Source organism: Salarias fasciatus, chromosome 22 (assembly GCF_902148845.1).
Source record: "Salarias fasciatus chromosome 22, fSalaFa1.1, whole genome shotgun sequence".
NCBI lineage: Eukaryota > Metazoa > Chordata > Actinopteri > Blenniiformes > Blenniidae > Salarias > Salarias fasciatus.
In genome coordinates this window covers 14,243,265-14,315,353 of record NC_043765.1, presented here as the reverse complement: position 1 = coordinate 14,315,353, position 72,089 = coordinate 14,243,265, and the positions used below count along the sequence as shown (strand labels likewise).

The window sequence follows — 72,089 nt, the reverse complement described above, 5'->3', positions numbered from 1 at the left end:
CAGAGGACCTGATCCACGCCAACGAATGAACAAAACTCTGTATTTTTTTTTTTAATCAATTCCCATTAAAAGCTCAAGCTAATGTATCATGCTAATAAGGGTTGTGCATCTGTGGCATCTGAGGCTTATTTCTGTGTGTGATTGACCTCCAAGGTGTATTCTTGTACAACAATGGGCATCATCGGCAGTGCACTTCACTTTTAGGCTTCCAGGCTCAGTCTCTCGTAGCAGGAAACTTAGAATATTAAAGCCTGTTTTATGGCTACTAATGTTACACGTAGTTAAAGAAATAAACCAATTATACAAAGCAATATGATCTCCAGTCATCTATTCAAGAGCAAGTGCATTGTGTCATTTGAGAAGGTTTAAAAAAAAGCACTTTGAGTCCATTTATTAGTTCGAAATCATGAAAGTTTGAAGCTCGATCTCACCTCAATCTGGTAGCTGGTACCAGCTGAAGGCTTCTCTGTCCTTTCACCCCTTTACAAATTTGGGAATATTCAATAAGCCAGAACTCTAAAAAGGGGGTTCAGCTGGTATTACTATTACAATTTCTTGTCGTATAATTAGAGAACGCATTAGGAGCAAATCAGATAGATTACCACACTATCGAGGCAAACAGACACAAGCATGGATGCACGGACAAAAAAACACATTCACTACAGGAATTTAGTATTTATCAATTAGTATCATATGTGTATTTGGACTGTGACTGAGAAATACATATTTACATGTGCATGTTCATATCTTCAGTGCCTCTTTTATAAATTTAGAGATCTAAATGTGAAATCTCAACATGTGAACTTCTTGCAGAATGCTTCCCAAGTTCAGGACATCCTCATAATTAAAAAAAAAATGTAACCATCTAAAATCTAAATGCTAAACAGTAGTTACAGTTTCTCCTGCTCTGCTATGATTTTTTTTTTTTTTTTAGGATATTTTCCTTCCAAATAACATGAAACCGTTGTCACGTTATCAGCCAGACTATGGGAGTGGTTTCCTTTCCTCCAGAAGAATAATTCCAGCTCAGCCTTTACAAAGAAGTTTCTTTAAATGCAGGTGATCCTGAGGAGGTAATATGTTTTTACTAGTTGGTTATTGAAGCTTTATCCAGATCACAGTGCAACGGGATATGCATTTTTCCCTTAATCTATTTACTTTGTAATTTAAGTGAACCAGTGTTTTCAATCTTAACACAATCCGTTATGTAAGGAGAATTCAATTAGTGTTGATTTTCTGAAATTGTCAGCAGCATGAGATTATAGGAATTTAAGCACAGAATGGGTGCTTTGCCGGTTGAGATAAAATCATGTTCACTCTACTTCTAACTGGATTCTCATGTAATAAGCTGTGAAAATCGAGTAAAATGTGCTTCTTGTCAATTAAAGTGATAAGTGGGGTATTTTCTTTGAGCCCAAAGTGTGAGCTGTTGAGGGAAACATGCCCAGATCAATACGGTCACACTGTTAGCACTTTAGTCACAGCTTCTTTAATGGTTAGAGTGTCGTGTGGTGATGTGTGTGTTCTGTCAGTCTCACCACGGTGTGTGTAGAGTCAAGCTTATGTTGTAACTGTGCTTAAATTGATATGAAGCTGCATAGTGCGGTATAGGGAGTTTGCATACGTAACATTGTGTGTGTGTGTGTGTGTGTGTGTGTGTGTGTGTGTGTGTGTGTGTGTGTCTAATGATTAGCCTTCTCTTAATGGGAAAATAACGTCAGAGCCACTGGGACGTTTAATCCATCTGAGCTGATTCTGTTTCCATCAGAGCTATTGATCAACTCCAGTGACAAATCAACAGGGGGCTACTTCTGTGTGTGTGTGTGTGTGTGTGTGTGTGTGTGTGTGTGTGTGTGTGTGAGAGAGAGAGAGAGAGAGAGTGCCTTACGCAGCATTTTACTGTGTCACAAACCCAGCACCTAATGCAATGGTAGACTTCAATAAGGTCCTTTCCTGCTCCTTTGTTCTCTCTTTCCAAGTGGCTCTTCCTCTTTGCTTCATTTGTATTTCCTAAAATCTATTTTCTCCTCTTGTTTTGTGTTCATTTCTTGGCACACACACCTTTTCCCCCACTCCTCCATCTCACCTCCTTCCCTTCCTCCGTCTCTCCAGTCTTTAAGTGGTATTGGCTTTCAAGGGGCAGCAAATCAGTTGCTGATTAATACTGAATTTTTGGGGCCATTTGTCTGCACCGTTGCCCCTGTCTGTGACACCCCACCCCCCCTCCTTCTCTCCCACCCTTCCCTCCTTTTCTTTCCCTCTACCTCTCCCCTTGTTCCCCTTTCCCTCGGCGGTGATGAATGACCGGCCGATTGCCGAGGGATTAGAATCGTCACGGCTACCTGTGCCTTGACAAAGTGGTCCTGATTGGTGACCACGGCACTTCATGGGGGGTCATATCTCAGAACGGACTAGCGTGTGCTTATGTACGTGCGAGTGTGTGGCGAGTTTCATCTGAACTTGTGTGTGGGCTGTATGAGTACAAGTCGGGTTAGTGTACACAGTTTATCATGTTTGTTCCACTGATTAGAGGCAGGCTCGTGTGTGTGAGTGTGTGTGTGAGTGTGTGTGTGTGTGTGTGTGTGTGTGTGATGTGAACGAGACAAAGGTGAGCTCCTGTTCTCTCAGATGCTGATTTTGTGTGACAGAGATTGGCGAGGTCCCGGCAGCAATGTGATCACAGTGACACCCGAGAACCCGGTAAACGGGTGCCGGTGGACACTGATGAATCGGCGCTCGGAGGAATCGAACACGGGCCTAATCAGTGCATGGATCCCCCTGCAGCAACATTTTTCAGTTTTGTCCTGCCTTATCAGGTGAAGCCCATCAGCTGTGTCACATCCCATTGGTCGGGCTCCTCGGTCACTCACACCCACTGGTGATTAGGTGCATTAGAGATTATCAAGCAGGTGCAGTGATTTCTGCTGTAGCTCTGTGTCTTCATAAGTAAATACGCCTTTTATGTATGAATTTGGATGTTGGGCAAACATTTTCTGTTCTCTTAAAATCACATGAACATTGTCTGTCGATTTAACGTCCATGTTTGGATCTTTTTTTATGCTTGTTTGAAGTCAAAATATTCATCATTTATCAACAGGGAGGAAAAATTATTTGCTAAAAAACCTGCTGCTGCACTTTCTGCAAATCTTTATTATGGGCTATTTTATTTTGGGGTTGTTAAAGCTTGTTTGGAAAAATATTGTCCACAAAAGCAAAAATTTTAAGCTAAAATATAGAAGATTGAATTTGAAATTAGACACAATTTATATCAAAGCGTTAACTGTGACGCACTTGTTGCATGTGGCTCAACTGCTGTGTGAAGTGCTTGTTGTTGGAATAAAACTCCCTTTTTACATCACAGCAGAGACTCGGAATGATCACAGAGGGACGAATTCATGAATTTTATTTATAGAGAAGACGAGAACAAACCAGTGACTGGGAAATGTTGTATCATGGGTAATAGTTTGTAACTGAAAACTTCATCATGGATAAATCCGACTGGCTATAAAATCCAACACAGACTTTGATCATGTTGCGAAATAGAGAATTAAACTGCTGAATTTGTGCTCATGAGTTTTATGAATCACAATATCTTGTGCAAAATCTTTCAGAGCAAGCTTAACTCTGGCTGATAATCTGATGTTAGATAAGCAGAAAGAGCACAAATATTGTTCATTGTGTATCCATACTACCCTGGAAGTGATCGTTATGACACTTATAGTATTTAATAACTTGCACCTTGGTCTCGACCATAAGTTCAATGTCACTTACTCTGCTGACTTGCAGTCGAGACTTTGGGGAACAGAGTTTCCAGGGGAAAAGTGTGGAAAGATCAAGACAAGGCTTAAACAAAAGCAGAGGGGGGTCTCTACTTGGAGGGTTTCTATCACAGAGGGGGGATCCTAGAGGGAGAAGAGCCTTCCTGTCCCTCCAGGCAACTGAGGGATGAGCAATAGAGAGATGGAGACATGAAGGCGTTGTGTAGTTTGGCTGGAAGATGATTATGTCAGTGCAGTGCGGGCTGAGGAAGAGCCTTGACTAATTATAGTCATCTATTATAGACACAATTAAAACCTGGCTAATTTACTGCAGTTCGACGCTCACACACCCAGCTGATTTATACCAGAGCTCAATGACACCCGGAGGACATTCTCACTCTCTCTCTCTCCCACACACACACACACACACACACACACACACACACACACACACACACACACACACACACACACACACACACAAACACAGGCCTTTAGATGAAACTTTAATAGGAACATTTGCTCTGTAAATTCCTTTTTTTGTCCTCTCTGACTATTTATAAACATGTTTCGTATATTGACATTGCGTGGTAGTATGTAATAGCACATAAAATCAGACCAAGATTGCAAATAAAATCAACAAGTGTTAAAAATAAACAGTGTCACATGGATGATACAAATTCTTAACTCCATGAAGTGACTACCTCAATTTTCACATTATAAAATTGTTGCTGCTCGTGATGTTACTTAGCACTATTCGAAATCCACCTTTAATTTTGTGATTTTCAAAGTGTTGAAGAAGTGTTGTTGAAGTTGATGATTTATAATTTCACCACATACGTGAGGGCTCCTCTTGACACTTGTGGATCCAGCGACTGAACCCCCACTGGGCAAATTCTCCCACCATCACTCAGCCTGCTTTTTACTACTTCCATTAAGGGCCGACAATGGATGTTAACAGCCTGCAAACATCATTATTATTTTTTCACGCTTGCGCAAAAATAAATCCACAGATATCAGAGCTAATTCGTGTGTTCCCCTCCAGGACAGCAGGTGGCAGTGTGAGAAATATGAGCTGTCAAACACATAAACCACCGGGCCAGTGAAGAAGAAGGTAAAGCTGGTGAGTAAAGAACAGAAAGTTGACGCTAAACGAGACTAAATAGCTACGGTAATAGTTTTTAAAGAATGCATTTTCATTTTAGAGTGGTTGGAAGAAAAGGTTAATTTTTCCTGGAAGTTGACTGTGAAGCTTCCGGGTTTGTCTGATACCCGACAGTCACCAAACTAAAACACATTGAAAGCCATGATAACTGGTCTGCACTTGTATGCCCCTGTAACTCATTTGCACTTTTCTTCACCTCTTTAGGGTCATCCCCACAACAGCACTGAAAACCAAAGAGCGAGGACACAAGGAGGACTTTATTGTGACTTTCACCAGTGTGATCAGCGCTTTGATAGAGTAAGTAATCTGAATGATGTCAATGCAATGGATCAGATTTATTATGTGTCTACAGTTTGTATGCACTCATCTGAATCTATATTCAAAGTCATTTTCCCAACTTATTTCTGTTTCTTTAATAACATTTGTTTTTCTATTAAGATTCTAGACATTGTTTGTTATATGCTCAAACAAAATAAGGGAGACAGGAAAACAAAAGACACGGAGAAAGAGCAATATGTCAGCAATTTTCCTGTTTGTTCAGTAAGTTGTCAAGGTGTGCTGCTGCAGCACTCAAGCTCCACCTCACCCCGAAAGAGGCCCGGCCTCTTCAAATTAGCTCCACCCTTGAATTGTCATTCTGGTGAAATCCAGCGAGAACGCCCGCCTACCCTCCACCATCCTGCCAATAGAAATCTCCCTCCTTTATTCTCCATACCCTCTCTCCCTCTCTCTCTCTCTTGCTCTCTCTCTTTCTCACACACACATGCACAGGCACACACACATTGATAGCAGCCCTCAGGTGATGTGGCACTTAAAGAGTTAAGTCGGCAGCATGCTGGATCTCTGCAGAGGTGACAGATGCTTCCTATCCCACCCAGCACCACAGGGGAACTAGAGACACTCAGCATACCAATGAGCCACCGTCTGACACGCGCGCGCGCGCGCGCACACACACACACACACACACACACACACACACACACACACACACACACACACACACACACACACACACACACACACACACACACACACACACACACACACACACACACATAAATATGCATATGTGCACACAGAGACATCACAATCATACCCAAACACACATACCACCACACATGCACATGTTCAGTTGCATTGTACCTGCTGGGGTATATAAAAGATGTCATATTTATGGATAAGCGACTATATGCACATCATTTGAAAATCTCCCTGATTTGTATGACTGGAGCTAAAACAAATAGATGTTCATGGCTCCCTTTGCAGCAGGAGTCAGGCAGATGTGATCCTTTGTCTCAACATATGACCTGTTATAGAGGGCCACTGCACACAGCCATACAATAGCAGGCACACACTCCCGCATAAATGCACACATGGATGCGGATACATTCAAACATATGGTACAAACATAGTATATGCACACAGGCAGACACATACACAGGCTATAAAAGTGACAGCTGTCCTCATGATGGAGCACTCGGAGAAGGGGAAGTGAAGGCTTAGCCACCGCGCAACATGGTGTCGAGAAGACCTGCTATTCATTTTCAGCTTAATATGTTCCAGCCCATTGGAAAAACATTGCAGCATATAATGTAAGCAATTTCATATGCGCACGCCACTCCTCGCAGCTTTCTCTCTGAAGCGCTCGGCAAAATGAAGAGACCAGATTTAGCTGATGGTTGACTGACTTCAGAAATAACACAGAGGCTGGGAGTTTGTGTGTTTTGGTTGCTGGCTGCTTGTTTTTGTGTGTCTCCATAAAAGCATTAGCATTTAAAATTGTATGGCCCTCCGCGTATGCGTACGTCTGTATTTGAATATATGCGTGTGTTAATTAATCCGGTCCCCTTCAGTGTCTCTGTTATGCACCCCTGCACTCTCCATTGCTGCATCATTTGGATGTGGTGCTTATCCACCAAAGCAGAAAAGATGATCAGCGCAGTGACACGGGATGGATGTGTCGACATCACAAACACAAATACGGGAAAAACATACCCACACACTTCTGTCCACAAAGATGAGTAGACATGTGTACATATCGCCATATGATGAATAAAACCCATTTTCCCCTTACATGCACACGCATGCACACTCACACGTGCACAAACAAGCATAGTGAGCCTCAGCCGGTCCCCTTGCATCTTTATATGGGTAAATAAATGGTGTGCTTGGCAGTGGGTAAATGCATGTGCTCTCTGCCTGCGGGCCCAGATGGCAACCCAGTCGTTTGCTTTACCTTGTTTTGTTTAATTACTACAATCAACTCTCTATTTCTTCAATTAATCACCACCAACCTGTTCCATTAGTCTCTCTCTCTCTCTCTCTCCCTCTCTCTCTCTGCTACACACGCTATAATAAAGTTATCTGCACAAATCAAATAAAAACACAGACATGTTCATATTAAGAGGAAAAAATGCATGGTAAATGCCACGTATGTACACACAGAGCATTGCCACCAGTTAATATCTTGCCTAAACGCTCTCTGTGCCTCGTGATGAAAACGCAGGGATTCAAACAGAAAACAGACTCTGTTGTGGTGACGGGATGGAGAGATGGGGGAGGAGTGGAGCATCAAGGCAGCGTGGAGGTGGCTGACAGCAGCCGGGCGCGTGAGAATAACGGGGCGGAAAGCACTTCATTACGTCCTTTTATTCCGTTATAATCACCGCGCGGCCATCACTCCTCGGCGACACCGGGGCCCAGGCACTGACACGAGGATTGATGCACCGGAAACGCAGGGCTCATGCAACACAATAAACAACACCATTAACCAATGTGGCCCCGTCTACGCCGTAAACAGTTCATATTAATTATAGTCCGCCTGATACGCGCCTCCATGATGCATTTAATCCACCCTAATATGACGACAGCCAAGAAGATTGTCAATTATAGTTTTATGTGTAGATGATCAAGGATGCAGGTTTAGCAGCTTGTAATAGAATTAGATGGAATCAATTTGAAACACAAAGCCAGACAGATATGAATTGATAGGCCCAAGTAATTTCATCATCAAGGAAATATTCAAATTCACTCCAAATAAACACCATCCTCACACCTCAGAGATTGACTTTGCTCAAGCGCAACATTTCTGTGAATATTCTTTCAGGGCATACAGGCTGTTGGTGTGTGTGTGTTGTGTTTTGTGATGCATGCATATTAAAACAGGTCTCATCACAGTTTAATCTATACTGAATCAAAACCTAATGCTACTTGTTAATTCGACATGGAGCCGTTCTAAATGTGATCAGCAAGTTGAAGGTTTCTGGGACCAAAATGTGACATTAAGGCACAATCATTAGTGGGAACTTGATGGTCTCTCTCTCTCTCTCTCTCTCTCTCTCTCTCTCTCTCTCTCTCTCTCTCTCTCTCTCTCTCTCTCTCTCTCTCTCTCTCTCTCTAACACACACAAACACAAATACATACAAACACACACACACAGGACTCGTCCTGTCAGATGGACGAGCCAGGCGCGCCACTGTTTGTCTTGTACTGCCATCTAGAGGCCAAATGAAGCAACTCCTCCTGATCGCCGCTGAGATTGGAAAATCCGTTTCATCTTTTCTTTTTTTCCTTCCTGTTCGTGCTTTTCAGGAAGTCACGGAGCATTATCCGACCACCGCTGCTCTTTTTTGTTCTTTCACTTTCATACCATTTCCTCTGAAACCACCTACTTGACAAAACGTATCACTGCTGTGCTTGTTGGTCATTCGTCTTTTTTTTGGATATTGATTCTTAATTAGTTCCCTTTGTATAGCTTGGCAGATTGCTGCACTTTTAAGATTCATATCAGATATTTAATATCAGATATTTAACCAGAGACCATAAAAAAAACAATATAAAATTTTTTTTTCTACACCAACAAAAGAGATAATTTTTGGTTTATTTTAACTTCAATCCTTTTGAACTTTTGTCAAATACTGATTTTTCTAGGGGTTTTCATGGAAATACTGGAAATAAGAATATATTATAGCAACTTAAGGACTTTTGCACTCTGACATTAGAGATTACTGCAGCATGTGGATGTTGAACAGGCTTTCCTCAGAGTAGTTTTTTTTTTTTAATGTGAGAAGGTTCATTTTAAGTGCACTCTGTGTTCGTACTTACACTGAGGAGCTTCTGTATGTGAGGTTCATTAGCAGGTATGCAGCTAAACATACTTTAGAATTTGTTTCGAGCTGCAGAATTTCTGTGGTTCATTCAGTTTTAAGAAACCAAATCTGGAAAGAGGATAAAAAAAAAAACTTTAAGAAGAAAAAAAGTCTAAGTTATGATTTACATCGCTGCCTCCCAGCCAAACTCCAGGCAAAGGTATTTTCTGTGTTCTCTTTGCACTTTGACCTTGTAATAGCAGCAATATTCAGAGAAATTATAGCAGAGGATTGACCTGCTCAAACACAAATGTAAATTTTGAAAATCACAAGAGTTAGGAATCCTGTTAAATGCAGCGTATGACCATCAAAGAGCGCTGGACCCATACATCACGTTCACTTAAGACTCCCGATCAGCACAGACGTAGCTGTCCTCATTACTGTACAGTGATATCAGGTCAGAGCAATGCAATAGCTTAGTGTCACACCATCATGGGAGCGATTGTGTTCATTCCCAGATGGATCGGTTGGCAGTAAGGAAGTTTGCATGTGCTATAAACAAATTGTAAAAAGAGATGCATCTCAGGCCACCGAGGAAACGTGATCCCTCCCACTATCACCACAATGTGTAAATATTGTGATCTTGGAGCTGGGTGAAAGTGCATGCGCACAGTCTTTTTTTCCCAAGCTGAACACGGTGGTAATGACAGACAGTATTGAGCTGTTGGTCACTCTCTCTCATACTCACAGTTCTTTAGCAAATATTCCTTTTTCTGATCTGTCATTTTGATTTACAGTTGGCAGCTGCTTTATAAAGCATTAGGAGAATTAGTATTACATGCAAAGTCAGTAATGTAGTGCGAAACAGTATCACAAATCATCCAGTTCTTGCCAATATTTTATCACATTAAACAAACATTAACAAAATCTTTGGCCGAAATGACTGTGTTCAGCACAATGCAGCACAATGTGGCCTTGACTTACATGCACAACTATCAGAATAGGGCCGTAACCCCTGTCCTCTATGCTTCTCCTTTACCCCCCCCCCCCCCCCCCCACACACACACACACACACACACACACACACGCAAACACACAGAGTTTCGAACCCACATGAACTACAACTAACTTTACGCCCTAAAAGTTAACCATTAAGAATATGTCAGAGGGATTGAATCCAGCATTTGGTCCTGATAAGTATGCAAAGCTCCCAAGCTGCGACCTCACAATGAGAGCAAAACCAGGGCGTACACACACACACACACACACACACACACACACACACACATGCTTAAAACACTTTGCCTTTAGCCTTGTTAAAGTCAGGATAAGAGACCTGAGAGGGAGCAATAAAACCGGTCTAATAAAAAAGCCTTCTGTTTCTCCCTGGCCAGCAGCTCTCCCTCTTCTGTTGTGCTATGTTCATGTATACGTCCTCCATGCTGTTATGTGGATCCCCATCCGTCCATCCATCCATCTCTATACATTTTCACTTGTATTTCTATAAATGGAAAACATCGCAATCTTAGTACTCACCGCTCGATCAGCTGCAGATACAGCAGTGTTTATTATGAGACTACCCCAACTTTGAAAGATAAACAGCAATCTATAGAATTGTTGGAAAAAAAAAGGAAAATAGCAGTAAAATTGTCACTTTCAAATTACAAGTGTAAATAATGTTAATATTTTGTAGCGACTCTATGAGCTATTACTATTTATATTACCAGCTATATTAGCAGTTATCCTGCTGTAAAAATAGATTGTGAATATCTCAACTTATTATGATCACACTATTGTATTTATTAATGTATTAATATTTCATGTTTTTGTTTTTTTTAATTGAAAATGAGGTTCCCAGTGGGGATAGTCCAGTCAAATATTTACTTTGAGGAGACGCGCCATTGCTTCGTTCCGTCAGTAGATGGCAGGCTTGAATGTAGAATTTCTTCAGTAGTCAGGGCGCGCGCGCTCGGGAACGCGCCGCCGCCGCCTCCTTCCTTCCTTCCTGCGCTCCTTCTTGGATATCCTGCCTCCTCCGCGCGCCGTCTCGCCGCCGCGCCGTGCCCGGGTGAAGAGTTCATGGCGCGGGCTTGTCGGTGGATGATACGGGGCCCATGTCAGGAGCCTAATCTCATTTTGCAGCGCGGTGAGAGCCGCGTGGTATATTACTGCAGGCAGAGACGGGGCCCAAAGTAAAGCATGCCAATAAACAAAAGTAACGGGCGGCTTCTCATTTATAACTATTAGGGACACTTAACCTTATGGTCAGGTTATGGTTATAAATAAATCTACCAGCCATTTACTCCAGCGTTTTATTGAGAGGCGACACAGTGAATCATCAATATTAGATTTTAAGAATAACAAATATTTTATTGGGCCTATTTGCATCTTTTACTGTCCTCTACAACTTGTGATGAAGTGGATACTCAGCTCTCATAGCTTCATACAAATACGTGCACATCCATACGTATTGTGAAATAGTTTGAGTCATTCTCTTGTTTACGATATAGTTTTGCACACTTTATAGCTAGAAAAAAAAGGCCCTTCTGCCTGGCAATATGCCTCTTCACTGCACCTGTTTCCTGCGTCTTCTATAAGAAAAACTAGTATGTATCAGAATTACACGCACACACACACACACACACACACACACACACACACACACACACACACACACACACACACACACACACACACACACACACACACACACACACACACACACACACTTGAGCCACAAATTGTTCCACAGAGTCTAAACAGGGTTTGCTGTGTCCTTCAGTGTAAAGATGCACTTGAATGATAATGGCCAGTGGAGAGCACTTTGTGTAATCATAACGACCTATCTCCAATGAGTTATATCGGGTTTTGTCCATATGAATCATGTTTGTGCATCATATACATACATTTAGAAGGGTGATGTCTCCTCCTTTGCATTGCATCAGAGGTGTTCTGTGCCATATCTTGCTGTGCAAGTGGGGAGAGGTGAAACCGATTCAGATAAGGGTTCTAATGGTCATTGTGTTTCTGGTGTTTTTTTTTTTTCTTGCTATGCATACAAATCAGCTTTTTTTTGGGACATGATATCCAGCAGTCACACAGATATCAGTGTTTTCATTGTAATATGTTTTTGTGGAGAACAACAAACAATTACTCAGTGAACTGATTGATTGATTAATGTGCTGAAGGACTAGGTGACATTTAAAGAAATGAGCATCACATGCCATTAGAAAGTGCTTGCTGAACTCTTCTAATGTCAATGATAATACAGCAGTTGTAAGAAGGCTAAAGTACTGGGAAGTTGGACATCACTGCATATATTGCATACTAATTTTTGCCCTAACACAAACACAAGTTTCTAAAGAAGAAAAAAATAATTTCAAAGTCATTTAATAATTTAAATGGAAATGTTTATGTCCTTTACTTGTGTATCTTTGCAGCTTAAAATTGTACATTTGCTTATGTACTTAACCTCAAATAAAAGGTTTTTCATGGTATATTACAATTAAATGTAATACATTTGTAGATGTGTTTTTGATAGAAAAGTATTGTGCCCATTTTGTGAACATGAATTAAGGATTTGGGGAGCAAAGAAAAGGGAACATGAGTGTAGGACTGGGCTTTTTTTTCCACCAGCTTTCTGCTGTTTCCTATTTTCACCACTAGTTGGCAGAAGAAGACTAAAACTGCAGCTACAGACTCAATTCCAACACTCACTCATAACTAACAATGCTGCTATAGGCTCACCTGCATCTTCATCCCCTGTTGCGCCTTTCATTTGCAGTGTGTGGCATTTTTTTGTTCATGCAATAGATTTATTTCAAGATATGCCATGCTCCAATACATTACACGTGAACGCACTTTTATGGTGTTTATTGTGCAAATTGAATGGAAAAAATTGGAATTGAATTTATAAATTTCACATATTCACAGGCTGCTTTTGATTGCAAGTCAACATCTGTTAAGTTACGTCTTGTATTACTTGAGACCGTTTTCTGTTTCTGTGCAGATTCCACTGTTTTCTCTCACAAACACCTCAAGACGGACACGAAAGACTGTGCCGCGTGTGTCACCAGTCTGACCCAGACTGCACTTCCTGCTCACCAGACAACTATCGCCCTGTTGTGTTGGCACACACACACACACACACACACACACACACACACACACACACACACACACACACACTAGTTAGAGAGTCGACACCAGATGGAGGTGCTGACACAGACAGAGCTGATAACGGGGTTACCCTCATCATTCCCACTTACACCCTGATGACTATGGGCCTCTCTCAGACACACACGCACACACACACACACACACACACGCACGCACACACAAACGATCACCCTCTATCTGTGGTCATCGGCCTCTACTCGCGTCACACTCCTGTCGCCTTATCAGCACCTCTTTGCCCTGAGCTCTAATGTTCATCCTCCTGAGGGGAGCACAGAGACAGTGAGACCGTGTGTGTGTGTGTGTGTGTGTGTGTGTGTGTGTGTGTGTGTGTGTGTGTGTGTGTGTGGAAAAAGCCCAGTGACAGGGTGGAGGGAGGAAGCATGGAAAGATAGTGTGGGTGCAGAGGGCAGCAGACAGACACCCAGCCTGGTGAGGAAGATGCTGTGAGTGAGGGTGGCGTGTGCAGCGGCAGAGGATGTGTGGTCTGATTACTGAGGTGAAAGTGTTGCCAGCCAGATGTGCTGCACCTCTGTATCTCTTCCTTGCGTCTCCCCTCTCTTCTGCTCTAATTCTGTCTCCCTGCCGCAGCCTGTACTTGGTCTTTTCTCCCTGGCTTTGACTCCTGGCCCTTTGCTCAGCTCGGTATCCTTCCTGCCGCACAGCCCCCTTCATTTCTTCACTCCTATCCACCAGCGCTCTCACTCATTTGTCACGTCCTTATCCGTGTTCTGTAACCATATCAGACTGGAGGAGAAACATAAGTTGTATGAACATATGCTATGTACATATTTGTCTTTCTTTGTACGACTTTCTTCGCCACTTAGAGCCTGTCTGGCGCGCCCCTCCACCTCCTGCCTCTCTCTGACCATTTAGCTCTAACAAGTGCTCTCATAGTTAATGAAATTTTCCTGTCTCTGCTCAAATTTCCGCGATTAATCTTACTGTACCATCTCCCACTTTTCATCCTCTCACCTCTTAATAACACCCCTCCCTTACTCGGTACTGAGAAACAGGGATTCCTGCCTATGCTGTCCTTTTCACCCCTCCTCTCCTCCGGCGCCTCACTCCGTTCCAGCCCTATATTTTAATTTGCTTGTGTTTAATTGCATGCATAGGAGAAGAGGGCAAGCAAGAGGAAAAGGAGGAGGAGAGCTCGGCCAACATTTGCCTAAGGCTCTGCAGCCCGGATCGATAAGTGGTCTTAAGTTTATCTGATTTTTATCAGCGGATCCGACAGGGGGGCAGGTCAATGGGCTGTGCCCGCGTCAAGTTGACCTTTTCAGGGACGATGGTGAGAGAGCTCCCCCCGGGACCGCCGCGGTCCCCTGTCACCGTCTGACTGGCACAAGTCTGTTGCGCTCAACGACAAAGTCTGCAGAGACGTCTATATCAGCGCTTGGTGCGGCTGACAGGGCCTGGCTGTTGTATTTATAAACTGTCCTTTGGCCGTGACACTTTGCCAATGATCGGGCCCTAATTTATGCAGGCAAATCTCCTCGGTGCAAAAATGAAAGCTAATAGAGTCATTAGCCGCTAATTCGTGCTGGGATACCTTGTATAAATTGGCTTACTTTGTAAAGCCCTCCCCTGATAATACCCCCCACCCACCCACCATTTCTCCTCCGTACCCCCCCCCCCCCCCCCCCCCCCCCCCCACCCTCCCTCTGTCTCTTCCTCTCTGGCTTGTTCATCTTTCACTCGGACCATAGCATAACATCACACACACACACACACTGAGCAATCACACATTCTTTTAGTACCTAAATGGTTGATGGTGTGTGTTTGTTTAATGGTGTGTGAGCTGGGATGTTTTAATGTGTGTGTGTGTGTGTGTGTGGTGTGGTGCAGAGCGGACTTTCCTTCCATCTCTGCGGCTGCGTTACATAAAATATACATACTCAATGTACCAGAGATGTAACACAGAAGAAGTGACTCCCGGCGTGTGTCGGGCGTGTGAACATGTGTGCTGCCATCCTGCCGCTGCCGGTGCCCAAAGCTGTTAGTGCTGATGTGTTATTGTGCCGCCTGATGGCTGATTATGACATTAAATGTTTATGAGCATTGATCAGCGATAGCCCCAAAGTGAGAGCCATTTCATATCCTCACTGGCCATTGCTTAACGGCATACTGATGGATGCACAATGATCTCCGATACGATGCAACGGGGAGACACACACACACACACACACACACACACACACACACAAGCTGATTCACTCACCGAACAATCTCATACTTTTATACACGGCCTGTGGAGGAGACATTTCAGCCATCATGCCCATTTTAAACATTTATGATATTGTTGTATTCGTGCAAGAATTATGAGAAGGAAATCAGAGTGAGGGAAATGATAAGGGAAAAGCTCGCAGGACACTCCAAGACGAAGGCAGGCAGGCGCTGGGTATTCGCAGTCATTTTTAAGCATCTGTTTACTATTTTACATCTTGTTAAAAGCGCTAATTTGAAAGCCGAATTGCACGTTTGCCACCGACCACACAGTGGTGGTGAAACGTAATTATACATACGTCATTAGTTTGTTGAAGAGTCGAGGCAGCTGAAGTCTGTGTGGTGAGAGTCGTGTGCCGCATATCCACCTTTCCAGCCGAGGTGTCCCAGGCGGTAAGCTGGAATTCTAGGGCAGGTGGTTCATTGTAAAAAGGAAAAAAAAAACAAGCAAATATTTCTTATATTTACTGATAAAAATGAAGAAAGATACAGGAGTTAACTTTCAAAAACAAAAAAATTGAACCGCTTTACAGACCAACCGATTTCCTGAATTTTATTTATTTATAGCACCTTCCCAACAATGGTACAGATTAATGGACAACAATAGATACAACTGATATATACCCACCGTAACTTAATCAGTAAAATCCAATAAAATCTCAACCACTCGAAGCCTGCATAAAAAATGGTCATCAGTTCAATCAGGCGAAGCCTTTTAGAGGAAACTAAATCAGCAAAACAAATTTTATGCATGAATTAATTTCCCCTGACCAAGTGTATGATGTGTTGTTGATGAAAGGACTTCGTGCATTTTAGCAGAGGACCTTAGTAAACACTCGCTGCCATTTCCCCACCGTCCAGTGCCATGAGCACAACTATGTGCCGGCACATGTTTATGCTGTGATTGGGACTGTTTTAAAAATGGATATAAATGCATGATACACCTTTAATTGTGGTTTTTAGCCAGTACACAGCGCAATTAGGATTGTATGAATACAACAGCAAGTTTGACTTTGACTGTGCAGTGTCACTTTCATTTTACCTCTGTGGTTTCAGTCTACCTCAGTAATTTTCTTTTCTACATTTTTGTTGGTTGATAGTCGCTGTAGCTCACATAGCAGTATTCGCTGGTGATGAAATCCTCAATTGCAAGCTTGTAAATTTGTCATATTTAAATGATCACTTGGCTTGCACACAATCACCACCAGTATTTAATTAATAATACCGGGTCCAGTCCATACCTTAAAGCTTTCTCTTGATCAATATGAGCATGTAAACAGCTCCATGTGACAGGTCGTCCGTTTCCTATGCCTGTTTATTTCAGTGGCTTGACAGAGAGACTAGCTGGTGCACTTCACTCATGTTCATTTACATCTGGCTTGCTTGTTGTCAGAGGGAATTTTTGGGCTATTGCCAAGTTATGCCGACTGTATTGTGACGTTTCTGGAGTGATTTAAAGTCACAACTGTGGCTCTGCTGTGTGTGTGTGTGTTGTGGCTGTTATCAGGAAAGTGATGGGGGAGAGGCTATACACATTATGTCAAATGCAGAGGACAAGGTTCCCTGTTTGAGTGTGTACATGTGACAAAAAAAAATGCCTTCTTAAAAAGCATCTTGCAAAAATGACCTACTATAGGCCAAAAGATCCAGTACTGAAGCATCGCCTGTGTCTATCTGTGCGCGTATCTTGTGTTCCAATAAATTTAATATTCATCCAGCCATCTTCTACCTCTTGTCCGGAGGCGGGTCGCAAGGATACCCAGAATCCCCTGTCTCCAGACATAGATTTCATGCTGTTTTAGAAAAACCATATATGTATATTTTTGATCCCAAATATAATGTATGAAGTGAACAGATTTCCCACCGTCATCCATTGTGCAGTAGTTTTGCAAATGGTTAGAAATGTGGAGAGGTAAAAACTATAAACTATTTTTCAGTGGCATACGGAATCTTCCAGTAAAAATTTGCTTTTTTTATAACTTTAGAGTTGACATTTTTTTGTAATGTGTTGCCATAATTCTGTTGTCAGTTCTGGACTGAAGCCAATATAAACTTTTGCTGCATGATTGGAGAGGCAATAGTAGCACCGTCAGAGCTACCAGGTGGTTCCAGCTCAAGCATATGACGACATGAAAAAGATATAGTATTGACTCTTTTTGGCTAGTTAATACGGCCTTTGGGTGGATACTGTGGCAGTGGTGGGCTGTTGCAAGGCTCGAGTACGTCACTAATGTAGCGCAAGTGAAAAAGAGCATGCACTGAGGTGTCATCCAAGAATATAGCTGTAAAAATGTGATTTTCACTCATTTTATTAGATTTTCTGTTTCAGTTGAGGCAAGTAAAGCAATGAAAATAAATGTAACAGGAAAGACTGGACTTGGATGAGCACGCATGTAGTCAGCGGTGCTGTTCATCATTAGGAAAATGAGCTGCCGTGATACACAAAAGCTGGAAAGTTCAGGTTTCTAGTAATCTGGCTCAATAAAATGCTGTGATGTGAGGTATGTAAGTCTGAATAGGTTTTCCACTGAAGTTAGTGTGAAGTCGAACATTTAATGCCAGATTTGACATACGTGCCGAGCTCTTGGAGAGAGATCATGCCAGCTTTTCAAGAGATGATCCAAAATTACTGCGGGTTTTCCCTGGAAAGGCTCTCAGTCCGAACAGCCGGTCCAGGAAACTTCCCCCACACACCGGCAACAGCAGGCAGCAGATGGAAAAGACAACGTGGAAACTCAAAATCTATTTCCAGACGGTCTGAGAATCACATATGGGAATAGGATCACAGACTTAACTCTTCATTAAGACAGTTAATCATCTGTATTATTAACAAAATGATACACAGAATCGAATGTGTTTGGTTCAAGCTGAAGAGCTCATAATAAAACAAGCTGCCGAGATGACCATAAATCTGACCACCTAAAAAACAAATCATCCCGCAGCTTTAGATGTCACGGAGAATTCTTCTTTGTGACAAATGCTCTTGAAATGCACTGGAAAGAAGGAAAATTATTCATTTATTTAGATTTGGATGAGCGATACGTTCTCATTTGCACTTGATGTCCAGCTCCAGTCAGCTCTGTGTACCCACCACACACAGCTCACCTCGCCGCACTCCCTGATTTAAATATGCAATCAAACTTTTCCCTGACTTCAAGGATTGGGAAATAAATAATTAAGTCCGTCCAATTACTTAATTAATTATTTCATTAATCATAGGCTCACAAATTTTCTTCCCCTCCATTCGTCATGCGGCTCAATGGCTTCATTACAGATCAATGTGGAGCTGTCCCCATCAAGAGTCGCACTGTCATCGTCGAGATTAATCAAGATGCCGCCTGAATGCAGAGTGGGCCTCCAAGTCTTTCATATGGTAACCATCGCTACACACATGCTCCGTGAGCGTTTAGATTAACTACACCAGGTTTAATAGAAAAGAAAAAAAAAATACTCCTCAGGTAAACGATTATAATTAATTTATTGATTTTGTTCACAAAACTGAGAAACTCAATACTTAATGTGTGTTCAGTGGTGAATAAATACTGTTGGGAGCAGTGATAGAGTATCTCGCATAAAAAGCTGAAAGCCATAATCCAGAGAGCGGTCTAAAGCAAAGGTGATCTGACTGCAGCAAATTTTTTTGCCACTAATACTTGGATCTCCTTCTGCATTCTTCACTGTGGTGAAGAAAAAAGAATGTTCCAGAGTTGGAGAATGAGAAGCTTTTGAGCAGAGATGTCAGACTCATTTTACTTCAGGGATCATATTCAACCCAATGTGATCTCGGTGAGGCCAAATGGGTGAAATTTAACCTAAACATATTTCAAAAATCTGAACATCTGTTTTTGTTTGTTTCAGCTCAAGAAAAACAAGTGCAAACTGAAAATGTTCGAATTTAATACGCTTTGGTAAACTTGCTCTCCTGATACGGTTTTGACGCTGTTGCGTAGAAAGGTTGCTGGTTTTCTCTGCTTCATCACTGCTCTTTTAGCTTTGAACATTATTGACATCTACTGACTTTGGGGTCCTGGTGTTACTTTGTCCTCTACTCTTCCGAATAAGATGTGACAAATTACAAATAGTTACTTTTATTAGGAGGTTGCAGTTAATGTCATTGTTAATGATCCCTATCTGGTAAGATCAAATATCACCTGTGGTTTACTACTCGACTGTAGATACACCGTTAGTTGACAGAGGACAGTTCAGATGTGAGACTGTTCCCTTGCACTCGTCAAAATGCAACAAAACTGTAGAAAAGTGTCTCATCAGTGGTCTGCAACGCACAGCTCGAGAGCCGCCTGCAGCTCTTTAGCCACTCTTTGACTTCTTAGGCTTCTTGCAACATAAACAAAAATGATGTATGAATAGATCTATCTATATGTTAATGTTGCTCTTATCTTTTACTTTGAGGTGACTCCTAAAAAGGTTCAGTAGTTTTCAAACTAAAGTATGCATCACATCACAAGATATTAGTGAAATCCCTCAATCGGGTCTGCACTTCATAATTTTATTTAAAAAAAAAATAAAATAAAATCACAGTAGGTAAATAAACTGTTTTATCTTTATTTTGATATTTTTTGGCTCCGGGTTGATATATTTGGTAGAAACTTTGTTTGGCCACAAAGTTTGCAGATCTAGAAGTGAAGGTAGCGATGTGTCTCAACATTACAAAGAGACTTTTAAAGAAGAACGTGGATGAGGTATTGTTGCAGTACTGTGGAGACTATTACAATGTCAGCATGCTGTTCAGTTTATATGCCTGGTTTTCCACTGTTATAATAGTTTTATCAAAGAACTCTTAGTTTCCAGAGTGCTTTAATCTTAAACTTTACAATTACTTTGACTTTGACTCATTTCAAACCCCTGGACTTGGTTTGGTAAGTTACTGAACACATCTGCTAGTTGAAGAGCTGTATGCCGCCCCTGTGCACTACTGGAGTGAAAAATACAATAATGATCTTGGAAGTTGCCTCTCGAGCAGCAGCGCATAAAATGAACCATGAACTGAAAGATTATTAGTCATGCTACAGTTTTCATGCTGGTTAGTGTTTCAAAGTTACAGCTCTTTCTACAGCCCTGTTGACAGAGTTGGCTCTTAAGTGTGTTAAGTTTGACAGAGCTCATTAGAAATACGTTGCTTGAGTAGCATTTGGTTATATTCTTTAGATTACTACACGAATTTTATGTTTTTTCAAACTTTGCATCCCGGTGTGAGAATACCAGAAACATCTGTTCCGCAGAAGGGACGGTCTGACTGAACACTCCAGCGTCCCAGCAGACAGCGAATATAGGAACACGTGAGAGGCTGGGCGTCGAGACCGCATTTACTGAAGCTTGGAAAGCATTTCTTCCCATGACTATGCTGCTAGCAAGGTGTTTCAGCATTAATATGTGTGTGCATGGCTTTGTGAGTATTAATCTGCATGTCTGAGAGCAGATGACAGCAAACAAGAGCCGCAAGACAAGAAGAGAGAGACACGAGAGGGAGGGAGAAATCTTTGCCTGTTAAACTCTAAATTCCTCGTTTATTTATTTGATTAATTTGCGCGACGGCGCGCTGTAACCCCGTTCTGTCACACGCCTCCTTCACAAGGGTTTATTTTAGCAGGGCGGTAAGTGGCCCCATAATGTCACTGTAATACTGGGTCAGGCTTTTCCGAACGGAGGAATGGGACTGAGGGGGAAGAAGACAGAACAAGCCATGCAAACGAGCGAGGCGGGAGGATAAAGAAAACATCCCTCGTTCATCTTCCGAAAGTGAGCGTTAAAACAACACCTGGCCTGACTGGATTCGCTGTGGGTGTGCTTGAAGGATCTGCGGATCGAGCTAACAGGAACTGTCAGTGGGAATCCACACACACTCACTGAGAGAATGCAAAAGAAGGAAGAGCTTTTGCTCGATGCTAAGCGGAGGAACTTGTGACGTTAAGACCCGTGCGACGGACCTAAAACTGCAAACCTTCATCTGTCAATATCCTGGAGGTCAAAACTGCAGTGAGAATGCAAATGGTTGAAACTGCACCATTTCCCATGGCTGTGTGTGTACCTGCATTTATTTTGGTGAGTGTGTGTGTGAGTGTGCATGTGTGTGTCTGAGGTGGCCATGACAGGGCTCACGAGGAAGGTAGATGGCAGAGTTTAGAGGGATAGAGAGAGAGAAGCAGTTTGCATATTCAACGCTCTGTCGCCTGGCTGTCATCGGCCAACTGAGCGGCGAGGAGATAGGGAACTAGTCAAATTACCGGCCGCGCTTGATTCTGTCTGCTGCACTGACAAGTCTGTCAGAGATGGGATTTAATCTCTTAATAACGAACCAGGCTGGGAATTTTTTTTTCCTCCCCATCTTCCCCTCCTCCTCTTCCTCTAACACTTCTTCCCTCGACCATCTTCTGATCATATCTGGTCATGTCGACAAATCACATGCATTTCCGAAAGAGAAATACCCATGTCTGAATATCTTATATTCCCAACTCTCTCTCTCTCTCTCTCTCTCTCTCTCTCTCTCTCTCTCTCACTCACTCTCTCTCTGGATCTCTCCATTTCTTCATCTCCCCATCTCTAATACGAGCTGTCATGCTAGATCATGATTGATCAGGGCCTTAGTGGCCAACGCAGGCTCTCCCTCTCCCGCTGCGGAAATGAATGGGGATCAGATGCGCCCCGGCTATGAAGTTGGAAGCTGAGTTATTGGTGACACGAGCTTGACGGAAGAAGAGAAGGAGAGATGAAAATGAGAGGCAGAGAGATCAAAAGAGTTGAAAACCACACTCGTATTCGCTCCTGCAAGTTTTTGATTTCCAGTAGGACCTGAAAAACACATTGAAGGCGACATGTCACGTACACTTTGATCAATGAAATGCACTTATTTCTTCCAGAAATGTTTCATTGTCATTAACTTTTTGATTAAAAAAAAGTATGGTTAATAACCATAAATGACTGCAGCAACATTTTCTTTTAATTTCAACTCTTTGTAACTCCATCCAATCTTTTTTTTCCCCACTTTATCCCAAGTTGTTCGATATTAACATACCTACCGTATGTTACAAATTCTCTTAATTCTTCTCAAATTGCATCATGTTTCCAGCCTTATTTTCGTCTCACCTGCTGGCTGTGAACTCGGCATGCGATTGGTCCCATCGCCCCAGAGCCTGAGCGCGAATGGCCCACACCTCTCGCCCTGAGGGCTGCAGGCTGATCCCCCGCCTCATTCCCGCACGGCAGTCGCTATAGCGACACATTGTAACTCTGGTGATTAATGCCCCAGGAAATGAAAGTGTTGCCAGGGACGATGTGGGAACATTGTAACTTCCTGTGTTCTGCTGGGGCTGGAATGCTTTGGTGTCCGACATCAAGCCTTTAGCTAATTAGCTAAATCAGCTCGCTGGGGCTTAATTAGAACCAGCTCGCAGACACGCCCGTGTCCTGGGGCTCTTTAATTACCCTCAGGTTCATTAGGAGAGAAAGGCTTCAAGCTCTAATTAACTGGATTTGCGAACTTAAAGGTGTGGGTGTCTGTTTGTGCACATGCGTGTGTGTACGTGCCTCTGGCACGTGTGCATGAAAGCATGTTTGTCATTCTTATCAAAACAAAACAAAGCGAGAAAAAAAATTAAAAGACCCACAGGGTATGCTAATACCTTGTTGAACTGAGCTGCAGATCTGGTAAACAGCGGCATAACTTTTCATTCTGAGGCTGAAGGAGGAGCAGAAGTGAAGGACGGGGTAGATAACTGGATGGGAGATCATGATAAAGATTTCTGCGGCTGCGGAGTGACAGCTTGGTAAGAGGAGTAGGAAGACGAAGGAGTGCAACAGAGTGCGAGAGGGAGGGATGAAGATGGAGCCGGGCCGGTGTAAACCCTGAGTGTGTTATCTGTCCTTCATGGTGGTTGTCGGCTGGAGATGCCACACGTCTTCATGTCGTCCCAGCATGCACAAACAGCAGTAATTAGAGAGACAGGTGAGAAAGGACATGTACACACACTGCAACACCATGATCCTACATCCATACAATATGTGGACAGATATGTCCAATGGGCTGAGTCGAGATTGCTGTTGTAAAAATGTCCACACTAAATGGCAGAAAAACTGGAAATTTTCCTGCTTCTTGTGGCCTGAAAACAATCAATATGGGGTATGACAGCCAAACTTCAGTAATGAGTTGAACAGAGTGCTTGGTTAGAGAGCCAGTGAAATCTGTATCCACTGGCTTGTTGGACGGCTGTTCTGTTAAGAATTACTATAAAGCCGTGCTGTGATACAACTGAACTAATGCTTATTTTACATGTACCTCTGTTTATGCTACACAACCAATCGTTTGAGGTTCTGCTTCTGTCAGCTTTGCACAACTAGAGACTGAAATGTTTGCCCATTCGTCTTTCCAAACTAACTCAATTTCAGTCAGATTGGTTAGAGAGCGTCTGAACAGCAATTTTCAGGTCATGCCACAGATTTTCAGTTAGATGAAGGCCTGGACTCTCTTTTGCAATCTAACACATGAATACACTTTGTGTGTTTAGAGTTGTTTTCCTGCTGGAAGATGAAGTCTGTCAAAGTCTCAGCTCTTGTGCAGACTCGCAGGTTTTCTGGGTTTTTGGCTCCATCGGTCTTCCATCAGCTCTGACCAGCCTCCCTGGCCCTCTGAAGAAAAGCATCCCCACAGCATGATGCTGCCGCTGTCACATTGCACAGTGAGGATGGTGTGTTCTGGGTGATGTGCATTCCTAGTTTTCCATACATATCATTTTGCATTTAATTCAAAGAGTTCCATTTTGGTCTCATCTGACTAGAGCACCATCTATTTCCGTTTGTTTCAATGATGACCTTCTCCTTCCCTCTTTTCCATAAAGGCCTGGTTTGTGGAGTGCATGATTGATAGTTGTCCTGTGGACAGAACGTCCCACCTGAGCTGTGGATCACTGCAGCTCCTCCAGAGTAACCATGAGCCTCTGGGCTGCTCCTCTGATCAGTGCTCTCCTTGCCCAGCTGTCAGTTTAACTGGACGACCATGTCTTGGTCGGTTAGCAGTTGTGCCATACTCTTTCCTTTTTGAGATGATGGATTGCACCGTGCTCCATGAGATGTTCGAACTTTGTGATGTCTTTTTTTATGATTAACCCTGCTTTAAACTTCTCCACAACATTCTCTATGACCTGTCTGGTGTGTCTAGTCTGTATGATTCTGTTTGTTCACAAATGTCCTCTAATGAACCTTTGATGCCTTCACAGAACAGCTGGATTTATGCTGAGATCAGATTGCACACAGGTGGACCCTTTTAATTATGTGACTGCTGAAGGCTCTTGGTTACACTGGATTTTATTTCGGGGCGTCACAGTAAAGGGGGTTGATACTTTTGCATCCAACACTTTGTAACAAAAAATACAACAAAAAAGAAAACCATGTATCATTTTTCTTCCACTTCGCAATTATGTAGCATATTGTGTTGGTCTATCACATAAAGGTGCTGCCTGTGCAAGCTGCATTTCTGTGCGTCTGGGTGAACAACATTTTTAACATGTGACTAAACCAGTTTTTAAATCATCATGTTTTCATACCAAGATAACAAAATATCTAATAAAATAAATCCACATAGAGACTGTGCTGAAACAGCTACAGTTTAATCTGTTTTTTGTACCAAAGTTACATCGTCTGATTGAGCAGAGCAGACAGTACACAAGTCACATATCTGTGCTTTCATCACTGTCATATATTCATTCATCCATGTTCTTTTTTGTATTTTTCTAACTTAGTGTCGAAATGGTAGAAAAATGACAATCACGACATTATTGTTGCAGCTCATACTTCCTTCTGCACTCATATTCTTTTCTTTTGCTCTTGTCATTACTACTACAGCCAGTTAAGGTCCCTTTAAAAGTAAATATCAGCTCTCCTCTGTTGCATACACAAACCAATTCAACAGAATTTTCAGGGAAAGGAGAGCTTTCAGACACAGAATACTTAATTACTGTGAATCCAAACTCACAAGGGCGTCCGTTATCAATGAAATCGCATGCTACAAAACTCATGAACCCAAGTTTATACATTTATTGTCAGACACTCCATGTGAAAGACTTATTTGTTAAAACTTTCAAGTAATGCAACCAATGTAATGTCTCATTTGAGTGTCTAGATGTTAAAGCAACACTACGGAACTTTTCAACCTTAATAAAACATTTTAATATCTTTTGTGATGATACATCGACTTACAACTAGTTGAATGACCCCTCTGTCACGGCCTGAGGGCGTCAGTGTTGCTTTCACTTGGACTAAGCAACTGTGAGGAGGGTGGTAGGAACCCTGCACACTAAAAAACTCCAAATGTGCGAACTGCTTTACGGCATGCATCACATCATGATATAACATTGTTTAGCCACCATTACATTCATTACCTCGTCGTTATCCATCCTTCACACAGCCACTGGAAACAAATGTAGGTGAGTTCAGTCCGACAGCATGCCACCGGGAGCAGCATTTTACGACGTCACGCGCTAGTCCTCATGGGAACTGTAGTATTCCTTCAGGCAAAACACTACCGCTTTTGTCCACGGGCGCCGCCAAAATCAACAAAAACTGAAAGTTCCTTAGTGTTGCTTTAAAGAGAAGTACTACATTTTTGAATGGCATTTATTTTATGTTTTTTTTTTCCTCCACTCAGAGTGACAGAATATATCTCCCTGGATAAAAATACTTCATTAGCTAGATGGTTTAGAATTTTTAATTTCTGGATCCCCTGTATTCTTGTTGCCTGCATCTGCAGGAAAGTTGGTCAAATTTGCCATCATGTCGCTGCCACAGTGTTATGTATGATGCATCCATGCCTCCCCTTGCTCTTCACAAAGTGCTGTGCCATACTTTGTCAGACTCACGTGAGACGAGCTTCGTATGGATTCATTGATTGACAACATGACTGGAAGCTGCCAGGCTTGAAGCATTGAGTCGGCCCAGTCGATTTGTCCTTGGCTGACAGAGAGAACTGTGATGACACAAAGAAAGAGCCTGCTATTAAAATACCGAGTAGAGAAACAAGAGATTGTGACTGGAATGCACACGCAGTGAGGACAGGGTTGTGAGAGATTTGATAATAGTAATGAAAATAGTAGAACATGTGATGATTTAGATTTGTTGATGATCATCTTTGCTATGAACACGTGATGACAGCTGCATTGTTCATGCATTCTGTATTTCCTCTGTCATGGCAGAACAGTGATCTCAAGTGTTAGGTTTACAGGAAAAACTGGAAAAAAAAGTTTCATTTTACTTACCTCAAAAATTCTAGAATAAAGACTAAAGAGCGACAGAAGAGGAAGTACACTTCTTGGCGTGGTAGCAGCAATTGGTCGAACCAGTGAACCAGTGGAGCAGAGGCAATGTTAGTAATGGAGTCACTGTATGGTTTTTAGCGTGTTTATAAACCCTATTTAATAATTAGGGTGTGGACACAGGGTGGAGTTACAGGAGAACAACGTCTGTACGGGTGGCTCCCAGCTGTGAGTAAGAATGAACTGAACTATAGATCAACAGAAAACGGCCACATAACTCTCATTACAACCACTTTCATTTTATTTTACATTTTCACAATCACATTGCGCACATCGTCTTGTGTTGGTCATTGATTTTTGACTTACAGAAGAAACAAACTCTCACACTCATCCTCAAATGGAAATCCTAACGACAAGTTTAGATGGAAGCTGTAGAAAACTCATGTTGCCAGATGCAAATAAATCTGAAAGCAAAAGAAAAACTGCGATAGAAGGGCACACACCCTGCTCCCTGCCTCTGTCTGTTTTTATAGGCAGATGCTACTGACATTTTTTGAGGTTTTAATTGAATATTCAGTAATTCTGCTTGTTTAATCTATGACTGGCCACTGATCTATAACATGGACAACAGAGCCAGGAAAAGCTTCACAAGATTAGTAGATTATCAGACACTACAATAAAGCATTTATTATTGATTTTTTTCTTGCCAAATGACAGTAAGTTGAGCTAGTTTTGTAGTATGTCTGTGGTTATACTAATTATATGTTAATTATGCGGTAGCGATCCTCATGTTATTGACAACTGTGATGATGATGGAAACAATTACACTGATGGTATTAATGAGTAAAGAAGGGTGTAATACTGAAAATGTTGACAGTAGTAATCATCTGATAGCACTTGTAATGTTTATGTGCAAATTAAAGTGAATGGAAACAAATTGTATTAGGTCATGATTACATAGTTGTAGATATTTGGCTATTTATACACTCACTGTGTGATCTAACAAGCAGATGTGTGTGGCTGTACTGCGCGCACACACACACACACAGTCGCAGCCTGACAGTCCTCCCTCTCCTTCCAACTGTAGAGAACGCACCTTCAGCCATTCATCAGTGTCACCCTGTCGCCGTCGGTTACAGCCCGGGGCTCGTCGCGTCTTCATTACGGTCCAAATAAATCTGAAATAAAACCACAGATGATTTATTAGCTTCCGATGGCGTCGCGCTGGTTAGCATGGTCCGCCGCCACTCTGGCCTGGAGAGACAGTTCTCAGACACGAGCGGCAGAAATGTGAGGTGACAGCGAGACGTTGGCGTGATAATATCAGCCTGTGATCACAAGTTCTTCCTGACGAGAGGTAGAGGGCATCCGGGAAACTGTCAGGGACCGGCAGCTTTTACTTGCCACTCGAAGGACGCCAGGGCCTCGGCGTGTCCCTCAGAGGAATAACACTAAAAGGCCTCTTTTGTGTGATTTGGATGCAATGTTTCCGCACATCAGTTTTCATGAACTATAATGAAAACAGCTTGGTTTTTTAATCAGATTGTCTTTGCAATATATTAGCAGCCTGTCCAGGGTGTTTAATGTTTGTTAAGAAGTGCTCTAGTCAGCTGTAGTCAAATGGACACAGTTAATCACTGAAAATTGATATGTAGGTTTCTACAAAGAGTCCTGCCAGGTTCTCTATCACTTCATCCAGCTTCAGGTTGTAGGAGGCTCCAGGCGACTTTAGGCAGGGTAAAAGTCCATCACAGGGCAAACAAAGAGAGAGACGGACATCTGCAATCACACAGTTCCATGTTGAACTTAGAGTCACTAATTACCATAATCACATATTTTGGGGTTGTGAAACTCCCCCCTGTGGAAAACCCACCTAAACGCCACAAGACGAACATGCAAGTTCATCAGGGCTCTTCTTGCTGTTAGGGAGAATGCTTAGAAACACAGAGAAGAGAGAAAAGAGAGCACAGGCTACAGGAAAGAGGGAGAATGTCAGCGACATGCAATGGTAAAATGAACATATGGTGACTCATTGCAGTAATGGCTTCCCGGCAGTCTAAACCTAAAGTAGCTGATCTAGAAAATGATCCAGGGTGGCTTGAATCAGCTGCAACTGGAAAATTTATTAAACAAGAAAACTTAGTACTGGAGATGTTTCCACATATGTGTTGGAACACACCTAAAGGCAGGGGCAATAAAGGGATGGCGTGCGTTATTTTCCATGTCAGTTCAGTCTCTCAGTGAGGCGGCTTTTTCCTGTATGTCTACAATAACTTTTTTTTTTTTTTTTTAAATATGGACAAACCTTTAGAAGATCAGGCTTCACCTTGATTAATTGGAGTGGTAATCAGTGAAAAAAGTCAAACTAGAATGTTGAGAATAAAGTGGAAACATGTGCTCTCATCCATCCATCCATCCTGATACAGTATTGCAGTACCGAGAGTGCTGCAGAGCTGCATGCTGCACTGTCTCTACAACATCCTGATAGCTACACTGTTTGTGAGCTAAAAGAGAGAGAATTTCTTTGTTACTTAAATCACTTCTGACTATTGTTCCACACTTCATCAAACTGCCTGCAAGGCATTTTGGTGAAACAGTCACATATGCTGACTGCTGTGATCTCTAAAGGTCGACGTCATTCTCAGCATGGTATTTTGACTGTTTTTTCATAGTGCATTAAAAAAACTAACTTATCTCCTGCATTTTTTTTCTTGCGTGGCCCTGACGCTCACACTGTTGTGAGCTCAAGACACTTAAACTTTTGTGTACATGAATTATTGAAATTTGAAAAGAAAAAAAGCCTACAGTTATCCCCTCTAGTCGTCCACCATTCAATTTTCCTGTAATCTGTAAAATTTGGACTTCATTAAAAGAAAATCTATACAATTGCACAGTACTCTGCAAGTGCACAAAGGTCACAATATGCTTTAAGTAATGTACTTTATTGTCAGGTATACGTTGGTTTCATTCAGAATTCGACATCCTGTACCTCGCACTTGTTGGGACCAAGAAGGCACTGCTGCTGACCCAATGCTACATGTTTCCAGTAAAAAAATAGTAAAACAGACACAGAATTTGTGAGACTCAAAAAATAAGCCAATTACTTCTTTTGTCTCCACTATTTCTCTCATATAACTATGAAAGGATAATAAAAACTGAAGTAACTCAAGTGAGGAAATGGCCCAAAATTCAGGGAAATTAAAAAGGAGTGTAGGCAATGCACGTATCCATCATCCAGTGAATGCCCATTTATTTTAGGCTTTGTGTTTAATGAGTCCTCTGGGTGGTTATGAGAAAGCAGCATAGATATACGTTCTCTGTGACTGTTATGCCTGAGATTGTCAACATACACTATGTATCCTCTGGAGATTTAAAGGCACATTGAATTAAAATAATGAACTTGTCTTTTAACAAATCTCTTTAGACTGCACTGTTTTTGTTTTTTCTTTGTCAATCTCCCACTTGTCAGTGGTTAACACATACCTGGTTTTTACAACAGTAACAAGTAAGAACACACCTTTATTAAGAAAGAAAAAACTCTGGAACTAATTCTGTTAGAAAAATGATCTAATTGCGATTGTCTCCCCCCCTTGTGCTTTAAAGCCACTGCGTCTGAATCCTGGAAGATGAATGTCACGTAATTTCTGTCCCTGTCCTGGTTGCGTCCTGTCAGCCTAAAAGACTAAAGGTTAGGATTTAGACTGATATTTGTATTGTGCACAGCCGTGCCTCTAACCCTGGATCGGTCCCAGAATGGCCATTTCAACTGAGGCCAGTCCAGATGACAGAGCTCCAGCTGACTCCAGGCCAGTTCAGCGGGGAGAGGCACAGCTGAGACCTGCAGGTGTCACATTGTCCTGGTTGTCACTAACCCAATTACACCTGGATCGCTGGGGAAACGCTCACTCCAAGCATGCAACATGCGAGCACGGACACGCTCAGCCACGCGCACACATGCAGAGACAGGGAGTGGACACAGACATGTACGAAGAGGAGAGTGAGGGGAACAATGAGGTAAGCCTCATATCCCCCCCCAAAAAAATGTGACATGCAGGAAATTAATTTTGTACTTGTCGTTAATTAATTATGCATTAGAAAAGGCAAATAGGGTCGGTGATAGCCAGAAAAATGAGACATTAAAGCAAACCTGAATTTTGAATGCCCCTCCACCCTTCACTCAATACCTGCCATCCTTCATTGTCCTTTCTTTCTATTGCTCTTTCGCGTTCTTGTGTGTGTGTGTGTGTGTGTGTGTGTGTATGTGTGTGTGTGTGTGTGTGTGTGTGTTTGCTGGTGTGCAGGTGTGTGCTTTCCTGCAGAAACTTGCATTTGAAAGTGTGGACATGAGATTTCACTCATATGAAGGATGTGTGTGTATATGCACTAGAGCACTGTCTGTGTGTTCAGTGTGTGTATGTGTGCGCTCGTGTGTGTATGTGCGCGTGTGTACGCTCTAATAGTGTTTAATGCCCAGACTAATGGTTTCAGCAGGGAATCCTTGTGCGGAGCTTCAGTCCAGGCTTGGGCTGATCGCTGGCAGGACCATTCCTCATCCTGATACCGCATGGAGGTGAGAGCCAGGGGAACACACACACACACACACACACACACACACACACACACATACACACGCTCTTCACTTCCTCTTAGGGTGTTTGATCATACCCAATTTCTTTGGCTTTGTTCTCTTTGACTTTTATCTTGCATCACTTGCCTTTTCACTTTACTTTGCTATATTTTTCTGATGAAAAATGTCAAATTTGTTCCTGTGTTTGAATTAAATTGGCCAATTTTGTATTTTTTCCCCCTGTATAATGCTTTCAAGCATATAGATCACACCTCCATTGTTTGAAGTGTCATTGTCAGAAAGTCCGTCCAGACATTATTGAGACACTGAGCGGTGTATATTTTCAGAAGAAGTCCTCTGTGCTTACACGGAATACACCTCACTACTTTAAAGTCATGAACGGAATAAAATTGCTATTATTCATGTGTGAAGGCTCCCACCCAATGCAGGGTTGTCCTCTCTGAACAAATCAAGAGCAAATGTAAGGGAAATGTAAAACAATTTCAAAAACATTGATAGATAAATTAATAATTAGATTCATATTTAGATTTTTCTTTGGTACAAATGGGATCAAGAACCTCAGGCAGATAATGCAACGGACATATTTGAATATTTCAGTGTTGATTGTGTTGTTATTGAAAATAAATCATTAATTCAGGTAATTTTATAAATATAGATATTTCATTAGCCTTGCAATCATAGACAAAAATCACAGATGACAGGAGGTTCTGGACCCCTTTTAGTACAAAACATAATTTTTGGAACCCCTTTGTGTAGAATTTGGTAGACTAAATAGTTTGTGACTATTAAACTGAAAGCACTTCTCACAGTAATATGCAAGAAATGATTTGTCTTTCATTATTTAGCTTTTATATGAATGAACCCTCCCCCTGAAGAAAAACATCTAATTTCCACCCTTGTTTTTTAAAAAAATTAAACTGAAATTTCCTTTTTCACCTCTGAACTTGATCAATCAGAATTTAAAACACTCAAACCTTTGGGACTATATACAGGGTTTCAGACAATGTGTCCTTGAGCAGATGTGTCAAAACCATTTTACTTCAGGGTCACATAAAGCAAAACATAGTAAGGAAGACCAGTAAAATGATGAACCCACATATCCACATAAATAATTTTTTTTCACAAACTTACATGAACATTGTGAGTAAAAGCTTCTGCGAGCGCTGGATTTCAGCAACCTTTTGTTTTTATCTTTTCTCCCACTAGCCCTTGTGGTGTGGCAACAATGTTTATCCCACTGACTTCTCTCTGCCTTCCAGTTGGCGTCCTACCTGACGTCCTTTACTCTTTCTGAAACATTGCAACCTTGAGTGGACCCATTAGGAAGAGCACTTGTTTTTATTGAAAAATTGCACTTAATGTCTTCCATGGTAATTTTACACTTTGCGAGTTGCTGATTGAAGCCTCTTGCGAGCCAGTTTTGGCCCATGGGCCTCACGTTTGACACCCTTATCCTTCAGGCAGAGACAAAGGGCACCTGCTTGACCTCAGAGTTGTTTGCTTCTATACGATTAAGGGCCATTTTGGGCCTCTGGGACTTGAGTCACCTGACCTTCACTGGCGCAACATTCAAGGTGTATCCTCGTACGGCAACTCCTTCCCTTTGTGAGGATACACCTCAAGAGGAAGAGAATTAAATTAGAAGATCAAGCAGAGATAGAAAGGTACATGTGAAACAAAGTAGTTATACTTTGCTTAAAATTAAAGTATGGATTGCAAAATAAAGGTTTTTAGAAAAGCAAAGAGAGCAAACAGTTAAAGATGTATGTTGGGACGGAAAGTGAAACAAGAAGCAGTAGAGTGAAAAAAGAAGCAAGTGGGTTGGAGAAAGGTAAGAGTGAGAAGGGCAGAAGGCAATGGACTGCCGGGGAGGAAGTAAGGCCAAGGCAGGGGGTATGTGTGTGAATGTGTGTGTGGGTGTGTGCATAGAGGTGTAGTCAGTGTGGGGGTACGCTGGCGCGGGGCAGTGAGGCTAGGGGGGTGTGTCAGTACAGATGCTCTGTGACCGGGTGTCACAACTCGGGCCAGGAAGCTGAATCCAGCGATTAATCACCGGGCCCCTCCGCTTGTAATCAAACGGGCTCTGGCCATGATGTATGAGCCATGTCACAATTACTGACTCGCACTCGCCTGCCCGCACGCGCACACGCACGGCACTCATAGCTGATTGTGCGCACACACGCATTCATACGTATATAAGGATGAATAGACATACTCAGACGCAGATGCACGAACGGTAAGCAGAACAACCCCTGGCGGCTCTCCGGGATCATGGCTGTCTTCCAAGAGGCCACTGGGGCAGACTTCAAAGACACAAACATAAACATCCTACAAAGCCAACACATTATAATCTTAGTCAGCAACACGGGGGTAACAGAGGAGAAAATGTCAGCGCGGGGAAAGACGGGGAGAGAAAGAGGAAAAATAGAAAGTGAGTCAGAGGGAGTTCAAGTCTAATGAGGAAGACGGATATACTGAATAACGGGAGTGGAGGAGAGACAGATGAAAAGATTGGAGAAGTAAGAAAGACCGAGAGTAAGAGTGAGGGCAGAGGAGGCTGTAAACGAACGAATCAGGGAAGAGATAATGAGCGGGGGAGAGTGCGAGAAGGAAGTGAGGGCTGAGGAGAGGATGAAGAGGTGAACCCGTGGGGATGGGGGTAAAGCTCTTGGTCAGCGGTTTCCACAGCGATGGTGGACAGGCCAGCTGACAGGATGAATAATTTAGGGCGAGGTGTGGACATCGATCCCACAATGCACTTCTGCCTGACCACACTGTCCCAAAACAACACACGCACGTGCATAGACACACACACACACACGCACACACACATACATCCATCTCAATCATCGTGTGAGAGCTGACCTCCATTACACCCACACACAAATAAATGATATCTGTCATACACGGCATTTTTTTTGGAGTTTGTATTTAAAATAGTGTTTTTAACTGGCTGGTTTTTATTGTAATCTACAAACATTTTGGGATAAAACAGGAAACGCACGCATACATAATGCATCTCTGGCCTGCGTTGACAGACACTGATGGCTCGGAGTACCGCTGGCTTTCAGTAGCTTCCACTGTGGGAAGTCCTTCCTGTTTGGTCCACTATCTTTCTGTCTGCTGCAACCTGATACGTCCTGGTTGAGCCAGATGCCTTTGACCCTTCTGACCCTCCATCCCAGCCAAACAGTGCCACTTCCACTTTTATTTCTTCGGCAGGAAAATAGCGGTGAGCACAAGAGTATCCAGAATGCTATGTTTACCTGCAAAATCACTCACTGGGCAAATCAGCACTCTCAAATGCTGCATATTAATATTTTATTAGTTTCATACTTTGCTGAGATTGATATTAAATGCTGGATATGATGAACATCCACTTAAATTGCAGTCTTACTCTTTTTTTTTTTGTAACGCTCTCTCAGCCTCTGGCACAACAAGAGGCCATTTTTAACCCTGTGGAACAATGTTTCTCCCAAATCTCTCTGGCTTTGCAGGCACCTCTCCTCTTCATTCATCACACAGCCTGAACAAGTGACCGGGGAATGACCTCGCTCGCACGCAGACGCACACACACACATGTTGTACACACACACACACACACACACACACACACACACACACACGCACGTCCACAAACATGAAATCAACTTGCACAAAAGCATGATTCATTTATCAGAAACGATGGATACCTTGGAACACATGCTCAAACATGCGTGTGTGTACGCCCGCGCGTAGACACACAGCTAAATGTGTACGCTCACACATAGCTGCTCCTATCACATCCGTTACAGATGGGTTCTCCTCCTCCTCACTCCTAAATGAATATAAATATGTCTGCTTGACATCATTCATCTGCCGAAGACGAACAGATTTACCTCATCCAGCCAAAAGAGGCAGTGTTACTCTCTCCTCTGCAGGGGAGGGATGCATATGGAAACAGGGACCTGAGCAGGAGAATAGGAGCAGGGGTGTAAAAACTTTGAGGAATAAATATGAGCCAAGGGCATTTAATTAGGCCGATGCCAAGCGGTAAGTTATAGAACGTATAGTTAATAGAATTTGTTTTTCCCTCACACACAGACGTGCACAAAAACAAACGACCCTCTCTTTTTAAATACACTTTATTCGGCAGCCATCGCCCCTAATCAAATCTGATCCTATCTCTCAGCTCTTGACAGGCTGCATTCACAATGAAGCATTTGAAAGCCCATTAGCTCCACTTTCCAGCATCGCAAAGCCAACGCCGATCTGATATCATCAGTAACAGTCCGCGAGAAGATGACGGCCAGACGACAAGTGAGATGCAGACAGACTGAAGGAGCTGCGAGAGAACGAGGAGATATCGGTGATAGGAACAAATTGAAACAAAATGGCGGGCGATACCCCGCAACTAGATGTTTAGGGAGATGTCATACGGGCCGGTGGCAAGATTTTACGAAAGACGACATGTTATAATGCGGTGTCTAAGAAAATGATCTTTCAAATAAGTGACGAACAGTATTTTCTTTCGGGATTTGGATAGTAAACAACACACCTGTTGAGAACCTTTTTGCACTCAGATCTTCCAGGTCATGAACCGAAGAAATCCTTTCAATTACGATGAAAACCATTAAAATTCACTCGACGTGACCCGTGTCCTCAGTCATGTCTTCATAATGTTCTGCTTGCAAAGCCCTGAGGGAGGCGACAGCGGGTTTCAGAGAGAACCGACTCCTGCTGCAATCTGTGCTCCATATGTCATTAAGCCCATTAGGGAAACACTAGGTTAACATTAGCGCTGGAGTGCCAGCCTTTGCTGTGTGAGCTATCGTGGGCCCACATAAAAGCAGTGTCTCACTGCGTCTCCCTTCCTGTCTTTGTCTGGCGGCCAGTATTAACAAGCCATTGTCTTTTTCTCACCACCACGCTTTCTGAACTGTATCCTCCATTTCCTCGCTTTGAGCCATTTCTCTTTCACTCAGCCCTTTTTCTGCCTCTCTGTTTCACCTTCAATGCTCCTCCAGTTTGCCACTGGGGGCAGTAGAAGAGAAGATGTGTGGCTTTTAGCAGAGCATTCAGACATCCCTCTGTGTCAGCAGCATGGATTTATATCAGCATATTTTTTAAAAATCCTTAAAAAATGTGCTTACTTTTACTGTAAAAACATGTAGGATTTCAAATTAAAAGGCTCATATATTGGGGAATTGGGGGCATATTCCTCTCTTTTTTGGTCTAAGGGCTTCCCTCTTGAATTATTTTGAAAGCAATGAGTGGATAACTCTTTGTCTGTGTCATATTGAATGAAACTACTTTAAAAAATAAAAGCCTCAAATGTAAACTCCAGGATGAGCAGAGCTTCTCCAGAGTGAAACTGCCTTGTTAACTCTAAACTCAAACTCTCACACCACATGCCAAGCAATCATCTTAAAACAGGACTTTCTGATGAGACTCATTTTTAAAGATTTTGTTGTTTTATTGATGGTTGATGAACAATGAAACATGTTAACACTTGCAATTTAGAGAAATTTACATTACAAATGATGAGTTTGTGTCTACAGCCTGTAACCGTTGCACCTGTTACACTCATAGATTTGCATAATAACCTGTTTTTATCATTTGGATTGTCTTAATTCAGAATTGTAAAAATATGTTTTCAATAAAAAAAATGTACATATAACTTTTAGCCTTGATTTATTTCTTTTTTCTTCGTGATGTCCCAAAATTTTGAAGACGAAAGGCATGGTTTTTTGAACCCCTTCCCCCTCCTCGGGTTTCCTCACAAAGGGCACGCCGGTTATATCTATGCATGAAAAGTGAATGGCTGTCAAACTCGGTAAAAGATGCATTTAGCTGTACATTTTTTTCCCCCCGACTCATCTGATAGAACTCATCCTTGTTTAATCAAAAACAATATATCAAAACGTTCCCTTCAGGAAACCAGGAAACCAATACGGCATGTTCACCTAGAGGTCAGGTGGAGGTCAACGTATAGTGTCATGCCTCTACTCGACTCCCCTTTCCTCCCCCTCCTCTTCACCTCCTCATTCCCCATTCCTGTGACAAAGAGAGCCCGTTTGGTTGCCAGGGAAACAGGCTTTTTCCGTGGCGTTGTTGGGACACGTGGGAAGGGCAGGGCGGCTTTGTTTCGCGGCCGTGATGAAGGATTCTCCCCATGCATGTTTAATCGCCAGACTTATGGTCCCAAACCCAACAGCCGAGCCCATCTACCACAGCCTGATTATGTTCAATGGAGCTTCTGACACTGTCATTTTGCCAGTTTTATCACGCTGCGCAGCTCCCTCCACGGGTACCCGAGCTATTGTTGCACGGCGTTCCTTGATGAGTACAGCTGAGACCACAGATAGTGAGATCAAACAGAGGAAGTGCTTTTTCTTTTTTTTTTTTTTGAACAGCAACAAAAATACACCTGGGCAAATAAACACACGTACTTTCCATACACATTTTAAAACCTACATAAGACTGGGCACACAATCCTTTTCTGTCTCTTTCTCGTATCTCGGCACCCACCCACCGCTGTTTGGCTTAGCACAGCAGGGGAAAAAATGGCTGATCACCATGGCAACTGTGTGTGCCGTTCTGCTACAGCTGTGATGTATGTGGTGACACTTTTGACCCTCTGGTGAACTCTATAATGTAGGAGCTGTGGAAAGTCTGGAAGACCAAGGCACCCTGACTATTGTGCCTTGATGGGTCTTTTAGGTGCAGTTACCTTCACGTAAGCAGGTCGTCTTCCACGTGTCCACAAATTTGCAAGAGATATGAATTCTCTCGAGAGGCGTCAATTCACAATGAATAATCTCAAATAAGGAACACCTGATAATGTTCAAAAATATATGAAATATTGCTAAATCACTTCTAATATAACATGTTTTATTAAGTCATGCAACTTATTACTGCTCATTACGATTTCTTTTCCAGTTTTAAACATGTCACAATATTTTCTCATAATCAAGAATTCAGCAAAACACTTCAGCTACAGACAGGTTTCAGATGCTCACGTCAGACATGGATGTCTGTCTGACACATTCACTGTCTTCAAGTTATTCTGACAGGCAAGGGCATTCCCTGTTTGGACTCTTCAAGCATCCAAGGACTGTTTGGCCCCCACATGTTTGTTTCTGACTCGTCTCTCAGTTATGTATGTCCATTATTGTCACGCAACCCTCCCTCAGAACCTCTGTTGGCATGCCATTTCCACTGACATTTACAAAATCATGCACGCTGTTTCATACATAGAAAGGGTCAGATGCGCACAGTTTGAGCCCGGATATACAAATGAACACACAGTGCCTCCCAGAAAGTTCTCCAGTGATGCACATGCACACATACAAGAGCACGTGTATTGTTGTGCGATGCAACAGAGGAAAAGTCACGTATGCTTGTGGAGCCTCTCCTCCTGCCACCATCAGACATGCACACATACACACAAATACAGGTGTCACTGCCACTGCAAAAGCACAACACACAAAAACAATGCAACACAAAGCAACACTCTGCACAAGTTTCCCCTCCCCAATCACCAGCGTCTCCTGTCTGGTCGGTTTTGCAGAAATGTGACACTCGTTCCCTGCTTCCACCACTAGAGGCGCTGCAGCTTCACACAAAACCTGCTCTCACAAATCCAGTGCAGCTGCTGCTGTGGAGCAGAAAGGGAGCTGACACACAGTAAAAGCGTCAAGCAGACACCTTCTTAATCATTCACATTAGTTTTTCTTATTAAGAAACAATTGGTTCCACATTGAACCAGGCATAGTCAGCATACTTAATGTGAAGCAAACAGAGAAGTGAATATGATTGACAGCATTAAAAAAATAATGTAAACTTGGCCTGAACCTTTAAAGTTCGTGTTACAGTCACATTATATTTATTACGTGGGGTCAGTCTCGTTCTTTGCTGAGATCTCTCACTTTCTCTCACTCCCTCCTTTTATGTGCCAGCAAGTGCAGAGTGAGGCGTTTTCCACAGTTTCAACGAAAAAGTGAAACAAAACAAAAACAAAAGAGACATTCCATGTCCTCTTGCAGCTCCTCAGTCCTGTTTGTCCAGGTCACAGTCTGGGAGGGTCACGACCTCCTAAGATACACTTTAGACCCGTCATACCGCTGAGAAGTCTACATGCTGCTCTGGATAGAGACGGGGAAAAAGCTTCGATGAATTAAACAGCAAAAAAATGCATCTCGATATGTGGGAAAAACTGAGAGCTACTTCATTTGAAATCATGCTCATGAGTTGGAGTTGTTGCCATTATACTTTGAGTTTTTCAAGTTATTTACCATATGCGTCTTTGCATGTTCATATTATTCCTCTTTTTAAAAAAATGTTGATGAAACTTGGATCAGGTTTTTGTTACTTTAGCAAACTGACTCACCAAGTCAACTTTTCCAGTGTGTTAAACATCAACACTTAGGACTGAAAATTTGTTGGCTCTCCCAAAGTCTTCTTGTCATATAGGACGTACAGTCGCCATTCTTTAATTAAGCAATTTTAAGATGTGCAAGCTGGTTTTAAACAAATGTTTGTGGGAGAACAAGGGAAAAAAAACGCTACATTTCCCCTAAAGCTTTGTAAACAGATGTCTTGGCTGAGCCTGAACTGTGTCATTTGCTGAATAAAACACACAGATTTGCCGTCCAGCAACAAATCATTACAGATTTATTTATTTATTCATTTATGTACTCACTTTGTCTTTTCCCTCTAAATACTGCTTCAGATAATCGTTCTAAGGCTTTTGCTTAATTCCATTTGCTGAGTTTTTTTTTTTCTGACAATGTTCTCTGATCTTATAAATTTCATTTACTCAGTCATTTTTCTGTTTATCCATCCATCTCATACAGCTGCTTCATGCATGTTTGTGCGACAGAGAACTGGGGTACGTGCTGGACAGATTACCTGTCAGTCACATGGCCAACACTAAAAGACAATCACTCATGCTCGTATTAAAGTTCCAAGCTAATTTATGTCTTGTGATTACCTGAAGAAAGCGCACACACACACACACACACACACACACACACACGGAGAACATGCAAACTCCACTTGAGCCCTATGGGATGGGAGTGCAAACCACTACACCCCTATGCAGCCCTGGAGCAGAGCTTATTGCGATTACAATTGAAAATAATAACAGTGTTGAATCATCTTTAGAAGCCGTTTTGTGCAGGGACATCTCTTCGTACGTGGCCTTGCCAGTCGTGGTCGTCACATTTGGGGACAGTCCCGTCCACCTGTCCAGCCCTCCACCCCTCCCCGTCCCCGCTGCCTGTGGTCCTGCCACTGATGTTGAGTGGGTGACCTTTTCTCTCAGCTAATCCACACCAAAAAGCCCTAATTACTGCTGCCGCTCCACCAGCCTCCCCTGGTCCAATAATCAATACACCCGATTGGCCGGCGGATCACCCCATCACACATCAGCGCTTTACATGTGACTCAGTGTATGCGCGTGTATTAAAGTGACTTAATGTTGGTATATTTGTGGTAAAAATAAGACCGAGTGAAAGGAAAAAAGCAACCAATGGCTGAAAGGAGTCAGCATTCGTAGTGATTAGACAAACAACAGAAAGACTGGCAGAGTGACTTCAGAGTAACCACACGCACACACACACACACACACACACACACACACACACTTGTATTTACACACATTCCTCTCTCCAACCTGAATGTTGTGACACCAGTTGACCTTATTGAGCTGCTGTTGTGTAAAGACTCCCTGATTAGAATATCTTCCCTTTAACCTTTAGCGGAGTGACGCGCCTCCCGAAAGCAAAGAAATAAGCCCGGGGTTTATGCAGGAAGGTAAATGTATTCTGTCGCTATTTCATTAGGATGTGACATTTCACTAAGAGACCGGATCGCATTGTTGAAAATGGTGTTTTTTGATAAAAGTACCTGCTTTTTTTCTTTTCTTTTCTTTTTTTTTTAATATGAACCTGCAGGTGTGTGTGCTTCTGAAGATATGAAGAACTGACACTGTAGAATGTATACAGCCCTGAGCACTTATGATTTTAAAGCTGTTTTTCCCCACCGAGATATTTGTGTGTGTGTGTGTGTGTGTGTGTGTGTGTGTGTGTGTGTGTGTGTGTGTGTGTGTGTGTGTGTGTGTGTGTGTGTGTGTGTGTGTGTGTGTGTGTGTGTGTGTGTGTGTGAGCAGGCCAGACAGTGTTATCAGGACAAGTTTAATTTTAGATGCAGCTGCATGAACAGTCATACCTGTGAAAAGAAGAAGGTGATCTCCACTTTCTTTCTTCCTCTTTGATTCTCACTGACAGTCTTTGATTGCATTAGACAAGTTAATGAAAAGCGAAAAGGGAAGAGGCGGCCGGCAGCCCCATCCTGCAGTCTGCACCTGCCAGAGTGTGTGCATACCTGCCAGTGCCTGTGTCAGGCTGACTCATGTCCTCAGGCGTGCCAGTCAACAACATGATGAGACAGTAAGAGAGTGATGAGAAACTCGTTCAGAGCTTCAGGGCCAGACATGAAATGGTTATGAATATAAGCTCTTGTTGCAGTAAGAAGATGAAGGAAAGAAAGAAAGAAAAAAAAAAAAAGAGATCAAAAAAGTGTGGTGTGAATCTCAGGTAATCGCTGTCCTTATTTGAATGACAAATATATAATTTCCCTTGCAAAACTATCATATCTACATACATCCCAGTCAGGTGAAAATGAGAGTAAAATTTTCGAGCCGCAAACGCATTATCTGTCATCATCCAATAGTCTTATTAGCTAATTTGGAGACGCTTTAAGATACTTCAGACCACAATAATGCAACCTGCAGTTGTTGCTTTATTGCATGCTTTCATGCATGATGATTAGTTACAGATATTTTATATCATACTCAAAACAGAGCTTCTCAGCCTATTAAGTGAGTTAAGAGGGAATAGTTCTCTTATGGACCGACTTTAACACGTTGGATTGGATCTTCTGAACTCCCCAAGTTGGTAAATATTTGGAGCAACGCCTTTGACAGGAAGAGGAGGGGATTTGAAGAGAGAAGGGGGGAAAAGTAAAAAAGAAAGTTGTGTGATTTGAACTGACCTGAAAGTCCCTTCATCGGTGTTGTTGAGTAGTCACACTCTTATCTCCTGTTTGAGTTCCAATATTCTGAACTGTTGCAACACTTTCTGGAGCCCAGAGTTGGAAATGGGGAAAAAAAATCAGTTACGGCCTCTGGAATGATCATCTGGAAAAAAACAAAAGAAAAAATAAAGTCAAGGTATCTTATTGCAAACAAAATGACATTTTGTGCAAAATATAGGCAGCTGCCACAGTTCAGACAAACCAAGGGAGCAGTTTAATTGATTTCAAACTCAATAACTCAAAAAAAAAACAACCCCAAAACTAAAATATCTCTTTAAACAGTGAGGGTTTATTATTTTCCTGAATTATGGGTGACGGTATGTCATATCTGGGAAAAAATGGCTTAAATAAGTAATTGGTAAAATGTTCTTTCAACACCAGAGTTTAATAAGATGACACCATTTCAAAGCCCCTCAGTCATCTGTTGATAATCTGTCAGATCCGGCCAGCTGCAGCGATCAATAATGTTGGAGTATCTATTACTACAGTATTTTATGTCATATTCTATAAGTATTTTGACACATAAACAGTGTTCCACTGATATGTGGCCTTAATTCTTGATAATACAGGGTGCTGCAATTAGGACGATCGAATAGGCTGTTCCATCCCCCGCCTAATGTTGGCATCAGGTCTGAAATGCCATTAAGCTGATTTAATGGATGTATCAGAAGAGGAAAATGAGTGCCCTGTCTGTGTAAAGACGGCAATAAATAAAGTTTTACTGTCCTACAGCACAGAATGACCATAATAAGTCTGCTGGAGGTTAAAAGAATCAATAGCAGAACTTGAGCTTTTCTCAGGTTTAAACAAGGTTTCTGAACAGGACGGCATGGCGAGCTGAGTCTGGAACTGAAAATCACCTTATAAGCTCAGAACAAGCATTCATACAGTAGTGTTGGTGTGTTCTAGACTCACATGAGTTTTGGTTTCCAAGTGTGCAAGATCTGTGTGATAAATACAGTAAATAAAGAGTTGTTGTTGTTTTTTTGTTTTTTTTCGTAATCAACAGCTTTAGAGACCATTAGATGCATAAAACCCATTGGCCTGCTAAAGGTTTTTTTTTTTTTTGCTTTTTTAGACAAATTCCAATTTATTTTCTGTAAATCTGTAAAAGTCCAACATCTTTGATAACTTCCACCACAATCACTCCATGGAGAACACAAGAAAATAAACATGGAAAGAATACAGTTTCCAGCAGGATGTTCTTGTATAAACAGGGTCCAGTGCATGCAAAACCCCTATTCAAATACTGCTATTTGCATGTGACGGAACTTCTGGCTTTATTCTGAGTTGATCACCTCTGTTAGCACGACCATGGGTTTCTGCAGGATCTCGGTAAACCAGGACCTTCATATCTGTCAAAAGTGAGAAACTTCCTTCAGACTTTTGTTTTTCCTTGATAGAAATGCGCGGCACTGACTCTCCATGTGTCTGCAGTGTGCATACATGTGCAGTTAGTATGTCTGCGTGAGCGTTTGTCGGTGAGTTGAAGACAAACGCAGCCCCACAGAGAGCTGTCCCAGTCGGCCTGGCCCGCTGAGTGAAACCCTGCGGTAATGTTTAGCTTTAAGGGTGAAGAAGAAGGTGTGTGGGGGGGGAGGATGGTGGAGGGGGAGTATGCGGACGGGAGGGATGACAGGACTGGGGTTCTGTGGGTAGAGAGTGAGTAGAGAGAGCAAAGAGTGTTGCGGCTGAAGGAGGGGAGAGATGGGTCACGGAGCAGCGCCGGGCAGAGGGAGGGAGAGAGGGATGAAAGGTCCAATCGGGCTGCAGCGTGGGGAAGGTCCCTCTTGGTGTTGTCAGTCAGTCGTCTCCCTGACACCTGAACCTCCGCTGACCGGGTCGTGACTGCCTCTCTGGCACTGGAGATATCAGTAGGGGGGCTGATCTTTGACCTCTCACCTCCTCATCACCGTCACAGCCCTCTCCCTGACTCCTCAGCACCCCTCTGCATCGCTGCCTTGATTTTTTTTTTTTTTTTAAGATCTTTACCCTCTAGTTACCAGAGTTATTTAATACATTACAGGGTTTTTTTTTTTTTTTTTTTGCAAAAGTGACAATTTGGTTACATTAATCTGTCTATAAAATCTCTTATTCCCATAATACCATTTTCCTTGGGCCATTGATTTTATGCCTGTTGGGAAGTTCGATTACATTTGGGCAACTATAGATATAAATTTAACCCCATTACCAAAGGACCAAATTGATGCTGAGCACATCCACTGCAAGTATTAATGAGTATTGTGGCAACTAATCCTCTGAAAATGACTCATACGTCTGAATTTAATCAACATTCATCTCATTGATATTTTTTATCTAGAAATATATACAGTAATTTAGAGTAATTTCAATTAATACCCCAATTAATACGCAGTTCCAATGTACTTATAATTGCCCTATTTCTACCGGTGAAACTGATTATTTAATTGATTTCTGGAAAATGGATCAATAATCAACCATGTTTGGAGACTTATCTCATTGAATTATTCTTATAGAAAAAATAACTAAGTGGTGCAATACTTGGAGCAGAGGGTATGGTGGGTATCCATTTTACCTGCTTAATCACAGCATGCTCTAATGTATGGGGGGGGCAAATCACTAATCTTAACATAAACACCGAATTAAGAAAAAACACACTTATCTGTGCACTATAGCTCCATGATTAGCTCTTAGAAAAAGTGTTGCTATCTATTGGTAAAATTGTTGGTACCAGGACTTTTGTTTGTTCTGATGTCTGATCGGCTTTCATACATGTCAGTATATTTCTGAAATGTACGTTTGGATTTTATAACCACCAGCTAGCTGTGCAGTGCTGTATATTTTATTGAATGAAAAACACAATCCGCTACTACGAGCAAAAATATTAGGCCACATTAAAGAGACAAAGTAAGAACATAATTCAATTTCCAACTGGGAATAAATAAAGTAATTTCAACTCATATGAAATAAATAGGTTGATTCCACAGCGAGCTTTAAATGGTCTGAAAGGAAGCTTTTTCAGATGGTGAACACACACACACACACACACACACACACACACACACACACACACACACACACACATCATATCCCTGGAGGGCCAGGTCTAATCCCAGGTTTACATTGTTAGGACAACACGGATAATCCTTCTAACAGGGTGTTTATCTAGAAACTGCAACCATTGAATCCCCAACACTCACAGTATTGACCTGGACTGAAACGTAGAAAGATGGTGAGTAACAGAGGAGTTCAGAGGATCATAAAAACTGAATAACAAGGAAACATGAGAGATGAGGAAAAAGGACGTAACGATGAAGAAAAATGAACACAGAGGACGTAAGCCCACAGACTGAAATGAAAGAAAGGTCTGAGCTGTCAGGTATGCAGATGAGAGCGCGATGGCATCAATGCCGGAGTGGACACAACCGGTCCCTGAGGACCGCAGACACCGGCCAGAACACACACACCGAGAGGATGAGAGGTACACCACGGAGCATATGAGCCTTCATTAACGATAGAAAACAAAACAAACGCAGCAAAACACACGTCAATGCAAAAAGCTAGCGAGGGCAGGGATAGAGACTTTTGTCGTGAAATTCAGAAAACAGAAGAAAACCAAGCATGTTTTTTGTTATTTATTATTAGGACGTGAAATATTCATGAATCCAGTTTCTCTTTTCTTTCTTTATCTGTAAAACTGTAGAATGTATCAGTGTAACTATTAATATGTGCCACTGTAGTTACATCGCTGCCTTTCCTGCTATCGAGCTCTCCTTTCCACAATCTGCCTACTGATTTGTCGATATCTGCCTACCCAGCTATCTCTCCCACTGACTGACTACTTAACTTTCTTTCATGGTATTTGCATTCTTTGCTATTTTTTTACTTTTCTTTTTTTTTTTCCTCTCCACCTATTTCCCACTGTATAGCTAAATATCCAATGTCCGTCATTCTACCTAGCTCTATTTCTTTCTGTCTAGCCTCCCTCTTTACCTGCCTTCTCTACCTGGATTCATATTTCTAGCTGTATTGGAAGTTTCTCTTGGAGGGTTTTTTTGTTAATTGCAGAAGTATTTTACTTGATTGAAATCAGAGCATATACTTCAGTGTTCCATGTTGTGCTGTTCTATTTTTTTCATGTTGGGGAAATTATCTCATATGAAACTATGTTAGTGAGAACCACAGTGCTTTATTTGAATCAGTGCCCTGTTTAAAAACTCTCACTTATGCAGTCCAAATGAGGACATGAAGGTTATGTTTCCAGATTAACGATGCAGCCACTGCTCATCAGTACCAAAGAAAATATTCTTCTTTGTAGGATTCTGAAAGCACCTTCTTAAAAACCAGAGTTAATGTTTGCGCAAAATTGCATTGACTTGAAACACAACTTGAGTAAAAGACAAAGTATGTATGGTATTGTTTTTTTTAAGGATAACCCGGCAGTAGACACTTCCAAGGTCTAAACCATTTAAGTTGAGATAAATTGAGTGGTGTGAGTATTTAACCTTCACCGGAGAATGCAGACATAATCCTTTAGCAGTGCATTTCTTTGAGTGTCCTTATTACACCCCATTTTAAGGACAGTAATTTATACTTTGAGATGACAAAATTCTGATTAAGTTTTTGATATTGACTAAGTTTATGCTGAGCTGCTGCTGGAACTGAGAGAAAACCCCAAGAACATGGAATTAAAATTGATAAATTAAAAGTGATCATCCATAAGTTCCATTTATGCCATTTAAACATTGTTACCTATAGTGTAATTATTGTCCCGGATTTATGATACACGTTTACTTGATTGTAACAAAATGAAAGGACACATGAATGGATATTATTGACACACTCCTTTAACTCAGGTCACATGTTCACTGCTGCGTTGTGTTCAGTTTGGATTTTCTGCAGTAGCGGGTTAATGTTTTCATAATTGCTCACGCTAGCTCCTCAGTTTGTCTTCCCACGCACCGTGTTGATGCCGCTGGAAATGCAAAACACATTTCTACCAGTGTGCCACACCATATATTCCAAAGATGGAATAGAATCTAGATACATGATGTGAAAGATCTCATCAGTGGAGCATAAGACAAGTGTTGTCTGAATGTCACCGATAGATATCATGAAGCTCATTATTTTTGTAAAAGATTAGTCGCTTCGTGCTTAAACATATAGAGGACTCCTGATGTGAGATCCCACTATCGCTCCGTCATGCTTTCATGCCTCTGCTTGGATTCTGGCTGCCAATAATACATCTTGAGCTGAAGTCTGTTATTTTTCACAACAGAGGAAGCAGGAGCTGGAGGGGTATAAATCGGCAAACGGTTGCAGTTGGCAGAATAGGCTCAGCTCCTGAGGGTGCTCCCTAATTAATGCAATCAACTGAGGGGTTTCTGCAGCGCGTATCATAAATACTTTGTGTGCCACATGCAAAATAAACACACTGACATATGACGCCACAGTCCGTGATCATTTAAAATGTTCAGAACAAGAGATGATTGTACCGGGGACCGTGATGACAGATTGAATATTGGGGAGTCCAGCCAGGTTGTCCTAATGACATTAGTAACAGAGGCGCCACAGGAACAAAGCAGGTGGGACAAAAACTGTGAGATGTAATGAATATTAACTTGTATTTTTCTGTTTGGAATTTTAATTGATGATTTGTAGAAGCTTTAGTAATGCAGTGCTTGATTTTACATCATTTAGACCAACATTTGTGGTGAATTACTAACTTTGGGTTTTTTTATTAAGATCCTCTATAAATGTGCTACATTGCCTGCTCACACAAATAGGCTTACACCGATCCACTCGGAATAACACCGTGAGTGACATGACATACTGACATACACAATGGAGTGCTGAGTCCCACATTATTAACATTATTAAACATATATGAGCATTATAGAAAATAAATAAATAAGAACGCATTCTGGGAAATGATCGTCCACAAAGTCAAAACTGCGGGAAAAAGAAGACCTTCAGAAAATATCACAAGACCTGATGAGGGGTATGACAGAAAATATCTTCTAATAAAGTCTGCAGATAGAAGTCATGGAGAGCCAGGTGATGAAATGCCTCTCAGCACAGCAGCAGCATTCGAGGCTGAGCTGATTTGGACCAACTTTTCAAACGTGTCAAAAACATGCAATCATACCTAAACAAGAGCAACATTTTCAAACGGAGAAAATCACACTGTGTTTTTCATTAATCTATTTGCCTATTCCTGGCCTGGTTTTTGCTCAATCTGGTAAATATTCCTGTTTTTCCATTTTCAGCATTCATTTTCATTAAAGTAACAGAGGAATTCCTCTAAAGAAAACTGCAGTACGGTCTACCGATCACTATAAAGGCTGAAGACTTCATCCATGTGATGCTTGAGCTTTAAAAATGCCCATTGTTTCTGATTCAGACGGATGATTTCTGTTCTGTCATCATATAGTTTCAAATCATACAGTTTCCTGGAATGATTGTTTGGCAGGGATGATTATTTGTTGGGAGAAATATTTCCACAGTGCACTGTTATAGCTTGACTCTGTCTAATCTGTTTCCCAAAATCACTATTCTCAATGGGATTTGCTTGCGTCGCTGTTTTATCACCTTTAAATGCCTCCTTCTTTCCTTTGTAGATTGCCTCTGCGTCCTTGTACCATGTCAGTGGAGATCGGTGAGTGAGCACGTGAAAATATCCTCAGGTGTGTTCTTTCTTTGAATCACAAATCTATCACTCTCTCTTCTGCACACCTTTCACCCTTGTGCAGTTGAATGGTTGTAATGAGGCGAAATGAACAGTGTTTCTCACAACACAAATGAAGATAAATAGACTTACAACCAGTAACACCGATAATCTGTTTAGTTGCATGACAACTATCGGTGTTGTTTAATTATCCTGCTTGCTCAACTACTAAATTTGAGTAAGCTGTTTCGGACAAGGCAGGAGCTACAGGATGAAGGTTTTCAGCAAAAATGTTTGTTTAAAGAGATGATCAGAGAGACAGGAGGTAGAGGTTATCGCTCACAGTCTTTCCAGGCCTTCCTATGTGTTTGCACGTTCTTACTGTTAGGATATGGGTTTCCTCGTCATTCTGGTTGCTTTCAATAGTCCAAAGATATGTCTGTAATATATTAATTAGTAACGCTGAATATTCCACTGTTGTGTTTAGCTCAAGAATGCTTTTGGTTCAATTCTGGTTCTGGCATTTCTGCGGGATTTTGCATGTTCTCCCTGTGCGTGGGTTTTCTCGAAGTGCTCGGTTCCTCCCACAGTCCAAAACTATGTCCATAATTAGCTGAGCCGAGGTCCAGGATCCTGCAGTTCTTGTGGGATGAAGCAGGTAATGAGGTGAGTTTTTCTCCACTTCTGCCTCTCAAGAGACTTTTGTTTTTTTGATAATACATGTATGCAATAATAGGCTGTTAGCTCAATAGTCTGTGTGTCTGAGGTTTCAAGTGCTGCAATCATAAAGTTTTGAATTGGGCAGAACTCAGAAAGTGAAATCAGGGGGTAATGGGGTGTCCTTTTCCAAGTGAGGCGGCACTCATTCCCAGACTAAGCAGAGCCCGCTTTATCCAGCCAGCCCACATTTGCAGATATGCTATGCATGCAAATCTTGATTAGATCTTCGAAGTCGCTGCCTCATCAGCTCGCTAACTATCTGCAAGGTTGCATTATGTGAATACTTGTTACCGGAGGAGGAGATCAAGAGAGTTTGAGCTTGGCAGTTAGCAGTGTGAGTGCAGAAGTAGTGAAAGATTATGAGGAATTTGCGAGAAAATCTCCTTTAAACAAGTAATGTTCAGCATGAAAGAAATGAGTGATTCTGTGCAGAAATCAGGAATATTGACCGTCCACATCAAGACAATAAGAGACAATGCAGCACACATTCATGCAAGCACACAAGCCATCTATACTTTTCCATTCAGGGGCACGAACTTCAGTGGCTACCTGCCACTCCAGTATCTAATGCTGCCTGTCAGATTATTGCGCTGGCTGGCGTTAACTCCCCGTTAAAGGGGGTTAGGTGGGCAGGGGAGATATCGGCAAAACAGCGGCGCGCTTTAGCATGCATGTCAGGGCCGGGGGACGCTCTCCGAGCCAAATGCCAGTCTATAGATCGCAGAGGGGACTAAAGATCACATCATCGTCCGCCCGGACACCGGTGACACGGGACGGCGGACGTGGGAGAGAGGGAGGACCGAATGATCCCTGCCAGGACGAGGCATTATAGACAGCCGCTGTCATTACAGGGCAAACATGCACTGGTTTGGGTGCACAAATGTAAACACACACTCTGGGCTGCGCACACACGCACACGTACGCCATCCGTGACGGCGACGTTATAGACAAGTGCTGTCATTAGAGGAGTCTCCGAGGAGCTCAAATGATAACGAGCGAGGAGGTGGGAGCAGCGAGGGGGGGGGCGTTGACGAGGGCGACTGTCCAGCTGTCTGCAGGTGAGGCTGTGGTGTGAGAGAGGTCAGCTCGCCTCAACACACACCGCTCACACAAAAGGTGCACACTTGAAGCAAGAGTCAGCCTTTCTATTCGTCCACATTCTGAGCTAAGTGTTCAGCTTTGTAAGGAAAGTTGCAGTTTTTATCTCTTTCTTTACATTTTGCATTCAGACAGCACTCACAGTCTGGAATATGTACTCACGTACAACTACAAGCAGAATTTCTCAGTAATACGAAAGAACAAAGTACTTTTTCAGAAATCATTGAGAATATCAGTTCATTTTTAATCTCATTCGATTAGATTTTCAGTAACTATCACTGGACTCAGTTCATCTGCATGAGATACTTTCACAAAACATTTCTTAATTGAACAATAAGATTTATAATACAAATATACATCTAAATTAAGATTTTTTCTTGCATGGAAAAATGCAGATCAAGAGTTTTGAATATTTTTTGAAATTGTTAAAAAAGCTCAAGAATAATAATAATAATAATGCATTGGTTTTATATAGCGCTTTTCAGGACACTCAAAGACGCTTTACATTGCATTGCATTATTCATTCACACCATACTGGGTGGTGGTAAGCTAAGAATGAGGTACCAAAGTCTAATACATAGTGTAATGTGCACATCTAAAGTTTTAGTAAAGATACATAATTACAATCTTCATAAAAGTACCCAAGCGTACTTCGCAGATAGTTAGGTGAATATTTGCAATTTGTTACTACCAACACAGACTGCTGTATGATCATTTGTTTTATTGAAATATATGTGGTCAGTTAAACACTATTTGCTTGATTAACAACAATTTCTGTAATGTCTACGTGTTCAACCTTACTACAAGGAATATCCAGTTTATTCTGGGTTAGTGATGTTTGTGAAGTGGTAGAAATTGCATGTTAACTTCTGATGTGCAGAAAATAAAATGACAGCAGGAAATCTTTTCGGGAAGCCTTCATTCACTTCAACACTTGGAGCAGCATTCCAGAAAGTTACAAAAGCTACAATTAACTGTCAGAGCTTGTAGTTTGCGCCGTCTCCTTTAACACGCTGTCAGTTGGGCGAGGGTGAAAGTGAGAAAGTGCCGGGCTTTGATCAGTTTCACCGCTGTTTGATGCCTGTCAGCGAACATGAGACTCATTCCCACGAAATGACAGATCGCATCAGCCTCGCAAATAAGTGACTGACAGCAACAGTTCTGTTGTTGTGAACTACTACTGCAAACACTTACAAATCATACCCAGTCAGGAATCAGATACTGAACAATCAATGACTGACAACAATAAAAGTGGAGGATCGAGGGCACACTAATAAAAAACCATTCCTGAAAAACAGATAAGTGATAACCAACCTGTGAATGAGTGTGTTCTGTAATTGTTAATATTCACTGTGGCAGACTGACCACCACTGAAAGTCAGCAAAATCTGAGAACATGAATGTTTGCCTTTCTGTACAGATTTTGCGCGTTCTTCCTGTGTATACATGGATTTCCTTTAGGTGATTTCTTCTCTCACTCCATCAACATGCATTTGATGCCAATAGTTTTTATAGTTGCTTGTAGGTAGTGTACCCGGTTGCAGAATCTATGGCAATCTTAAAGTTTCTCTTTTGTCATTTAGCAATAGCTTTTTAAGAGGCTGTCAGCTGGTATTGTCCAGACATCTTCTCCTGCAATGTTCCCCAACTAATGAAGATATCTTTCTGCACTGTCCGGATTTATGGATCATGATGGGTTTTTTTTTTTGTTTTTTGTTTTTTGGTTAGGTTTTCACCAGAATTTCCATCTTGTTAAACCATTTCATCTTGAGCTGCTGGACATGTCCTTTGGGTCGTTGTCTTGCTGAAAGACTCATAACCTTCACCTCAAACCTTGTCCAGAAGCAGCTAATGCAGTTTTGCTGAGAATCAATGTTTTTCTCCAGGCCTTGATACATGTAATGCTAATAGTGATAATACCGTATTGGTTTTATTTAAACACAACATTTTAAGTAACAATCAATATGGATTTCGGACTAATCACTCAACCGCCACAGCAATTATGGAACTGGCAGAAGAAATCACAAATGCAATGGACAAGAAACGTTTCTTAGTAAGTGTCTTCGTAGATCTTCTAAAAGCATTTGATACTCTAGATCATGACATATTGCTGTATAAATTATATAAGTACGGTATAAGAGGTGTTGCTCACGAATGGGTCAAAAGCTATTTAAAAGACAGAAAACAATTTGTTCAAATCAACGATATAAAATCTAAAAATGGAAACGTAACTTGTGGGGTTCCTCAAGGATCCGTCCTTGGACCAGTGCTCTTTCTTCTTTATATCAATGACATTGACACTGCTTCCAGCTTATTGAAATGCATCTTGTTTGCGGATGATACTACTTTGTATTATGCTGGAGACAATATAAATGAAGTATTAGAAATTGTAGAAAAAGAGTTTCAGAATGTTATAAAATGGTTCAACGCTAACAAACTATCTTTGAACATCAGTAAGACCAAATATATGATTTTCAGTTACAGAAGGACAGACGTTGACACAACACTGACAGTGGAAGGTATAGAGATTGAGAGAACAAATGAAATTAAGTTTTTAGGTGTATTGCTGGATGAACAACTAACATGGAAATCCCATATAGAGTACGTTAAAACTAAGATTTCTCAAACCATTGCTGTTCTGTACAAATTGAAAGAGTCACTTCACAATAATTCTTTGTTTCTGTTGTACAATTCATTGATTATACCATATCTGACCTACTGCGTTGAAGTCTGGGGAAATGCTTGTAAGACCTACATTGAACCACTCTTCCTCTTACAGAAACGAGCGATTCGTGTGGTGAATGGAAGTGGTTACAGAGACCACACTAACCCAATATTTATAAAATTGAAATCCTTAAAAATGAAAGAATTGGTAGAACTCAACCTTCTTAAAACAATGTATAAAGCTCACCGGAAAAAATTACCATTTAATTTACAGAATAGATTTGCAAAGCGAGACAGTCAATATAGATTAAGAGGCACTGAAGTTTTCAAACGACCAGAATCAAGAACCAAATTGAAAGAAAGATGCATCACAACAAAAGGAATCAATTTATGGAATAAACTTGACAGTGAAATTAAGAGGTCTCAGTCCATTCACATCTTCAAGAAATGTTTAAAAGCACAGTTATTGGGAGGGTACGACTCTGTTTTAAAGAATGGTCAAACTTAGAATGATTGTTTCTTTTGAACATATCTCATTAAGGTTTTTTTTTTTGTTTTTTTTTGTATTTACACTTGGGAAATGGTTGTATTTGATCTGCAATTATTTGTGAAATGGTCATATTTGTATTTTGATTTAGTGAAATTGTTGTCTTGAATCTTGCATTTTTTTTTTTTTTTGTGATATGTTAAATCTTGACAAATTGTCATTTATTTTATGTTAATAGGGGCAGACATCATAAGTCTCACTTCTTTCTGTTCCTTTTCATTTCTTTCTTTTAAAAAAGAATGAAACAAATAAAATCAATCAATCAATCAATCAATCAATTTAGCGTTTTTCTGGACACAAAGTCACTTTAAAAATATATTATTCGTTCATTCCATACTGGACGGTGGTCAGAGACATTTGTAGCCACAGCTGTTGTGGGATACACTGACAGAAACAAGGCTTCCAATCTGTCCTCCGACCACCATCAACCACTCACTCTCACACTGCATTTCCCCAGTACAGAGGCAGTAACGCAGCCCTGTAGCATGATGCTGCCTCCACCATGTATTAAGTACCCAGTGCTTTTATGAAAACTACAATTATTTTTGTCTTGTCAGTCCCTAGAACGTAGCGAGGAAAGACAGTCATCATCTAAAACTGTTACTGTGTCTAGGAAATACTTCTTATTTATCCTAATCTATATTCTACTGTTGTATGGCATTAGTTTTTGTTTGTTCGCACCCTTTTAGTGGTGTTTTCTTCTTAAATCTCAAGCTTTGAAGCTCTGCTTGATTTAGTGTTTGGTAGATGTTACAAAGTATGACCCCTGATTGCTGCAGGTCATATTCAGACTCTTTTATTTCCTTTTTATTTTGATTATCATCTGGTCTGTCAGCACTTGCATAACTTGGCTCATTTTGTTCCCTTCATCTACATCCAAATATATTTTTTTTCAGTTTTCTGTGAAACGTCATTATAGTTTTAAAGACAAGGCTTTCAAGATATTCATAAGTTTTCTTGAAGCCTTTGAATTTTTCACTGCTTTTTTTTTTTTTTTTTTGGGGGGGGGGGATTTTCATTTAGTTAATGTTGTTCTATCATTTTATCGCTGCATCTGCCAAAAAATATCTGTAGAAAAATACCTGAACTCTGACTTACTGGAGTCATCAGGAAGTCTTTAAAAATGAACATCTTGTTCTTTGCTCTAGTTTTATATGTATGGCGGCGTCAGGCGCAGTGATTTGGAGGATCTCAGTGTTTGGAACAAATAATTCATCATGTATTTCATAAATATCATAAACTTAATTTGTCTGGGATAAAAAATATGCACAAATATGGAGTTAACTTGCATAATCCTGATTTAAATGGTGGCATAAATTGTGTTCAAGGAACATTTTATATATTGACTTTTTGTGTCACTAAAGCAAAGTTTTGGGTTTAATTTTCTACTGCTGTTAGCCGTTACTAACATTTCGATTATATATTACTAATTTGCGTTCATTTGTTAAGATATTCCAAATGTTATTATTCAAAATGGGGAGTCCATTAAAGGAACTCAGCCCTGTATGGACTCATAAATTATGCCTGATTAAGTTTAATGAACTTCAGCCAAGTCAGAGGAGGGGAATCTGCTGATAGTGATGATCCAACTATGATAAGTTACATAAGACATGATCATGATACATTTACAAAAAAAAAAAAAAAAGACCCATTTTTTCAGTGTTTCAACTTAACTTGATAAAAAGCTGCTGTCATCCATAAACACAGAGACTCTCACAGATTTTGCTTTGTGCCAATTTGTCTTTGAGAGCTTACTGTTAGACGCGCTGCAGATTCAGATCTGGACGGCTCTCTGCCTGAAGGGGACAGACAGCCTATCAGTGCATAGTTTCACTCCCACTGTGTGATGCGCTTCGGGGTGTGTACAAACCAGAGGCTTAGAGCTCCTCTAAGCCTTACATCTGTCACTGAAGCATCTCTGTCATCCTTTATGATAACAGGTCGCCGTATTAATACCGTCTGTTTTAAACATCCGTACTGGCTTGAAAGTGGCGTCTGTGTAAATTGTGACAGCAAAACTAAGGCGAGTAATTTAAATTTTTGGGACTGGTGAAAGCTATGTCACAGCTGAAAGCTGGACAAGTGCAACAATTAGGCTGAAAGCTGCTGAGGATCATCCAAATTTCTCGACGTAATCTGACCTTCACCCTCATGTCAGTAGCCATCAGAGAGGTTTTGTGTCGGATATCACACAAATTGCTCCATAATCCCTCCCATGGTCTCCTGTCACCACGCACGTGAGCACGATTGCTCTTCTTTTAGGAAGACCTGACAGGTGGTTCTCAGGTAAAACGGTGTCAGGTGAGCTCAAACGCCCCGACAATCACCGCCCGTCCCCCTCAGCGGAATCCAGAGCTCACATCTTCTCTAAACTCCGCCGACCTGACACGGAGACGTCTCAGCTCAGGTGCTGAAACCTCTTTTCTTCCTCGCGGCGGTGTGTGTGTGTGTGTGTGTGTGTGTGTGTGTGTGTGTTCATATCTGTGTTAAAGTAACGACTGCGGTTCAGTGTTTCTTCTTGTGATATGTAGCAATTATCTCCTCGAGGCCATTTCAAATATGCTGCCTCACCTGTCTGTTCATGAGAGCAACGCCTCAAGTTCTAACGGCTTGGTTACAACTCCCACTCGACTATTGACAAACTGGTTGTGCAGTGAAGACTTGGGGTTGCATTTTGGCTGTGTGTGTTGTGCAAGTATGTATTTTACCGATACTTAAATATAATTGACACCATGTACTGTATTTAACTTAATTATTTTTAAAATCATTAGTCTGACTGAGAACACACTGGATTAACATTCAACCCTTTCGATATTATTACAAAATAGATTTCCATTAACTGTCATTTTTGAGAAATGCATTTTGAATGTAAATAATTTATACAAGTAAACTTGGAATGTTAAACTAAACGGCAGGCATTTGCACTAAAACTAGGAACATTTGTGTTTGGGGGATTAACGAGTGCTTTTTGGCAATAAATCTCATATTTAAAGTCTGGTATGAATGGTTTTGCATTTGTGAGATGAACAGCGGATCTGAAACTTCTACAGAAATATGGTAACTTTACTTAAACCCTAGGCCACTCAGTGGCGTAGGTGTTTGTGCTTCGCCTCATGAGTCCAGACGGTGGGGGACGTACTTCATGGAGTTTGCATGTTCTATCTGAGCATGTGTGGAGCTTCTCCAGCTCCCCAGTTTCCTTTTAAATTGCCCAGAGATGTAAATGTGTGTTCCTTCATCCGCAGCCAGTCGGGATTAGTTCCAGTTCTCTACAGTACATTATAAAACAGAAGGATGGAGCTCAAACACAAGCACATGATATGTTTGTGAAGAGTGTGGGGTTTCTACTTGGTCCTTTTGACAGTTGTGTTGACCATAAACAGGGATCAGCCAAGCGTTAAAATAAAGTTAGAGTATATCAATTAAAGCAATGGTTGTTTTAGTACTTATCCAGTCAATATAATGTGCTCAACACTGGTGATGTTTGGATGACATGCCCAACAAAGCTGAGGATACCGTTAAAACCATACATCCTCCATTATCTTCCTACTGTTACTTTTTAAAAATTTTGTCATTTAACATTGAGAAGGTACTTTTGAGTGGTCACAGACAGTCTAACGTGTCAAGCTTTTGACCCTCTGTACTGCTGAACTGTCTGTGTATTGTTAAGGCTACAATATCTGCATTTTACTCATCCAGGACTTACTTCCCAAATGAATTCCATTAAGAATCGGTTGTATTGATAGGTCAAAGAAGTGATATTTTGATTTTAATTGCAGGAATATTGAGTTGCAAAACTGGACCAAACCTGAATATGAAGGTAGAAATTTATGCAAAGCTGTATTAACTGTATTTTGCCCTGCGTATTGTTCTTTCATTGAATTACATTTTAGTGGTAATATTTTTTTGTAAATTCAGAGGTATTGCTTTTGACCCTGGTCAGTTTCATTTGTTAAAAAAAAAAAAAATGCACTGGTGGACCCAGTTGTTCCGCCTCGATGCTCCTCTTTGGTTATTCCTGTTTTATGTGAAGAGTGCGTGCGGCTGCTTGTGAGGGAGAAGCCGAGAGACGAGCAGCCTGTCTGTCAGGTGTTGGTACTCACATTAGTCACGTAATAAACAAAGGATTCTGGGAAGCTACGATGGCGAACACAAAGAGCACCCAGACTCCTCTCAGTGTCACCCGATCTATTCTATATGTGGGTCTGTGTGTTTGCGAGCACATGTGTGTGTGAGGAGATAAGTGTGTGTGCGTGCAGTGGGAGGCTTTCTTTAGGGGGTGAGGGCGCCTCATTGGCTGCCATGCTGGGGTCAGCCTGAGGTCGGGACATGTGTGATGGATGGACCTCTGTCTCTAGACCACAATCCAGCCCTCTAGTAGTCCTCGCTCCTCCTGTGGGCCTCAGACCTGCTCAACTATCCTGGCTGTGCTCGTCTCTTTTCCAAACCTCTTTGATTCACTCTAACCAGGAGCCCAAAGAAAACTGCAGACAACTCTTTGAGGTGAGTTCTGTTGTCAAGATGTGGATGTGCGGCACCTCAGACCGTGTCACTCATGTAACCTCTGCTATTCCTCCCCGTAATCCCAACGATCCGCATCCCTCCTTCCGTCTGCTCGCTCACGCACTGCAGGACAGACGGCCACCGACCACATGATGTCATCTCTGCTCCTCTTCCCCTCCTTCTCTCCTTCCATCATACTGTCAATCCCTCCATCGGCTCCGTCCCTTTATCGGCACACGGAGGCGCACATCTGTCGATGGAGGAATTCATTTTGGCTGCCAATCACAACAGGGGAGTGGTCAATGAGCACAGATGTGCCAATACTTCTGCTGCCGTGATGAGTGACTTCTGTCTGACTGCCTGCAGCTCTGGCCTCCAGCGCGTTCTGCCTGGCGGAAGAAACCACCTCGCTCTCTCTGCACTCCATTTTTGCTTTACCTGTGTGTGTGTGTGTGTGTGTGTGTGTGGAACATAACAATAGCACAAAATTTCTGTAACTCTAATCAATTGAAGCTTGTACAAAAAAATCTTTAAGAAATTCCTTGTACTACGAAGACGCATTGATTTTTTGTTGTGGTCATGTTCTTGCGCCCCATCGCTTCCTGAGATGCAAGATTTCATATTTACTATAAATGCCGTGTCTGTGAACCAAAATGGTTTACTGTCCTTGTGTTAATTTCAACATTCCATGAATGTCTACAGTAACAAAAACAATCTTGCTTTAGATACTTTCAAAAGCTCTCAGAACTTTGTGCAGTTATACTGAGTCTTGACCGTTTGCAGGTGAGCACAGACACACATGGAAGAGTGTTGGCCGCTCATGAGACAAAAATGAAGAACTTGAATATAATTAGAGCTGAAATGAGCCAGATGAGATTCCTAAAGCTCAGAGACTTCACATAAGAGGAAGGGAATCTTTTGAAATGTATTTCCATTTCTGCACATGCGTCTCTCTCCACTTCACTGAGTGACAACACCGTAAAAATCCTCAAGCACCTGCATTCATTCGGAAAACAAGCCCAATGCAAAATATATATACAGTAAATAATCAATACTGTCAATACTGAGTTAAATACCTGTGCACTCCCACAGTGATGTCTGGTTTCTTCCTTTTTGTCCAGGAGTCCAAAGACTACAGGGAAAAAAAAAAGTCATATTATTAATGTTTTTCAAAGTCCAATAAAATCACAGAGGTTTCTTTATTTCAAGGCCCCATGCTTTGTGATAGTGTCTCCAGACACTTTCCACAGTAGAAGCCAAAAATAATTTGGACTTTGCTCTTGAGATAGAGTGAAAGAAAAATGAAACCTCTATTCGAAAAAATAAATTAATTAAACACTTCATAAATATCAAAGTTGGATCTTGAAATATATATTAAAATAAGAAAAAAAGGTGATGAAGATATGGAAATAAAAACTAACATGTGGACTTAATTTCTCATGCAGAAGTTTAGATTTAAAATTAATTCATCAAATGACAAATACTTTTTTTTTGTTTAGTGTTTAGAATTTATTTCAAGTATCAATTAGTTTAAAGCACATACATTTTAACAGATAAACATTTTTAATTATATAGCAATATTTAATTTGCTGATATTTTGATATAATTTTATCTAAGTTTAACTTTGTTTGAAAGTTTATCTGTGACATTAGTTTTTGGAGGAATTTTAGATTTAAATACTTCTAATTATATATATAAAACAGCAAATTTGTGCTTTCATTTGTGATCTCTTTTTACAATTATATTTTTGACATAAATGTTTCTATTTTATCATCAGCTCACAACAAATGCTAAGATGTAATTTAAACGACTGACTTCTCCTTCTGGGTCATATTCTCCAAACTTGTGCTCGCTCCCCACAAAGCCTTAATGGTTTGAGTTAAACATCTGTCATCGTCCACGTGTTTATCTGAAGGCCTTAATGGGAACCATCAGCCGCGCGCCGCGGTCACTGAAAGCGTCTTTTTATCTCCTGACGCGCAGGTCAGGTTGAGATTTTTGCGCGCGGCCGGGCGGCTGTTTGTGGGACTGTACCGTGAGTGGCTGTTGTTGAGGGACTTGTTTGTCTGTGTGGTCCGCAAGACTGTTGTTTGGATTGGGGTGTGGACGCGGGGACAAACAAAACTGAAGCCGTGACCGGGGACTGACCCCGGGGTTTCTTTTGAGGATCAGCTGCGGCTCACTGTGAGGGGCGTGAGGGGAGCATCCACCAGCTCCTGCTTTCTAAAGAGGGACACCCGAGGATGCCCAAGCACAGGACTTTACCAAAAAAAATAGGCACAAATTTCACAACACAAAACAGCTTCTTTCAAATGTGTCATCTAACATCAAATTCAAGTGTGAAATTTTATTTATTATTTTTAACACAAGTGATTTCAGTCACGAAAGTAATTCGAATTTTGTATTTCAGAAAGCAAAGTTTAGAATAATTATAGAATTATACTGCTGAGAAAAAGAATGGCATATATGCTGTTGTTGTGTGGGAATAGCTGAAAAGTATATTTCCAAATCAAACTATCAAACCGTTAACACTAAGTGTATCAGTTTCCAAAGCCTCATCATTATTATTAGAATTTTTTTTTATTTCCCTTGAGTTGAAAACACACTACTTTTGTATCAGTTTAACGTAAAATTCCAAATGAAGGCACATATTGAAAATATATATATATATTTTTTTTACTTTTAAAATCTAATTCGTTGATTTGGCCTGTTTGTCGCATAAATACTAAAAATATCTGTTCAGGTGGTTTACAAAAAAAGAAGAGATTATCTCTCATGATGTAACAGCACACACTAAATCATATTTTCAAAATTGTGAATATTCTCAGTTGCCTATAAATTAAATGAAAATGTTAAGCATTTAATAAATAAGTCAAGTTTCCTTTACATTTTAGGATTCTCCTCGAATAGATTAATATGGTTTTTGTGGGGTTTTTTTATTCTATTATAATCAGTAATCTGAACTCTCGATCACAAAGCAGGCCTCAGAGCAACAAGTCTGCAATAAAGCTTTTATATTTATGCCGAAACAACCTCTACCAGCAAAATGAGGGCATCAGTAATGACCAAAATAACCGCATCAGGCGTCACACAAAGACATCGTTTTTTCTTCCGTGTGGAAATGGCACAAGACACGAAATCAAGTGAGTGAAAGACGAATAAAATAGAGATTTTCTACATAACTTACTCTCCTCCCGCGTGTGTGTTGGTGTTGTGCTACAGCCTCAGCGTGTCCCCGCAGCTCGAATACAGCAGCTCCTGCAGGTGGATCCGAGGTGAAGGTGAATGGCGCTCATTAATCATGGCTTTTTGGGCCTTTCTTTGCCCTTTTATGGTAGGGTGGACTCGCATCCTGCACACCAGGAATTAAAACAACCAAAGGATCAGGAAACACTGCTTTAGTTTCTAATGGGGATTTAGACTGTAAAGAATGCATGTGCTGCAAAACTCACCAAATCGACCGTTTTGAGTCCAGTTATAAGTTTTAAAACTAATTGAATCATTTGATTGATATTTATGCTGTATAAAATAAGTGTTGCCTAATGTTGAAACATTTGTTGTTAAAGTAATATCACGTGCTTGTTAGCTGTTTGACATCCACTTCTGTAAGTTTTCACGGATCGTCTTGTCATCCGGTGAGGATGATGACACCTCCTTGTAACTTGGGGATCGGCTGAGTTGACGCTGACAGGGCCAAGGGGGGGCTCCATCCCTGTCGATAGGCTAATCTCGATGTTTTAATCAATAGAGTTTATTTTTTTTGTCCCCTCAATAAGCCGAGTGCTCGATAAGATTGTCATCACAAATGACGCGTGCGTCCGCGCTCTCATCCTCTCCTCGGATAAACATGCCTTTATTATGCCAATACCGCTTTACCCCCAGGGACGGGAGCGCGCACGGCCGCATACATTGTGTGACTCTGGGGCGAGTGAAACAGACACGTGCCGTTTCTCAGACGGTGTGAAAATGCGTCTGGTTTATTCTTCTAGTATAATTGGATTTCATCATGATATATATATATATATTTTTGTATTTAAAATCAACTTAAATTCTATTTTACCAAGACGCTCCAGTCAGAAACGACACAGAGGAAAAGCTTATAGAGGTAAACTCGCTTTAATACACATGATTGACCCGTAAACGTCTCTCTGGACAAAACAGTTGTATGTGCTCCACTGGACTAAATAGCTAGCAGGAAAAAAAAAAGCCTGGAACATACAGAGTCATGAATGACCCGTTCCGCAACTGATAAAACTCAGCGCCCCACTTAGAATAACACATGAAAGCATTACGCATCATGCAAATCTCACACAACAGACATTCAAGTTGACACAGGGACCCGATACACGGAGTGATTAATCATCAAGAAGTTTGTTTTAACATTGCACTCAACAACGATTAATAAGCGAGGTCAACTCCTTGATGGTGTCATATCTGACAGCTGTCAGTGCGCTCAGGCAGCCTGTGGCCGTGATGCAAACTTTGGCACATTTGAGGTAAGTGTGTGTGCAGATTTGTGACGTTACATTGGCACGTTTAGCAGCTCTGGTCAGGGGCAGGTATGAGGATGGCACTGGGCATCTCAGCAGCAACATAATGGCGGCAAACGGATTTCCACGCCACGTTTATAAAGCAAGTTACTCCATGGTCTACACTTGTTTTGAACAGCTATTGTGTCGTTCTTGCAAACACGTTACACTATAGAAAACAAATGTATAGCCCATATGTGATCCATATCACTGTCCCAAATTTCAAAATAGTGCATTATCTCAGCAGTTATTTTTCACAAATATCGTCAAAACTTTGGCTTTGATACAGTTGGTACGAAATTTGATATATACAGGCCGCAGTGGCACAAAGAGGTAAAGAGGCAGTTGGTCTTCAGTTGGAAGCATAAGGATCAGCTCCCGCAGAGGACACCGTGGAGGATGTGGGAGAAGGAGTTGATGGGGCCGAAATAGACTTCTCAGACGCTGCATCGTCCATTTTCTCTTGAATGCTCTCTCCCGGGTCCGAGGATGCTACTTTGGTTGGCAGCAGGCCTTCTTTCTCGCGTTTTTTTTGCTTCATCCTCCGGTTCTGAAACCAAATCTTCACCTGAGTCTCATTCAGCTGCAGCGCAGCAGCGATCTCCACCCGACGCGCCCTGGTCAGGTACTTGTTGAAGTGAAATTCTTTCTCCAGTTCTGTCAGCTGTTTGGTGGTGAAGTTGGTCCGGACGGTGTTCGGCTGACCAGCATAACCGTATTCACCAGACCTACCTGCAGACAGGGAAACAAACCGCTGTGAACGTGGATAATGGGCGTTCCCTGCTCTGATCCAATGGCATTGCACAGAAGCTCAAGCGATGTCCATGTGCGTAAATCAACTTTTACGCAGCTGGAGCAACTTTTACGCATCAGACAACTACGATGAAAAAACATGAATGAAAACTGCACACTGGTCTGAAAAGATACAGCAAGACGTCATGAATACATGCATTCAGTTTGAGCATAAATAAAGTTTGATTTACAATATGCAGAAAGTGTTTAAGGATCAGATTCGTTAATAAATGCGTAATGTGATGAATCGTGACAGCACTGCATAACAACGCCTTTTCTATTGGACCATTTCTAAACCATCATTATGACTTTGTGCCACAGACGCATAAAAACACGCTCGTGCTACATGGATTGGTTGCCACACACCTGTTTTTGGTGGGTTCCTCTTAACTTTCATCCAGTCAAACGTCTGTGCAGACGATGCGCTCTCAGACAGAGGGGAACAGCAAGCCTCCAGGTGAGCCGCATGGAGAGGTGACAGCGGGTTGGAGCAGCCAGGATAAGGGGTTGCCTGCTCGTGCCCGCCGCCATAAGCAGCTTGGGTATACTGCAGCTGACCTAAGGGGGCAGCGCTGTAACCATGGCGATGCTGAGACACCATGGATGAGGAAATGTTCCCCGAATACATCAGAGGGCCGCACTGGGGGAATACCGCCGCAGAGTCCACTTCCTGGTTGAGTGCGTAGTGGTTGTAGGTGGCGCAGAAACTTTGTGGTCCATAGTTGGAGCTACAGGCCGGATGGGCCCCATAGGAGAGACTCAGGGAGCTCGTGGTGGACTGGTATGAGCCCGGCTGGTGTGGGATGCCGTCGGGAGAAGCTCTGCTCGCCATGAAACGATCATCGGCCCCGCAGTTGTTTACAGTGGCTGAGCAGGACTGGAAACTTGTAATCCCGTGGTCCGAATGGAAAGCCCTGACAGAGCACGAGCCACCTTCACCGCTCATCACCGTGTAGTCTAGGAAGCTGCTCATTGTAGCATTGTCGTAACGGGACCGAGGGACCGTCCGCTCCACAGACACCCTCTGGTCTCTTCCTCGCTCCCCTCTTACCCTAAGTGACCGTGCCAACCTTTACCTATAGTCTGTCCTTATCAGAGGGAGGAGGGGGTGTGCACGGGCCGTTATCAACGGACGGCCGCTGTCACGTGGGCCCGGGTCAGCCAGTGAGGTACTTGTCCTTATCCCCCTTTAGCCGGTGACAGATTGGTGTTTGAGTGGCTATTTAAATTCCAAGCGCTCGTCGATCAGAGTGACGTGCGTCGCCACTAATGTATTGGCCGAGCAAACAATGAGCTGGGATGCATACGGCGGCGGACAGCTCCGGGGTCGCATGAAGAACGGGGCACTGCGAAGCACCGCGCCGTCTTCCCCCCCGCTGGGGCGCTCCCCCTCCAGAGAGAGATTAACGTCTCACCCTCTGCAGCCTGGCTGTGCGGACGACCCGGCTGCCTGACCTCAGGTACGGTATTTTTGGAATAGAGACGGAATGTGCGCGAGTCTGTGTGTGTGTGTGTGTGTGTGTGTGTGTGTGTGTGTGTGTGTGTGTGTGTGTGTGTGTGTGTGTGTGTGTGTGTGTGTGTGTGTGTGTATGCGTAACTGTTGGTGCGCGTGTGCGCGCACGAGACACGAGCGTCCCTCCTTTCGCCGGCTCCTAACAGCCGTGATGTCATATGTATAACAGTGTCATTCTCTTCCCGGATGGATGGCCGGCTGAGTGTGCCACAGGCGATCTGCGGGCTATCAATGTCCCATTCCGATGCGAAATGTTTCACGCTTGAACACTGTGGGATTTTCTCGGCAAATATTGTCACAATGTGACAGTGAAGGAGAGCCGCGAAGGCTTTACTCCTGTTGCAGACGGGATAAAAGAAAAAAAAAAGAAACTTCAGCTGCATCCACCGAGCCTTTTGCACAACTTTATTTCCTCACCAAGGTCGCGTTACAAGTGTTTGGCTGCTTTGCACGCGCGGAGGTCACAGGTGATGAAACGACAAGACAACACATTAAACATCGGGATGATGTGATATTATTATTTTTCTCTCCCCGGTCATAGGGTCGGCTATCTTCCCTGATTTCACTCCCACATGTATTCATTATGCATGTATAGTGATCAAATGATCTGATAATGCGAAGCCCGTTGTGGAGCTAATGCGGCCGTTATAGCCCGAGGTGCGAGAGTGGGCTGATTATCCTGTTAAGTTCATCAAATAAAACTGTTGGAGAAATTAATGGTCACGAGAAGAGGCGAGCAAGAGCCGTGTGCGTGGGAGACTTGCAGCAGCGATAGCAGATGCCCAACCTCTCACAGAGGAAGGAAAAGAAAGGGAGGGAGGGAGGGAGGGAGAGGATCACGTGGAGGAGCAGGCGCCCCTAAAGGCGGCGTGTGGTCATGCACTTGAAAGGATGTTGGTGTGTTTACAAGTACAGGCAGGAAGTATTATCTCTCAACGTGTGTGTATTTGTATAAAGTGCGCATAGTGATGGTTGATGGACGTGATCCAACAATTGCGCAGAACAAATAATGGGTCCGTTACTTGCAAAGATCCATTGATCACGATCATAGTGGTCAAAATCTATGATCTTGCTCATTTTGTTAATTTTACATCGATGAAATGTACCCAAACCCAAGAGAGGATCCATTATCTGTGCTGCGCAGTTGGTTGATCATGCTCCATCACTCACCACAATGCACATCCTTAGCTGTGGCGTGTAGGGAGTTTACACAGACAGACAGAAGCTGTATATGTTTCACTTTTGCTATTAATTACAACACTGTGGGGTGAACACACCTCCAGGAGCAATATCATTAATACTGATTGTATCAGCGATCATTACCTGACACTATGATATGTGTTGAAGTTATTTAAGGGGGGCAGTCTGCTGCCAAGTGAGTCATTCAGTTGCTGTGTAACAATGTGCTTTGGAATGAATACTTACTCACTTATGAGAGTGAGGTAAATGCAGTGCAGTTTTAAAAGTTATTAAATAAATAATTGATGATAAGTGAAAGACTTGCTGAAAGTCACTGTTGGGGATCACTGTCCCGTGTTAGGTAGTGCAAGTGTGTGTGTGTGTGTGTGTGTGTGTGTGTGTGTGTGTGTGGGGGGGGGGGGGGGGGGGGGGGGGTAGTGTGATGCATTTAGCTTTATCGAGACAGATTCTTCCCCCTATTTACATTTCCAAGCTCAAATACAGCGAGGAAGCTGAAAATGTCATGCGAAATTCCCACCGGTGGGGGGAAAAAAACAAAAAGAAACGCATTGAGGTCAATACCCTCCCAACTCCTCCACCCCCTCCCGCCCCTCTCCCAGCCTTTTCAGCAGTAGTGAGTGGGTGCAGAAGATCCTGCCCCGCCGGCTTGCAGAAACTTCGGCCCTGGCCTCGGGGTGCTCTCGGCTCTTTGTGTGCACACACATGTGCGCAGAAAAGGCGCACCGTCTCGGAATGATTCGGTTATACGGGCCCTGTGATTCAGTCGGAGTACAGGATCTGTCCCTACACTTTTACGCACACACTCACTTTCATACCACTTGCCCAGTAGGCTCATGTTTTGCCAGTCGATGAGCTCGTTATGCCTTCCGGATTATTCGATAAACATTGGAGTTTATGAATTTGTGCAGACGACTTTTTGAATCGATCCACGCAACCGGTGGTTGTTGTTGTTTTTTTTTAATCATTTTCACACGCAGTCTCGTTAAAGTGGACTAAGCAATTGAATTAAACCGTGCACGACAAGGGATTCCCATAAGTTTAACTAAGTCCAATAAATATAGCACAACTTCTCATAACACCTGAATTGGATTGTAACACTTTCAGCTCCACTTAACTCATACTTTTTTTTTTAATTAAACAAACCATGATAATACAGATCCCCCCTGGCTGCACAAAACAAGCAATTCTAACTAATTACACGTCTGATAAGTCCCATTTCGTCCAGGAGCGGTCTGTTTTCTGTTTGGACGACTTTTAATGCAACGGTGCTGCCTCATAACCGGAGCAGGGTGCTGCTGTCCCCGAGCCAGCGCCGTGTTTAAACAAGCTATAAAAATGAATTATTACCAAACGCACGCAGAGACTCGGCCCCCTTTTTAGCCCAGGAATTGGGGAGTCCCGTATGAAAATGTAAGTGGGGTTTTATTTGCGCACATTACGCCACAATTGGTCCCCTTAATGTCCGTCTCATTCATGCCACGGGGTGATTTATGAGCTCCTGAAGGCAAACATGGCTCCGGTATTTGCCTGCAACATGCACAGTGTTAGGAGTCCAGTCGTGCTAAGCGAACCGTGCTGGCACATTTGGTTATTGTCTCTCCCACAAAGTAAGTTTTGAAGGAAGAAGTAAAAAATGTAATGTTTCAGTTGGTATAAAATACTTTTACGCCATAATTTTATATGTGATTATTTAGAAAATAAATAAAATAAGAATAGCTCAGTAAAGTTATGTATCATGGATGTTACTTTAAATGTTAAAAACTTCTCCCATCAAATTCTGAAATAAACTAAAGTGAGTTTGCTGTCATAATAATATATTCCTTCTGTTGTAATATCCTATATTAGTCAGAAAATAATTTCTAAGCTTGTATTGAAATTAAATTCAACATGTGTGTGCCTTTAGGAAGCCAGTGCAGAGAAGACTTTATATTCATTGAAACCTGTTGTTAATTTGCATATCGTCTCGATTCCACGACGCCCTACTTCTTTTTTTTTTTATTTAACATATTTCTGCATGAATAATTCAAACGTTTTCACTGTAAATAGAAAAAAAGAAAAGACTCAAGACACAAGATGAAAGATTGTAGCAAGTTAATTGTATTCTAACAAAAATATCCAAGACATTGGAAGCTATACAAAAATAAAAAATGACCAGGTTCCATAGGCCTACTATTGTATTATTATTATTCACATATAATTTCCATTCCAACAGATCGAGTTGTTATGATAATTACAAGCCACGTCTGAGTAGAGCTATTTAAGTGATTTAATTTCGTCCTTACCTTGTGTTTACCGTCAAGTCAAATATCAACAGAATAAATGTGCCGAATATACAAATAACAACAGAGTTGCTACCGTCGTAGCCTGATATTTAGCGTCCCGGGTAAAGTTACTGTGATTGATTTTAGTCAATAGTTTAGATGCTGCAGGTCGATCGTGGTGAGAGACTCCGTGAAAAAATAGAAGCTGTCCGTAGAGATGTCCACGGGGCTGTCCAGAGACTCTGACAGGCTCGGCGAGGCTGCGTCGGAGAGCTGGAGGCAAGAATCCGAGGAGAAAGGTTGAAAATCGTGTAAAGAAACATCCAGGGCCGGGGGACTGTCGCCATTGTCCGGGCCAGATGCCGAGCCGGGGCCCATTGTTGACATGCAGCCCGGAACAGTGGGTGAAGGGTTGGGAAAATGTTTCAGATTTTTGTCATTGCTGCTCAGCGGCGCGGCGGCAAAGCCGAGGGACTCTCCATTGTGCAGCGGCTGCGTGTTGTTCTGGAAGGAGCAGGTATCTCTCTCCAGCAGGGCCCCGCTCGGCTCGTACGCAGGGCCCTCGTCCTCCTCCTCGCTGTGGATGCCGTCCTCCGCGCCGGGCGCCTTGCCGTCCCCGTTGTGGTTCTCTTTGCTCTGCGTCTGCCGCTTGTGCTTCATGCGCCGGTTCTGGAACCAGACTTTGACCTGCCTCTCGGTCAGGTCCAGCAGGGCCGCGATCTCCACCCTGCGCGGCCGGCACAGATACTTGTTGAAGTGGAACTCCTTCTCCAGCTCCAGCAGCTGCGTGTTGGTGTAGGCAGTTCTCAGCCGGCGGGAGCCCCCTCCTCCCCCGCCGCTCTCCACGATCTCAGGCGAGCCTGGAAAACAAGCACCGGCCGTAGCGGCGGGATTAAAACGCGGGGCACGACAGTTACATAACCCTCGCTCGCCCGTGTGCTCACCCAAAGCTGTGGCCGTCTCGATCCACAGGACAGTGGCGCACAGCACCCTGCAGCAAAATGGCCGCTGGCGCGCACTGACCCAAGCTTATACACCCTTTATCATAAAATCATTACTACACGAAGGCGCTCATCAGCTGGGTTTATACATAAAATATCAGCGAGGATGAGCTTGAAGCAAACACAGTGCAGAATAAAGGCAGTGGGGTCCAGGCTGGCGTGGGATACTAATGAATGCTCCAGCTGCCCTCCTCGGCAAAGGCACTCCATCACTCTTCATTACTGTCACACATCAAAACTCTGCTCCGGCTCGGGGAATAAATCATCTTACATCACCAAACTTTACCCAAAAGTTTTTCTTTTCCTGCTTCAAATGCAATCCCAGCTCTGCAATAATCATAAATCTTCCCAGAATGAAAGCACGGAAGCCAGTTTGCTGTTTTGTTATGGAGGAGCCTTTGAGTGGCTCCAGTTTGGCAACAGAGAGTAAAATGTGCGCATCTTTGGTCTGAAATCACCCACCTTTCGGGGAGAAACACACGGGTCCATTAGAAATGGTGGTGGTAGCGGTGGAGGTCGGCAGGTGGTTCCTCTTGGAGGCTTTCTTCTCCCGCATCCAGGGGTACTCCGGGGGTAAGGAGGCGGTGGGCAGCGGGCTGCATCCGTCGGGGCTGTGTCGGGGCCGGCCGTGCCGCGGATGGCTGCCCGGATTGAGGCTGGGAATGGTCTGCTCAAAGGGAGGAGGAATCAGTGTCGGGCGTGAAAGCGTCGAGCTCTTGATTGATGAACTTTGAAATGAATCAGCGACAGGGGGGAAAGATGTCAGGCACTCAGCAAGCGACGGCTGACTATTGATAAAACCGCTCTCTCGCTCGAATTCGTAATTCATCTCCGCTCCCTGAGAGCCGAGGAAAAGTTTGCACGCGTATTTTTATAAATGTTGCGGCTCAGCGGTGACGAGGAAGAAAAAATCATTTAAAAAATCTCCTGGTGGTGTTTTTTTTTTCTATGTCACTGATTACGGCCGTGTGGGGACCGAGCTACTATTAAACTATTGAATTCATGGAGACAAGGTTGAAATTGGACCGAATTGCCTGTCACATGATTACCTCTGCCCAATGACAATTTGGGGTTTAATCAAAAGAAGCCAGTGTCTGCCTGATTGATCCAAAAACTCAGATGAAGAACGCCTCGCTGAGCTCAGGGACGACTGTTTTTATTTACATCTCTGTCCGCTGAGTTTATCCTCCTCTCGCCCCTCCAGTCCAGTCCACTAAGCTACAAAATGTGTGTTTTTAAGAATGGCTGACGCTCACGATTACAGAGGAGAAGCCCAGCCTCGGGTGCGCGGATTCGTGCACTCCTCTTTCTCGTATTGTTTGAGGATGTCAGTCGAGAACGCCCCCACCACACACACACACACACACACACACACAGACACACAGACACCACACACACACATACACGTTTGTGGCAGAAGCTTTACATAAAAGGAAATAGTCTGACTTTAAGGGTGAAAAAGCAAACTCCTAAACCTGACATGGAGACTTCTCTACAGAAACTAATAACCAGGCTTTTCACTTAGTATGAACACCAGAATCCACGTGAGTCTTTAAACATACATAATGGCATATTCAGTGCATCCATTGGCATGTGTTGCAATAAAAAAGCCCATCCATTAAGTTAACACTGACGGATATGACACGATGGAACCATTTCATCCTATAACTGCAGCGGCAACAAGCACGGCTATTGTGCATCTAAACATAAACTCGTCGATAGGTTTACACGTGAATGTGTGCATATGAGCTTACACACGGTGATGATTTATTCTATGGCATTTACATATATTATAAAATGTTGATATTAAAACACATGATTTTTCGTTTCTTCCACAAGAATCGAACTTCTATTGGCATTGTGCGGCCCCATATTGGTCACATATTAAAAAAAATAGCTAAATCACAACATGATTTCATCATATTAATGCTCAAGTTTAAAATGTTTGATAATTATTGGCCACTATATTTGTGAGTCGTTTTCCAGATATTCAAAGGGGGGTGTGGGGCTAAGAGTGGAAAGAAGCTGGATTTATTGAGAGGACATTGGCTGCAGTGCTGAGAAAGGCTTCCCACTGTATTCCCATTATCCTTCCTACCTGAAACTGCAATGAAGCAAACATCAACACAGTTACAATCGACTATTTCCAACGAACCCGTTTGCAGTGTTATTATGCAGATGGGAATGCTATTGAATGGCTCTCCCCCGCCGAGCTTGGCCTCACTGGTTTTCCAGAATAACCCGTGAAAGCCACATTTGGGATGTTTTGCGTCAG

The 72,089-nt window shown here is 42.2% G+C and overlaps 2 protein-coding genes and 1 long non-coding RNA gene across 3 annotated transcripts; all 3 read right to left on the bottom strand.

Moving 5' to 3' along the window:
• Window positions 1-25,894: 25,894 nt before the first annotated feature.
• Window positions 25,895-61,799, bottom strand: LOC115381010 (uncharacterized). The gene is made up of 5 exons (XR_003930381.1): window positions 61,706-61,799; window positions 59,595-59,650; window positions 42,300-42,444; window positions 27,771-27,852; window positions 25,895-26,388 (listed from the first exon to the last, which is right to left on the bottom strand). It is a non-coding gene; the product is annotated as an uncharacterized LOC115381010 (long non-coding RNA).
• Window positions 61,800-63,327: 1,528 nt separating this feature from the next.
• Window positions 63,328-64,818, bottom strand: hoxa1a (homeobox A1a). Its single transcript, XM_030082362.1, has 2 exons — window positions 64,206-64,818; window positions 63,328-63,779 (listed from the first exon to the last, which is right to left on the bottom strand). Exons 1-2 carry the CDS (start codon window positions 64,810-64,812, stop codon window positions 63,400-63,402), a joined length of 987 nt encoding a protein of 328 aa, XP_029938222.1. The 5' UTR covers window positions 64,813-64,818; the 3' UTR covers window positions 63,328-63,399.
• Window positions 64,819-68,626: 3,808 nt separating this feature from the next.
• On the bottom strand, window positions 68,627-70,870 carry LOC115380981 (homeobox protein Hox-A2a). Its single transcript, XM_030082334.1, has 2 exons — window positions 70,277-70,870; window positions 68,627-69,673 (listed from the first exon to the last, which is right to left on the bottom strand). Exons 1-2 carry the CDS (start codon window positions 70,641-70,643, stop codon window positions 68,961-68,963), a joined length of 1,080 nt encoding a protein of 359 aa, XP_029938194.1. The 5' UTR covers window positions 70,644-70,870; the 3' UTR covers window positions 68,627-68,960.
• Between the last annotated feature and the right edge of the window lie 1,219 nt (window positions 70,871-72,089).

What these genes read in the sequence shown, in the direction of transcription:
- hoxa1a (XM_030082362.1), bottom strand. Translation starts at nt 64,812, where the DNA reads ATGAGCAGCTTCCTAGACTACACGGTGATGAGCGGTGAAGGTGGCTCG. An exon ending in GAGGAACCCACCAAAAACAG is followed by an intron (nt 63,780 to 64,205) that starts GTGTGTGGCAAC and finishes CCCTGTCTGCAG; the next exon opens with GTAGGTCTGGTGAATACGGT.
- LOC115380981 (XM_030082334.1), bottom strand. Translation starts at nt 70,643, where the DNA reads ATGAATTACGAATTCGAGCGAGAGAGCGGTTTTATCAATAGTCAGCCG. An exon ending in CGTGTGTTTCTCCCCGAAAG is followed by an intron (nt 69,674 to 70,276) that starts GTGGGTGATTTC and finishes CTTGTTTTCCAG; the next exon opens with GCTCGCCTGAGATCGTGGAG.